The sequence below is a fragment of the Chionomys nivalis genome, chromosome 26 (assembly GCF_950005125.1).
Source record: "Chionomys nivalis chromosome 26, mChiNiv1.1, whole genome shotgun sequence".
NCBI classification, from domain to species: domain Eukaryota; kingdom Metazoa; phylum Chordata; class Mammalia; order Rodentia; family Cricetidae; genus Chionomys; species Chionomys nivalis.
Genome location: NC_080111.1, coordinates 10,255,351 through 10,326,257, shown reverse-complemented (window position 1 = coordinate 10,326,257; position 70,907 = coordinate 10,255,351). Strand labels below are relative to the sequence as shown.

At 39.4% G+C, this 70,907-nt stretch overlaps 2 protein-coding genes and 2 pseudogenes across 5 annotated transcripts; 1 reads left to right on the top strand and 3 right to left on the bottom strand.

The window, feature by feature from the left end:
* Nucleotides 1-10,441: 10,441 nt before the first annotated feature.
* LOC130866893 (zinc finger protein 431-like) lies at nucleotides 10,442-45,398 on the bottom strand. 4 transcript variants are annotated; one of them, XM_057758487.1, is made up of 4 exons: nucleotides 19,802-19,874; nucleotides 14,644-14,770; nucleotides 14,383-14,443; nucleotides 10,442-12,549 (listed from the first exon to the last, which is right to left on the bottom strand). In XM_057758487.1, the coding sequence occupies exons 1-4, from the start codon at nucleotides 19,817-19,819 to the stop codon at nucleotides 11,349-11,351; spliced, it is 1,407 nt and encodes a 468-aa protein (XP_057614470.1). In that variant the 5' UTR covers nucleotides 19,820-19,874; the 3' UTR covers nucleotides 10,442-11,348. The 4 variants fall into 4 exon arrangements, with proteins under 4 accessions (XP_057614470.1, XP_057614472.1, XP_057614471.1 ...); XM_057758489.1 differs by having other exon boundaries at nucleotides 10,443-12,549; nucleotides 14,644-15,419; nucleotides 19,802-19,937; XM_057758488.1 differs by having other exon boundaries at nucleotides 10,443-12,549; nucleotides 14,644-15,368; nucleotides 19,802-19,928.
* On the bottom strand, nucleotides 20,630-20,860 carry LOC130866894 (zinc finger protein 706-like; annotated as a pseudogene).
* A 1,009-nt stretch (nucleotides 45,399-46,407) lies between the features above and the next one.
* On the bottom strand, nucleotides 46,408-46,637 carry LOC130866896 (zinc finger protein 706-like; annotated as a pseudogene).
* A 6,077-nt stretch (nucleotides 46,638-52,714) lies between these two features.
* LOC130866737 (zinc finger protein 844-like) lies at nucleotides 52,715-61,852 on the top strand. The gene is made up of 4 exons (XM_057758306.1): nucleotides 52,715-52,759; nucleotides 58,709-58,835; nucleotides 60,220-60,605; nucleotides 61,715-61,852. Exons 1-4 carry the CDS (start codon nucleotides 52,715-52,717, stop codon nucleotides 61,850-61,852), a joined length of 696 nt encoding a protein of 231 aa, XP_057614289.1.
* The last annotated feature ends 9,055 nt before the right edge of the window (nucleotides 61,853-70,907 follow it).

The following is a 70,907-nucleotide window of genomic DNA, read 5'->3' as shown; positions in this document are numbered from 1 at the left end:
AATAGTGCCACAATGACATGTGCTCACCTATGTTCCTAGCAATATTGTTTGTAATAGCCAGAACCTGGAAACAAACTAAATGTCCCTCAACCAAAAAATGGACAAGGAAAATGTGGTACATTTATACAATGGAGTACTACACAGCAGAAAATAACAATGTCTTGAATTTTGCAGGCAAATGCATCAAACTAGAAAACATTATTTTGAGTGAGGTAACCCAGACCCAGAAATAAAATTATCACATGCACTCACTCATAAGTGGTTTTTAAGCATAAAACAAAGAAACCCAGTCTACGAATCATAATCCTAGAGAGCCTCAACAACAATGAGGACCCTGCCAGGCGGTGGTGACACACACTTTTAACCCCAGGACTTGGGAGGCAGAGGCAGGTGGATCTCTGTGAGTTTGAGACCAGCCTGGTCTACAAGAGCTAGTTCCAGGACAGGCTCCAAAACCACAGAGAAACCCTGTCTCGAAAAACCAAAAACAAAAACAAAAACAAACCAATGAGGACCCTAAGAGAAATCTACATGGGAAGTAGAAAAAGACAAGTTCTCCTGAGTAAATTGGGAGCATGGGGATCTTGGGAGAGAGTCGAAGGGGAGGGGAGCAGAGAAAAATGTAGAGCTCATTAAAAATAGATAAAAAAAATGACGCTTCAATGCGTAGGCAAAATTTTCACATAAAATCTGAAATAACTTGGGAAAAGATTCTAAACACCCAAAAAGCATAGTCAAACACAGCTTCTTTGTAACTGCCTTTTTTGGTGGGCTGTGTTTGACCAGAGGCTTGTCCCCTTTAACAGAGGGCTTCCTGTCTCAGCATTGGTGACAGATAAAGCAGCTCTTTTAAGAGATCCTAAGTTTAGTGATTATGTGTCTTCTTTCTCCACCTGACCTGAGGGCCCAGGCTTCGATCCTGCTAGCTGCTTTCCCTGTATTTCTGTAATTGAAACTATGTGTGGAGCCTGATTTGACTCTCTAAAACAGACTCTCTCTGGTGTGAAGGCCATTAATTTACAAGTGGCTGCTGCCCCTCTCTGGTCTTTTGTTCAATATGGCTGCCTCTTGAATAGTTTCTGGGCACCATTATGGGGAATTACCTTCAAATGCTTTCCAGAAATGTCTTTTCTTAGTCAGTACACCGATCTACTTGGTTACATTCAGTATAACCTATTGAAATTTACCACAAAGTTCTGGGACCAAAGATAGTCTGACTTCTACTGTGGAATGGTATTTCTTGCACTTCTAATTTTGTGTCCAATTTATTGATAGTTCAAAATGATGAGTTAGTTAAATGCATGATGGTTAATTATAGTCTATAAATAAAAGTCAGGATAAAAGTAATTTTTGATGTGTTAGCCTACAAAAGTGATTTCTTTCTTTTTTTTTTTTTTTGGTTTTTTTCGAGACAGGGTTTCTCTGTGGTTTTGGAGCCTGTCCTGGAACTAGCTCCTGTAGACCAGGCTGGTCTCGAACTCACAGAGATCCGCCTGCCTCTGCCTCCCGAGTGCTGGGATTAAAGGCATGCGCCACCACCGCCCGGCCAAAAGTGATTTCTTTACTGACACCACAAGGTGGTGCCACCAATAAATGCAAACAATGTGACTGTTCAGACTAGCCAATTATAAACCACCTACAACCTAGTGTGGCACATGAATGAATACGTACATATATCCAAGAATATGTGCACATGAAAGAAATGATCTCACTAGTCTTCACAATAAAGTGTACTTGTTCAGATAAACACATTCATTAAATTGAGGCAAGGGATTGAAGTAAGACAGCAAGAACTCCCAAAGGCTTGCAAATCAGTTGGTAGTCTGAAATGACTGCATAAGAAAGCTTCCTTTGGAGTACTGCAGATGATTTAAAAGCTATCAGCTGAAACTTATTTGTTTCTTAAACATGCACCACTGCCAAATGTAATATCTTTGTACAAATTCAGCAATGTGAAGGTTAAATCATGTAGGAAACAAACCCATTTAATTCCAGATGAATACTCTTGCTTCCCTCTAAGGAGAAATGCTATTTGAGTAACTATTTAAATAATATAAAAACATGTGTAATGGTATTATGTATTGCTATGCTAATTATATCTTAATCATATATTAACTGATATATTAAAATATTAATTGTTTAAACAGTATGTAAAGCAAAAATGAAAGGGTTACTGTCTAAAGTGGGTTATTTCAATAAAAGAAAACAGACTCAATTGTATAAGATTAGCATATTTTTGTCAAACTATAATTAATGTCATTATTTAAATTCAAACAAAACAGGCGGTCTGTTTCTTAACTTTGTTTTTACTTCTTGTGTAGTATAAATCATTGGCAAAAATTTCTCAAACTAGCCGGGCGGTGGTGGCGCATGCCTTTAATCCCAGCACTCGGGAGGCAGAGGCAGGCGGATCTCTGTGAGTTCGAGACCAGCCTGGTCTACAAGAGCTAGTTGCAGGACAGGCTCCAAAACCACAGAGAAACCCTGTCTCGAAAAACCAAAAAAAAAAAAAAATTCTCAAACTAACAAAATAAAGCAATTTTCTGCATTTTTACATTATAATAGCACATTTGCAGCTCATCTTTATAACCAACCTTTCTACAAAATTCTTGATACTTTTGTTCTTCACATACCAACTAAATGAACATTTGAAAACCATTTAAAAGTAATTGCCGCAGCTAGATTCATTTTTTTCTGCCCCTCATTTTTCATTGCTGAAGCTCTCACTTCCATGTGATTTATGAGGCTGCACTAGTTGATTAAGAACAGATGAAGAAATAGGTGGGTTGACATAGCCCAAGCTGTAATCACATTTAGTTTTGTGACGAACACAATACTGACTGTGACCGTCCTTCAGGAGTGCTTGAGCTTGTTGACCATTGTTGTCATCATTCATTTTGTCTCAGCACCGTGGCCTCATGAGGCACAGCACTGTTCCTCTATATGCGAACATTTAGGTCATTTGCACATTTAAGCCACCAAGGAAATACCTGCCATAAACATGAGAATCCTATACTTCTTCATTCTAATTTCAACAATATGGAAACTATGCTGAGGATATTGCTAGGATCTACAGTAATTTATGGCATTTTATGAGTACTCTATATTATGAAGACACAAACACAGGAATATAAAGAGAATGTCTATGCATTACAAGTCACTGTGTTTCCTATGGTAATGGTGCTGACCCATGGGCTTATATGTCCAAATGCACCAGAATACACACACTAAATATGTGTAATTTTACATCAACTCTAACAATGCAACATGCTGTCATTTAATTTTAGTTGATATATGTGGGAAATCCCAACCTCCTGCTATCAGAGTCTATTTCCCATGATACTACACAATCTCATGTCACATTGTTAAATTCTGGAATGTGCATTATTTTCACTGTTTGGTTTCTCATTTACATAATACTGAGTGTAGAATCTTTTAGATGAAAATAACAATGTATTCTTTGTCACTATCCTATACTGCAGTCTTCTTTCTGTCTCTTTACATTATTTTCCAAATCCACAAGCAAGAATGTTTAGAGTCCAGGGTGAATGATCAACACATGACTGAACAGAACCACACTCTGTCTTATGATCCATCAAACTCCCAGAAGATCTGACAACTTAGCCAACCTGCTCCTCCTGTTCAGAAGGCAATGCACCACTACGTACCATGGCATGACTTATGGTCTCCCTTACATTTCCCACAGAGCATTATAACCAGAGCATCATAAGAAGAGAAAACTAGCCGGGCGGTGGTGGCGCACGCCTTTAATCCCAGCATTCGGGAGGCAGAGGCAGGTGGATCTCTGGGAGTTCGAGACCAGCCTGGTCTACAAGAGCTAGTTCCAGGACAGGCTCCAAAACCACAGAGAAACCCTGTCTCAAAAAACCAAAAAAAAGCCGGGTGGTGGTGGCGCACGCCTTTAATCCCAGCACTTGGGAGGCAGAGGCAGGCGGATCTCTGTGAGTTCGAGGCCAGCCTGGTCTACAAAGGGAGTTCCAGGACAGGCTCCAAAGCTACAAAGAAACCCTGTCTCGAAAAACCAAAAAAAAAAAGAAGAAGAAGAGAAAACTAGAATAATCCCAAAATCTACCTCCCAATGGTGCCCCTTACCATCACCCTTCTGGGCCTCAAGAAAACAGCAGCTCCTCTACTAGATGAGCAGAGATCAAATGATTAGACTGCACAGGCTTTCCAGCTATGACCGTAGACCCTAGAGGAAGACAGGAGTCTCATCAAGGAAGTTTGTACTTTAGTAGAGACTCTTGTCAGTCTCTCAGTGCACTTCCTGTTCTTTTTCAGATACAGTGTTCCTTGTGTGCATATTCTACTACACACTTAATGTTCAGTGCAGATTATCCTCTGCATAATAACTCATAAATCCTGATCCCAAACAAAGGTCACATTTAAACAGTAACTTCTGTTAAAGCAAAAAGAGGCCTTGAATTAGAAAACAGTGAAGAAGCTATGGAAGGGCTTAGAAGAAGGATAAAGTAGAGGGAAACAATTGTTATCCCCAAAAGTTGTTTTTAAAAGTTGAAGTAGGATTTATGGCCTTGTGCTCTAGAGTTGAAAGATTCATATTAGATCACAAGTTTTAGTCACACATTTTCTCTCAGGATGTTGATCTTAAACCTGTAAAATAAGAGTTCTTTTAGGCAGACTCAGAGCATTTTACCCAGTTCTATTTTGTTTACACTAGTGTGCCGTCTGAAATTTAGTTCCATAATAAGTTCCATTCTTTATCAAAATTTTCAATTCCCTGGTCTGTGTAATCTAGAAATGAACAGTCAGAACATATATCAATTACAATGTGATATTTTGTGTTTGTTCCAACAAAGCTTGCCTGGCGATTAGAGGCTGGAGGTAACCACTATTGGATGACAGGATCTGACAAAAAGTTGGCTCCTGCTTTTAATTCTAGCATTTGGGAGATGAAGACAAGAATATAAGGTGGGGAGCCGGGCGGTGGTGGCGCACGCCTTTAATCCCAGCACTTGGGAGGCAGAGGCAGGTGGATCTCTGTGAGTTCGAGACCAGCCTGGTCTACAAGAGCTAGTTCCAGGACAGGCTCCAAAACCACAGAGAAACCCTGTCTCGAAAAACCAAAAAAAAAAAAAAAAAAAAAAAAAGAATATAAGGTGGGTGGAGACAGGATCTCATCCCCCATTTGGTCTGATGATTTGGAGAGGTAAAAAGTGAATTCGACTGCTGGGTTGCTTCTCTCTTCTGCCAGCTGTTCCCCCAATATCTTCTCTGGGATTTTATTAACAATACAAATTAGGACCATGCATCAATCAATCATCTTAACTACTTATTTCTGAAGTGTACTACTTTCAAAAGATGGAAATATTTGTGCTCCTTTCTGTCTATAACTTTTTGTGCTTGGACTGCACATGGTTTAAAGTTGACCTTTGAACTCAATTCTTACACAGGAGGGCACTCATTTACTGGTCTATATTTCTTTCTAACTGATCAGATAAAGGACAGCATTGAAGCAGTTGAAGGACTTTCTTTCCAGTGCTGTGCAGCAGAGGGATTATGAGGTCAATAGAATTCTCAACTGCATAGTGTAAGGTAAGCCTAATCTAAAGGAGACATTGCTCTCAACAGAAATAAATAATCAATATAACTTGAGAAAACAAGAAAGAAATTCTTTTTTTTTTTGAGACAGGGTTTCTCTGTGGTTTTGGAACCTGTCCTGGAACTAGCTCTTGTAGACCAGGCTGGTCTCGAACTCACAGAGATCTGCCTGCCTCTGCCTCCCAAGTGCTGGGATTAAAGGTGTGTGCCACCACCGCCTGACAAGAAAGAAATTCTTAATGACCTGGAAACAATGGGGAACAGAAAGAAATAAGAGATTAGTGCAAGGATAAATTTAAAGAAATTCAAATTTAAAAATTAAAACTCATAATTGTTTTTAAAAAAAAATTATAACTGAAAAAAACATAGCTATATTGACTTTCCAAAAGTTAAAATAATCCCTGAACTGAGGGAATGGCATTGATATTACTTCACCCTGTGCTTATATGTAATGTTAGCTGCTGAGACCTGTCACCTGACATGCAGTTACAGCTCATGGATGGAACAATGACAGCAAGATTGCACATATCTGTATGAGAGTTCCTTCTTGCAAATCCCATATTCTTTGGCTCAATTAATCTTCCCACATTGTACACAGAAATCTGGTCTGACTTCATTTACATGACATGGATCAATACATTTTGGGAAAAAAATCACATATCCATCTACAATCATGTCTTATTTCATAATGGTGACTCCACAACTGTTTGACTTCAATGTTTTCCCTATAGTGTACACAGTAAACTATTCCATCTATTATGGTCTGAAGGCAAAAACCATGTTCCACACACAAATCCTTTTTCTATTACTGAAATGGAAAGTTGACTATATGACTCAAATTTTATGACTAAGTGGTGAATGAGTTGTTTAATCTAAAAATTTAGTTGGTTTAATCATGAGAACAAGGTCATTTACCCAGGGAACAATGGAGTGGGATCAAGGGTACTTGATCCAAAATAAGAACTTTTGAGCCGGGCGGTGGTGGCGCACGCCTTTAATCCCAGCACTCGGGGGGCAGAGGCAGGCGGATCTCTGGGAGTTTGAGACCAGCCTGGTCTACAAGAGCTAGTTCCAGGACAGGCTTCAAAACCACAGAGAAACACTGTCTCAAAAAACCAAAAAAAAAAAAAAAGAACTTTTGAGTCAGAAACATTATTCTACAAACTGGAGATACTTATATTCTAGAATTAATGTGCCTTCCTCTGGATAAATTATCCCACAAACTTAAAAGTTTAATAAACAAAATCTCTGTAAAAACTGCATGCTGGGGTGGTTAATTTAAAAAAGAGGAGTCAGCCTGGAAAAAATTTTGCCTACCACAAAAAATGTCAGTTTTAAGTCTCTTTTGGGTTCAGGACCAAGGTTATACTGTGAACAATTTAAAAAGGAACAGGAGAACCTAGGCAGTGGTTGCACATGCCTTCAATCATAGCACTTGGAAGGCAGAGGCAGGTGTTGTGACTTCAAGGCCAGCCTGGTCTACAAGAGGTAGTTTCAGGACAGTTCTAAAGCTACAGAGAAATCCTGCCTTGAAAAACAAAACTAAACAAAAAATTAACAACAACAACAAAGACAGAAGGCATATATAACCACTTAGGCAAATGGAGATTTACAGCCAGGCGGTGGTGGCGCACGCCTTTAATCCCAGCACTTGGGAGGAAGAGGCAGGTGGATCTCTGTGAGTTCGAGACCAGCCTGGTCTACCAGAGCTAGTTCCAGAACAGATTCCAAAACCACAGAGAAACCCTGTCTCGAAAAACCAAAAAAAAAAAAAAAAAAAAAAAGGAGATTTACAGAGCAAAACCATCTTTTTGATCGTGCATAATGAGCAGAAATTCTAAAAGAACCAAGTCTAAGTTAGTTTCTGGTGCTGTCAATCTTTAGTTCTTCTGGGTCATGAAGGCTGAGGAAAAGATAAACTTACTATATCAGCCTTTTCCACCTCACTATTATTAATGACATGCTCATGAGGCTGAAGACTCAGCACTTAGAACACTGGATACTCATCCACGGGGCCTAACATTGATACCCAGCACCTCCAGTCAAAGAGGATTAGACACCATCTTTTTTATCACCACTGGTAACTGGGATGTGGGGCTATAAGCCAAAGTTGGGTAACCAAGAGGAGCAGTACTTTGAGACAATGCTCCAGTTCCCACATATGTCATTATAATGTGGAAGGTGATGGTGTTCCACTGTTCCTTCTGTTTCTTAGCACATAAATGCCCTCTAGATGGTTGTCAAATGATTCAATGGATTGAATGTGAATGGAATATCTATAATGCTTATGTTATTGTTATCACAGCTTTTTATGTGAGCAAAGATACTAAAAAGTTGGTTGAAATCAATCTGAGTCCAGCCAGATTTTATTAGCAAAAAGTTACATTATTTGAGATAGGCTCTTTCTTTTAGAATTTTGAGACAGGATACTTCCTCATAGCTATGGATACCATGAATTTATTATGGGGAAGAAGCTGGCCTCACTATGATCAGGCCCACCCACAATCCAGTGTGCTATAATTATAGCCATACACCTGTAAGTCCAGTTGAAAGATGTGTTTTTAAAGGACTTATCATTGAGTCAGAGAAAAAATAATAAGATTTAAAATGGAGCATCATTGTTTTGATGAATAGTAATTTTTCTTTTCTTTCTTTTTTTTTGTTTTTTGTTTTTTGCTTTTTTCGAGACAGGGTTTCTCTGTGGTTTTGGAGCCTGTCCCGGAACTAGCTCTTGTAGACCAGGCTGGTCTCGAACTCACAGAGATCCGCCTGCCTCTGCCTCCCAAGTGCTGGGATTAAAGGCGTGCGCCACCACCGCCCGGCTGAATAGTAATTTTTCATGAAATTCTATAATTTAAATGGCCAACTCATTTCATATGTTCTCAATAACGGGTTATTTTCTTTGCATTGTTAATTCCATCTGTTTAAAAATGTTTGAAGTGTGACTGTGTGAATACACCTGTGCCATGATGTGTATGTAGCACTGTCAGGAAAACTAACAGGAGTTTATGGTCTACTTCTGCTTTGTGAGTTCTAGTGATTAAACCTTTGGAGTTATTTGATCACAAATGACCTCAATGGTACTTTTTTTTGGTTTTTTTTGAGACAGGGTTTCTCTGTGGCTTTGGAGCCTATCCTGGAACTAGCTCTGTAGACCAGGCTGGTCTTGAATCCACAGAGATCCGCCTGCCTCTGCCTCCCGAGTGCTGGGATTAAAGGCGTGTGCCACCATCGCCCGGCTCAATGGCACTTCTTGTGAAGTGAAGAAATATGACAAAATTTTTAGAAGTATTGTGCATAACCAAGAGATAGAACCCAGGTCAGACTTAGCAGCAATGAACTTTACTAAATGAGGCAATTTTCTGGTGCATAATTTTGGTTCTAAGAAAGTGTTATAAATAAATGTGTAGCCCACAAAATGAACAAATGTTTCTGTTGTAATGTTTCTTCAAATTGAAATTGAGCACCACTGAAATGGGTCAGGAGGAAAGGAGTGTTGTGTGTAAGACTAGAAACATATCCTCAATTTTCTATAAAATGTCAAGGTGTGGTATTAGATACACAGTTGTTTGCTGCTTCTCATACATTATTACATCCATATCAGATACATGAAAATCTTTGAATACACACATGAATTATTTAATGTTTCTTATAATCTCTTTTATTAGTCATTTTAACATTTACATTGCTAAATTCTCTTGAAAACTCAGCACATTGGAAGTTCATCATCTACCCTTGGACTTGTACTCAAGCAGAAGAGAAATGAGCATCATGAGTTCAAATATATCCCTGAATCATTACTGACATCCAAGGTAAGATGAACAACAAATAACAAAATCTCAAGGGAATTTGTGAAAAGATGAAAATCAAAACCAGAAACACAAACCACAACCCTTATGTGTAAAGCATGATCAAACATGGCCTGATATTTCAATAACCAATGGGATAAATTATATGATGGAGGCTCCATTATATACATTACAGTAGAAAAATACGTATCACTAGGTACAGACAGAATAGAAGATAAACTAAAGTCATATAAGTAATATAAGGTCTACAAAATAAACTTCACTAAATGGATTTGCCACATATACAGCACACTTTAGTGACTCCCTCAAATATTTTAAAATAGAAACCACAATACAATGATCTCCTCCGTCTGTCTTGACTGAACATGGTATGTAACTTACTTCTTTCAATACTATCATAAAAATAATTTTCATAAAACTAAAGAAATCTGTGATGTTTAATGTCATTAACAAAGTTTTTCATGAATATGCATTTCTTCTTTATGAGTTTGTTCCTATTGCAGACTTAAAAGTGTTCTAAATCAAATTTTTTTTTTTGAGACAGGGTTTCTCTGTGGTTTTGGAGTCTGTCCTGGAACTAGCTCTTGTAGACCAGGCTGGTCTCGAACTCACAGAGATCCGCCTGTCTCTGCCTCCCGAGTGCTGGGATTAAAGGCGTGCGCCACCACCGCCCGGCTTAAATCAAATTTAAAACATTGATAGCACGAGAGTCATGGTGAGGTGACTCCATGTTCCTTCCCAAGACTTCATGCAGGAGATTAGGATGTGAGATCTTAAGCTCCTGCTTCAGGTGCCATGTCTGACTATTTTTGCCATGGTGCCCTGTGCTTGAACAACCAGAGAGATGGGCTGGACTTTGTGCTCAGAGATTGGTTGGTTTTGTGCTCAGCGAACAAGGGTTAGAGTGTTTCTTTGGCTTTGGTTTGAGAGCCAAAGTGTGTTTCCTTCACTGGCTCTTTTTAACATTTTGGCTCTGTTTTAGGGTGATGTTTTTTTTTTTTTGTTTTTTTTTTTTTTTTTTTTTTTTGGGACAGGGTTTCTCTGTGGTTTTGGAGCCTGTCCTGGAACTAGCTCTTGTAGACCAGGCTGGTCTCGAACTCACAGAGATCCACCTGCCTCTGCCTCCCAAGTGCTGGGATTAACGGTGTGCACCACCACCGCCCGGCTAGGGTGATGTTCTTATAACTGGCTCTAGATTCAGGGACAAACTATTTTCCCTTGGATCTCATTTCAATAACAAGGTGTGATTCTTTGACTGGCTGATTTTCCTGCCTGTAGGACTTCATAACTCCAAAAATTATGTTTTTTCCATTAGTTTGCTGATGCAAATAAAATAAAGTGTTATCATATTGAACAGATTATTGACACTATCAGTTATTTTCTACAGAATGAATGCTGTTAGTCATCTGACTGTAAATGTATTGGCTTAGGATCTTGAAAAATAATTTATAATAAGCCCTCAGGTTCTTCTTCAGGTACCCAAAGGATATTGTAATTTGCAAAAGCTTTATCAGATTGATTACACACAAAAAGTTTAACTCTTGTATAAATTACAAAATATCACCACATTGAATTTATTTATAGTTTCACTGCAGTATGATTTTTGTAATGTTTTTGAAGTCTATATTCATCAAATTCATAGTTTCTATCCTGGATGGTGTATTTAATGTATTTGGAGATTATTGTGACAAAGGATTTACCACACAGATTCAATTCATGGTTATTCTTCTGTATATGTACATTCCTGCATTTGAAGATGATTAAGACATGAAAAGGCTTTATCACACTGATTTCATTAATACTGTTTCTTATTCTTTTAAGCCTTTGAAGATTACTGCAAAGGATTTGCTACACTGAATACATCCATGGAGTTTCTCTTTTGTATATTTGTGTATGCTTCTGAAGATCACTATGCTGTGCAAAGCTCTTACCACACTGATTACATTCAAAGAGTTCCTACCTAGGGTGAGATCTTTTATGCCTTTTAAGATTACTTAAACCTGAAAATGCCTTACCACACTGATTACATTCATATGGTTTCTCTCCAGAATGCATTCTTTTATGTTTTTGAAGACTACAGTGTTGGGCAAAGGCCTTACCACACTGACTACATTCATAGGGTTTCTCTCCAGTATGTGTTCTTCCATGGGATTTAAGAGTATTGTACCGAGCAAAGGCCTTACCACACTGATTACATTCATATGGTTTCTCTCCAGAATGTGTTCTTTTATGTTTTTGAAGAGTACAGTGTTGGGCAAAGGCCTTACCACACTGACTACATTCATAGGGTTTCTCTCCAGTATGTGTTCTTCCATGGGATTTAAGACTATAGTACCGAGCAAAGGCCTTACCACACTGATTACATTCATAGGGTTTCTCTCCAGTATGTGTTCTTTTATGCATTTGAAGATTACTGCATTGAGCAAAGGCCTTACCACACTGATTACATTTAAAGGGTTTCTCTCCAGTATGTGTTCTTTTATGCAACTGAAGGTGATAATGATGTGCAAAGGCCTTAGCACACTGGTTACATTCATAGGGTTTCTCTCCAGTATGTGTTCTTTTATGCTTTTGAAGAGCACTGTTTTCAGCAAAGGCCTTACCACATTGATTACATTCATAGGGTTTCTCTCCAGTATGTCTTCTTTTATGATTTTGAAGAGCACTATTGTCAGCAAAGGCCTTACCACAGTGATAACATTCATAGGGTTTCTCTCCCGTATGTGTTCTTTTATGTTTTTGAAGAGTGCTGTTCTCAGCAAAGGCCTTACCACACTGAATACATTCATATGGTTTCTCACCAGTATGTGTTCTTTTATGTGTTTGAAGATTACTGTGTTGGGCAAAGGCCTTACCACACTGACTACATTCATAAGGTTTCTCTCCAGTATGTGTTCTTTTATGGATTTGAACATAACTATGAACTGCAAAGGCCTTACCACACTGATTACATTCATAGGGTTTCTCTCCAGTGTGTATTTTTTTGTGGTTTTGAAGTTGACTCTGAGCTACAAAGGCCTTCCCACACTGAATACATTCATAGGATTTCTCTCCAGTATGTGTTCTTTCATTCCATTTAAGGTGACTGGCATGTGTGAAGGCTTCAGAACATTGAAAATATACTGAAAGTTTTTCTCCACCTTGAATTCTTTCAATCCTGCAAGAATAATTGGCACATATAAAAGCTTTACAATATTCAATAAACTGTTGTGCCTACACATTTGTATGAATTAATTATATAATATGTTCCAATTATAAAGAGGAATCTGATACTAAATTTTTTTTTGTTTTTTTTTTTTTTTTGTTTTTCGAGACAGGGTTTCTCTGTGGTTTTGGAGCCTGTCCTGGAACTCCCTTTGTAGACCAGGCTGCTCTCGAACTCACAGAGATCCGCCTGCCTCTGCCTCCCGAGTGCTGGGATTAAAGGTGTGCGACACCAACACCCGGCTGATACTAAATTTTTATAACTGTGTCTAAACTCATGTTTTGGTCTTAAATTAGGCACTGTTTTGCCACTTGGAAGATACTTCCAATAGCAAATTCCTTTCTGTTTTAGCTTATCATTTTACCTTCACAGAATCTTTTTTCTTTTTCTTTTTCTTTTTTTTTTTTTTTTGAGACAGGGTTTCTCTGTGATTTTGGAGCCTGTCCTGGAACTAGCTCTTGTAGACCAGGCTGGTCTCGAACTCACAAAGATCCACCTGCCTCTGCCTCATGAGTGCTGGGATTAAAGGCGTGCGCCACCACCGCCCAGCCAGAAACTTTTTTCTATATGATATTTTATACATATGTAAAGAGAATTGGATAAACTCAGAGCTTTAACATACATGAATTCTCCTGTACTGTGAATCATATTGCATATGCTATGTGAACTAGAACACCCAGAATTATTTGCACAGTTCTAGAACTCATAGAGCTTTTTGGATGTGTGATTTTGTTCGTGTATTACCAATGAGGGTGGAAAACCAGTTACTTGTATACTTGAAACAAATTCAACAAGTAGCCGGGCGGTGGTGGCGCACGCCTTTAATCCCAGCACTCGGGAGGCAGAGGCAGGCGGATCTCTGTGAGTTCGAGGCCAGCCTGGTCTACAAGACCTAGTTCCAGGACAGGCTCCAAAGCTACAGAGAAATCCTGTCTCGAAAAACCAAAAAAAAAATAAAAAAATCAACAAGTATATTCAACATGGGGACTACTGGTTATCTAATTGTTCTTAGAGAGTGGTATGCTACATCTCTCTATATCCCTATGCTAATACACTTGTATCAAGAGTAACATATGGTATACATAGTAAAGAAGAATAACCAATAAAAGATTTCCACATTGAATTCTCAGGGTTTGTCCTGCTGTTCCTCACAGACTTGTGGTATAGATATCAAAGTTTCTCAGAACAACTGCCATTGACTCAACTCTAACTGCTTCTTTCACTAAACTTAGTACAGTCACAAGAAGCGTATGAGGAATACAAGATTTACTATGGGCTATTGGTTTAGTACAAAGCTTGGCAGATATACTTATCATCTCTTCAATGTGTATACCTTTTGTATTATGAGTAGCAAGAAAGAAATTTATTTGCAGATCTACAACAAAGCTCTCATGGTTCTATGTCTCAAAGGATATCTTTTTAGCTATTGTTTTCTTGACTTCTTTCTTGAAAGAATGTCATTCAAATGCAATTCACATATATGAAATAGGGATTTTTGAGAATTGGATAAAACTGTATATATAAACAGTATTGCTTTAGACTAAAACTTTCAGGACACATAAAAATTTCATCAGAAGCTGGGCGATGGTGGCGCACGCCTTTAATCCCAGCACTCGGGAGGCAGAGGCAGGCGGATCTCTGTGAGTTCGAGACCAGCCTGGTCTACAGAGCTAGTTCCAAGACAGGCTCCAAAGCCACAGAGAAACCCTGTCTCGAAAAACCAAAAAAAAAAAAAAAAAAAATTCATCAGAGGCACATTGTTATCAGCTTGCATATGAAAATTACCTTTCATGTCTTCTAGAAAATTGACAATGCTCTTCACTATTATGGTCTTCCCAAAGGCATCCTAAAATATAATGCCCAAAAATGTATGTTATATTATTAAAAATTGTGCAGTATTTAAGCTGTTATATGAAGGGACCCTTAGAACTATGTCTGCTCTATTCAACTCATTCTTATTCATTCTAAATAAAATTACAGAAAAACATCATTAACAAAGAAAATGTTGTCCCCTTATTTTGAATCATGAAGGAAATTTAATTTCACCTATAGTAGCAAGGTTCCTGTAGGTCTCCAGCATCACATCTTTGTAGAGATTCTTCTGGGAAAGATCCAGCAAATTCCACTCTTCCCGAGTAAAGTTGATATGCACATCATCATAGGTCACTGCTCTCTAAAATATTTCATTCATGTGTTTAATAGGAAGCATGAAGTTGACAACATTGTAAATGTATCCTTCTTTAACAGTATAGTCATAAACTTCTGGTGTTCCCAACTATTATTCCATGACACAGACAGACACTTCAGAAGGAAATGGAAGAGAAGAGTCAGGTCTGTTATTTCTGTACCCTTTGAATGGGATATTACCAACAAAAGAACTGTCTATTAATAAAGATAGCCAAGGAAACGGAGCAACAGGACATAGTACACTCAGAAAATTGTATGAAGAAATACTAATTACAAAATAGAAAAAATACAGTGGACAAACTGGGTATGTTGACTCATGCCTTTAAGCAATACACTCATAAAGCAGAGGTGTGTAGATTTGTCTCTGAGATGAGTGCCAGCCAAGTCTATGGAATCATGTCCAGGACAGGTGGAAGTACACATTAAGACCCTGTCTTCATTGCAAAAATCAGTCAAACAGGGCTGGAGAGATGCCTTGGCGGTTTGGGGCACTGATCCTTCTTGCAGAGGTCCTGGGTTCAGTTCCCAGCAACCATATGGTGGCTCACAACCATCTGCAATGAGATCTGGTGCCCTCTTCTGGCCTGCAGGCAGACATATAGGCAGAACATTGTATATATAATAATTAAATAAACCTAAAAAAATCAGTGAAATAAACAAATTACATAGAAAGAATTCAGAGCCGTGTATTGAAGTTCCTACAAAGAATTATACATTCACTCTAGTTCTGTGTTCATATTCCAGACAGCTGAAGTGTCCTATTTTATACTACAATACCAAAAACATTTTATGAAAAGGTACTTTATGTTTAAAATAATTACAAATGGACAGATTAAAACATTAGCAATATAAATGTTCATCATAACAAATTAACACAGTTCTGGAAATATGGCTGAGTACTACTGAGCTCTTCCTGGTCTTGAAAGAGGTGGTCACAATTGTCAGTACTTACATGGGGATCACAACTATTTATAATTCCAAGTTCAGGATTTCTGAGAAGCTTTGATCACTCTGATGACTGAGTACCCATATGGTGCATAGCCATGCAGACACATAAAATAGTCAAATTGACTAAAAAATTAAAAGCAAGCACAAGAAGCGGAAAGAAGTTCATGCACATGCAATTGAATGACTCAGAATGCTCAGGCAGTACTAATGTCATGAATATATGGCATCCTGGGAATCATCCAACAACATAAAAACAAATAAAGCCATGAATGAAGCCCCCCTCCCTTTACTTTCAGGAATTTGGAGCCACACAGCAAAGGTTACACAGACAAGCAAACAAAATAATTAAAACTGCAGGCTACCAAACTCCTTAGCACTGAACAGCAACTGTTTCTTCTATTTTATGTGATTTAAGGATCAAGCCTATAATGATGGTAAATGCGTTTCAGTCTGAGTGGGAAGTTGCCCGATTAATTCCAACCACAACACAGTAGACATAAAAGTCAGAAAATTAGTTAAGTTTATTGAGACTCATCATATACAAGGAGGAATTTCATCTAGAAAGGCCTTTCCTACTAAAGGTTCATAGGAAATATTTAGGCAGTAGTTTCCTGTGCCCATGCTCTCAAGGCTACTTCCTGCCAGAAGCAAAGGCCTGTATTTTGAGATCTGCGTTTTAGTTACAGACATCTTAAGCTCACAAATTATGAGAAATATTTACCTCTATCCCCACTGCAGGGTCCAGAAAATCAACCTGGTATCTTATCTCCTAGCAGAGGCCTGCAGGCACCAGGCTCTGGGACCTATTAGCATTTTCCGTCGTTAGTCAACAATTACGAATCCTCAGTATTTACTTATCAGCTAGGGACATCTCCAGACGTGAATTCCAGCAGACCTGAATTTCCTGACACACTTCCCTTCCCCCTCTGCCCGTTTGCTATATAACAGCTTCTGAGAAAGAATTAACGGAATGGCTTGATCAAAAATCCTGTCTTGCTGTCATTTCTCATGTCTCTTGTCTCCTTTCATTCCTCTCCACCAGGTTTATCAGGGACCCCCTTTCATATCACACAGGCCGAGATAACTTCCCACTTTCTCCTCTACTGTGTTCAATGTGCCCAGATCTGTACTGAGTTATTTAATCCATTTGGACTTGAGTTTGCGCATGGGGATAGATATGGATCTCCTTGCATTCTTTTTCATTTTGATATCCAGTTCTTCCAGCACCATTTGTTGAAGATGCTTTCATTTTTCCATTGTATACTTTTAGCTTCTTTGTCAAAAATCAAGTGTTCGTAGGTCTGTGGATTCATATCTGAATCTTTGTTTTGATTCCCTTGTTCAACCTGTCTACGTCTATGCCAATACCAATCTGTTTTCATTACTGTAGCTCTATAATCCAGGTTATGTTAGGAATGGTGATACCTCCAGAAGTTCCATTACTGTACAGGATATTTTGGTTATCTTGGGTGTTTTGTTTTACACTGTTTTGTTTTCTGTTTTGAATTTGAGTAGTGTGCTTTCAAGGTCTGTGAAGAATCATGTTGGGATGTTTTAAATTATTTGTGGCTATTGTAAATGGTGACGCTCCTGTGATTTCTTTCTTAGCTTCTTTATTATTTGTATATAGGAGGGCTACTCATTTTTTTTGTTTTTTTTGTTTTTTTTGTTTTTCGAGACAGGGTTTCTCTGTGGTTTTGGAGCCTGTCCTGGAACTAGCTCTTGTAGACCAGGCTGGTCTCGAACTCACAGAGATCCGCCTGCCTCTGCCTCCCAAGTGCTGGGATTAAAGGCGTGTGCCACCACCGCCCGGCTAGGGCTACTCATTTTTTGAGCTGATCTTGTATCCTGTCACCTTACTTAAGTTATTTATGGGTTGTAGGGGTTCCCTGATAGAGTGTATGGGGTCACTTATGTATACTATCATATCATCTGCGAATAGCAAAAGCTCAACGTCTTCCTTTCCAGTTTGGATTCCCATGATCTTCTTTTGTTTTCTTCTGCATATGTAGTAGCCATGTCAACCCCCTGTGTGCATGCACCAGGCAGCTTTTAAATGCTGGATGAGCCATCTTCCTCCCTCTCTCTGCACACTGACTTCCCAGGCCTGTGCACACCCCCTCTAATAAACTCCTAAGAGTGTTTGCTGTGTGTTCTGTGTTTCTTTCTTGTTAAGAAAAAAACCCAAGAAGGCACAGCTCTGCCAGCACAAAGAAGTCTAATTAGGTGAAATGAAACCAAATCAAAATGCCCATCATTTTATTAAATACAGTGCTCTCTGGTAGCTGAGCACTTGTGGGGGAGACAGGACAGCGGGGAGCCCATGCAAACCCAGAATCACGTGTTTCTCCTCTAGGATCCCACCTAAATACACTGTGGGGATGGTCCTGACCCCTCCCCAGGGACAGGTCAGGACTTGGAATGCTGGGATTTTGAGCTATTTTTCATAAGCTTCTTATGAAAAATAGCCAGGTGGTGGTAGCTTGTGCCTTTAATCCCAAGACACAGGGAGAAGAGCCCTGTGCTTCTCTGTGAGTTCAAGGCCAGCCTGGTCTACAGTCAGAACTGTCCCAGAGAAACACTGTATCAAAAAAAAAGAATAGAGGGAGAGAGAGAAGATGATATCTAGCATTTTGTATACTAATTCCTGAGGAGAAATGAAAGAATTATATAAAGTCAGCAGAAACTATCATGCAATGAGACAAATTTAGGAAGAAGCTAGGCCAACAATTCTACACAAAGGGTATACAGGCTATTTTGAAATCTTGGCTAAGCGCAGAGCTCCATCTAATGGGAAGGGTTGGGTTGTCAAGATTGAAGCAACCCCTCCACAAAGGCCTGGGCACCAGACCATTACTAGCTCCAATGCATATTCCTGGTTTTAGAGAAGGAGCTCTGTTTTATTATCAATACATCAGATCCTTAGGAAAACTCACAGGCTTATGTCCCAGGCTGTTACTCGGTCAGCAAGAATGTCGCTCCTCCCTGCCTGAGGTCCTAAATGAAAGCCTTGATTGATCAGGCAAGTCATTCACACAACAGTGTTTTACATTTCAAATATTGGTCACCTGGTGTCATATAACCCATCTGGTAGAACTATGCTTTTCTCAAAAGGAAAACAGGAACTCTAAATCAGACCAGGCCTTATGATTGGCTGTGACTCTGTAATGCCTCTTTGAGCAGCTTCATAAGAGGTCTGTTCTTTGATATTTGGATGAGCCTGGTGATTTTTATTTATTTACTTTTGAGTTTTCGAGACAGGGTTTCTCTGTACTTTGGAGCCTGTCCTAGAACTTTCTCTTGTAGACCAGGCTGGCCTTGAACTCACAGAGATCCACCTGCCTCTTCCTCAGGATTACGGGGATTAAAGATGTGCACCACCACTGCCCACCAGCAAGTTTTTTAAAAAAAAATCAGTGATGGCTTCTTTGAAATGGTTTGGAGTCAAATATCTGAACAATCCTGGTAAACAATGTATACCCAGGCATTCTAATCTCTACTAGCCCTGATTAGCATATAAACGTAGCTTTTGGGTGTTTTAGACACAGTCCTCCCTCTGCTAAATTCTACTTTCTGAGACTCAATTATTTCATAAGCATTGGTAAATCCTTTGTATTTCCAATTCTACTCTTCTACATTATCGTCTAGTAGTGGAGACCTACCCAACACGTGAGATGCATTTGATAAGCTCCACAAATTTAAATATAAATGGAGAGTACATTTAAAGCTTAAATGCAAAGTGCTCAATATTGAGACTATGTTGGAGAAACTAGGCCTCTCTGAGCTTGGCAACTTGTTTCCATGAATGCATCGACTCTGTTGAAGTTGACTACAAAAGTGTTTTTACACACAGCTTCCTGCTCCCAATATTTTAAGCAGATTCAGTCAGAGCAAAATTATACACAGGCCTGCCCCTAGACCCATGAGTTTAGTAGGGACCATGAGGGACTTCACAGTACAGGGGCTATGGCGGCAGGTTTCCATGCAGATCACGGAAGGACACATCATAGTGTCTTCCGCACCTCGCCCTCTGTTCCTCCCCATCAGGAGACAGCGTTCCCTCACTCACCATGTTGTGCTTCTCCATTTTGCCAAAGTTCTCAGCTCATCATCTCTCTGCAACAGCAACTGCACCCGAGAACAGGAATCCAGTGGTGACAGCTCCTCTTCAAAGCCAAGACTGAAGGCGGCTGCCCGGAAGAGACCTGCACTGCTTCTGACTGGCAGATCACCTGGAGTGCATGATTGGCTAGTGAGTCCTGAGTGGGGAAAGCACTGCCCATAGGGCTATAGTGTGTTTAAAGAGACATGAATACTGGTTCCTGTCCAATCCATTCACTCCAACAGAGAACTTTTCGAGATCTGAGAACATATGCATTTTAATAGCACTGGCCCCTGGCTACTAAAGCAATCAATGTCTTCTTCTTGTTCTCCACAGGAACTTTCCTTTTTTCCTGTTGGATGCAATGGTGCCTAGCTAGCTTGTATGATGCACTGTGCTAGGTGGATCGAGCAATTTCCTGTCCTGCACGGGTAAGGATGCCTAGAACACTAACAACTAAAGAGAGTTTTTTTTTCTTGTGATGTTGTAAAATCAAAGCACTACTTTATTAAATGAGTTATTTTACACAATATGAACATCAATATAATTACAATTGTAATAAAATTTTATAACAAAAATGGACTGATTTTTCAGATTTCCAAATCAGAGTCGACTGTACCTTACACAGAATTGTCTTTGCATGAAGCCCAAAGGGAACAGTATAAAAATGAGTGTTTCTGTAGCCCCTTTATTTTTGCTGATCAACAGTTTGTTTAAAAAAAGCAGCTGCAGGTTTGTTACCTAAAGTCTGAAACAGTAGAAGAGTCAAAGGTGTCATGAGCTCACCTGTAAACTTTATGCCTGAACATCAGCCAGCTCTGGAGGAAGTGGAGTCTTAGGGTGTTTGCTCTCAAAGTGCTGCTTGAAGGTCTTGGGGTCTGGCATTTGTGTCCTACAGACTGTGCAGGTGTTTATTAAGGCAGCTTTGGCAGCAGCCTTTTGGTCGTGTCCTTATTTCTTCTTTTGTCCAGCCTGCTTTTTGGCATTTTTCTGCTGAGACTGAATCTTCTGCTGTCCATGAGCCATTTCCGGGCCGGGCCGGTCTGGCGTCCGAGAGACCGTGCAGCGCGAGAGGAGCCAGGCAGGACGAGCAGGGAAGGAAGGGACGTGGCCCGCAGCGCTTGGGGCCTCTGCCAGCCACGGAGGAGAGACCGAGCAGAACCGGAGACACAACAGCCTGCGTCTCGCACACCCGCCGCGGTGCGCGCCGGCCGCCACACTCCCAGCCGCCTCACGGCCGCCGCCCGCCTGCCCGCCCACGCGGTCCCGCCCCTCGCCTTCCTGCCGCGGCTCCGCCCCGCCCCTCCTAACGAAGAGTTTTAAAGTTACAAAATGAAATATTTGTTCTGTGGCTTCACTCTGAGGTCAGATGAACTGAAGGTACTTTTTACATGGTTTTCACAGGGATTTTACACAACAGGAACGAGAAAAGCAGGAACCAGATCTCGATCAAGATAATTAGTCTTTCCCCCGTTGGAAAACTGGATGATGACTCCATTGCTTTATGGGTTTTATCCCTGAAATTCGAAGCAAACTCCAGGCGAATGAATAATAATAAATAGGGTAGTGTTTATGGAAATTTGAATAAGTATAGAGAATAATGGAGCTAGAAGAATGTCGTCATGAGCACTATTGTTAGAAAGCACATCTTCCTCTATAGTCAGGTGAATAAAATATACAAGTGCAGTATTCAAGATTCTCTACATGAACAGGACAGGTAGAATGATTCTCACCATTATGTAAAAAGCAAGCTTATTAGAATGTCTTACAAGCTGTGGTCCAGGTAACTTAAGAACAGCTGCTTACCAATGGCAACTGAACAATCCAATAGATTGCTTCTCAGCCTTTTCTCTAAGATCAAGTGAAGAATCCAGTAGTTGTTCAGCCCACAAGACTTGACTTCTCAGCTCATTTTAAGTATTCACCAAAATTACAATGACGTAGGCGCTAATGCTAGTACAGGAATGAGCTTGGTAGCCAGAGCTAGAGCAGAGGCAAAAAGAGACTTTTCTTCTTCAAAATACTTTATATGTGACTGCTCTGCCAGAATGTAAGATGCTGATTGAAGTTGGGTCATAGTCATTGTTTGATTCAGTTTTGTTTTTTTTTTTTTTGTGATTTCAAGACAGGATTTTTCTGTGTAATTGTGGAACTGATTCTGTATGCCAGACTGGTCTCAAACTCAGAAAATCCCACTACCTCTGCTCATGAGTGATGGTGTTAAAAGTGTGCACAGACACCAAGCAGCATAAGGTGGGTCCTATCATCTCAAATTATACAGATTAATGGAGGATTTTCCCATTTTAAAACCTTTAAGGAAAATGTCCCAGGTATAATCAATTCTTTGTGTATAAGATGATCCCAGAGGTAGTCAGTTTGACTACCAAAAATAGCCATTTCAACAGCCAAGACAGAAGAAATGAGAAAAAAATTCTTTGCTCACAGAAGGCACAAAGAGCATGGGAGTTGGTTTTTTTTTTGTTGTTTTTTAAATATTTATTTATTGTGTATACAATATTCTGTCTGCATGTATGTCTGCAGGCCAGAAAAGGGCACCAGACCTCATTACAGATGGTTGTGAGCCACGATGTGGTTGCTGGGAATTGAACTCAGGACCTTTGGAAGAGCACGCAATGCTCTTAACCACTGAGCCATCTCTTCAGCCCCGGGAGTTGTTTTCAAAACAGTGTTTATCCTCAACAAAGAAACATGGAGATTTTACTTAGGGAGTCTGAACATGCTCATTCAATGTTCTCCCTTTCCTTAAGCAAGATCAGTTAACAAATCCACTTCTAACTATAGTCACAGTGTAATAGCAGAGACATTTAGGGACATTCTTACCTCAAAATCATGTAGGAACAAATGTAAATTAGACAAATGATTGAAAGAAATGCCTCTGGCATGTTCATACCGTACCATAAGGTCTTGTTTGAAAATCAAGTGGATGGGAGGTGGTGGTGGCGCACGCCTTTAATCCCAGCACTCGGGAGGCAGAGGCAGGTGGATCTCTGTGAGTTCGAGACCAGCCTGGTCTACAAGAGCTAGTTCCAGGACAGGCTCCAAAACCACAGAGAAACCCTGTCTCGACAAAAAAAAAAAAAACAGTCAGTTATCAATCTTGGTGCTTATCCTAACAGATAACTTTACCAACACCATAATTTTCACAAACACAAAAGAAGGGGACACAAAACCCTTATGATCACTAATGAAAAATACATTTTGTATGTGGTTAATTCTGTAAACAGATGCATGTTCATAAGATCTATAATGGTCTTGAATCTTAATCTAATACATTTTAGATATTTTAATTGTTTCCTCTTGGGAAATACATTTAGTATAGTGTAGAAAAATACTTCATGATATTTTCATATAGGGTTACATAACTTTTCATACATAAACATAAAATTTGTTGTAGATAATTCTTTTTTTTTTTTTTGGTTTTTCGAGACAGGGTTTCTCTGTGGTTTTGGAGCCTGACCTGGAACTAGCTCTTGTAGACCAGGCTGGTCTCGAACTCACAGAGATCCGCCTGCCTCTGCCTCCCAAGTGCTGGGATTAAAGGCGTGCGCCACCACCGCCCGGCCTGTTGTAGATAATTCTTAAAATGAAACATTTAATCTAGAAATTCAATTTAATATATTCCATGAATCTATTTTTTTTTTTTTTTTGGTTTTTTCGAGACAGGATTTCTCTGTGGTTTTGGAGCCTGTCCTGGAACTAGCTCTTGTAGACCAGGCTGGTCTCGAACTCACAGAGATCCGCCTGCCTCTGCCTCCCAAGTGCTGGGATTAAAGGCGTGCGCCAGCACCGCCCGGCCCCATGAATCTATTTATATATATTCCTTGAGAATATATCCCCAAAAATATATTGCTAATACAGCAATGTCCCCATGTTCCCAATTTACTCAGGAGATCTTGTCTTTTTCTACTTTCTAATTCCCATGTAGATTAGATCTATGTAAGCCACTCTTAGCATCCATATTGTTGTCTAAGTTCTATGGGATTGTGGTTTGTAGGCTGGCTTTCTTTGCTTTATGATTGAAAACCACCTATGAGTGAGTACATGTGATAACTGTCTTCCTGTGTCTGGTATGTCATTCAGGTTTCTTGTTTACCTGAGTTATGTCATTTTTTGTGGTTTGTAGACTATATAGCAGCTGTGGCCTTCTGCCTAGTCAGCCTGGTCAGAGCAAAAGCAGCTTTCTCTGAGATTAAGAGAGATCATCATGAATGTTCCTCTAGAAGCACTGTAGAGAGGGCTCTTAGGTGACTTCTCCTTGAGGTTTTCTGGTTTTGTGTCTCCTTCTTTTGTGTTTGTGAAAATTATGGTGTTGGTAAAGTTATCTGTTAGGATAAGCACCAAGATTGATAATTGACTTTTCACAGTGATATCCACTTGATTTTCAAGCAAGACCTTATGGTACAGTATGAACATGCCAGAGGCATTTCTTTCAATCATTTGTCTAATTTACATTTGTTCCTACATGACTTTGAGGTAAGAATGTCCCTAAATGTCTCTGCTATTACACTATGACTATACTTATAAGTGGATTTGTTAACTGAGCATGCTTAAGGAAAGGGAGAACATTGTATGAGCATGTTCAGACTCCCTAAGTAAAATCTCCATGCTTCCTTTGTTGAGAAAAAAACACTGTTTTGAAAACAACTCCGATGCTCTTTGTGCCTCCTGTGGGCAAAGAATTTTTTTCTCATTTCTTCTGTCTTGGCTGTTGAAATGGCTAGTTTTGGTAGTAAAACTGACTGCCTCTGGGATCATCCAATACACAAAGAATTGATTATACCTGTAACATTTTCCTTAAAAATTTTAAATGTGAAAATCCTCCATTAATCTGTATAATTTGAGATAATAAAACCCACTTTATGCTGCTTGGTGTCTGTGCACACTTTTAACACCATCACTCATGAGCAGAGCTAGTGGGATTTTCTGAGTTTGAGACCAGTCTGCCCTATAGAATGAGTTCTACAATTACACAGAAAAATCCTGTGTTGAAATCACCAAAGGAAAAAAAAATCTGAATCAAACAATCAGCATCTTACATTCTGGCAACAGCAGTCACATATAAAGTATTTTGAAGAAGAAAAGTCTCTTTTTGCCTCTGTGCTCTAGCTCTGGCTACCAAGCTCATTCCTGTACTAGCATTAGCTCCTACGTCATTGTAATTTTGGTGAATACTTAAAATGAGCTGAGAAGTCAAGCCTTGTGGGCTGAACAACTACTGGATTCTTCACTTGATCTTAGATAAAAGGCTGAGAAGCAATCTATTGGATTGTTCAGTTGCCATTGGTAAGAGGAAAGGTGCCTGAACTGGCCTTGTCCTAAGCCACACTGATGAATATCTTGAATATCATCATAGAACCTTCATCGGGTGATGGATGGAGACAGAGACAGAGACCCACATTGGAGCACTGGACTGAGCCGCCAAGGCACAGATGAAGAGCAGAAGGAGGGAGAATATAAGAAAAGAAGGCAGGCATCCACCCACGGAGACTCTGGAACCGATCTAGTGGGAGCTCATCAAGGCCAGCTGAACTGGGTCTTGTCAAGCATGTTATCAAACTGGACTCTCCGGATGTGGCAGACAATGAGGGCAGACTGAGAAGCCAATGATAATGACATTGGATTTTGATTCTACAGCATGTACTGGCTTTTTGGGAGCCTAGTCTGTTTGGATGTACACCTTCCTAGGATGGAGGGGGGCCTTGGGCTTCCCACAAGGCAGGGCACCCTGACTTCTCTTAGGACTGGAGAGCAAAGGGGAGGGAAATGGGAGGAGGTGGAAAATTTAAATCAATCAATAAATTAAAAAAAATACAATGCTCTATCAATCTTAAAAAAACAAAACACAACAAAATTTAGTTAATTACTTAAGAACAGCACATCCCCATACAGGTTTGTATTGGGCAGAATATCAAAGAACATAGTGCTTGCAGACAGCTGTGAGCCATGAGGTTACAGAACAAAGCTTGGGCCAGGCATTTGTTGATTAAAAGTGCAAGCTGGAGCAGTCCCTCCTCCCAGAGTCAGAGCTCAGCCTAATCAGAGTGGGGCTGGCAGAAGACAGAGAAGCTGGAACCTGCAGAGGAGTTTCAGCAAAAAGTCACAAGCAGCAGTAAGCCAGCCACTTAGTAGGAGGGACTAAGCCACGTGGGCATAGGAGGAAGAAAATTGTAAATGGTGCGCAGCTGTGTGCCAGAGGGGAGCTGGTTAAGTTGCAGAGAGGTAGTTCAGCTGTGAGTGTGGGAGAGAGCTGCAGGAGAGACCCAGCAATAGTGAGGATTCTGGCCATATGGACACCAATTTGTTATTGAACAAAGAGTTCCTAAATAGTCCAGAATAGAGATAACAAAGGTTTACTCATCTGGAAATAAACTAACAGAATGGATACTAATCCAGAGCCTCTGTGAGCAATGGGAATGGGAACCAAATCCAACAGCAAAGAGGCTTTGTATTTATCGTACATGAAACCATGCCCAAGGTGGGCAGGTATCTTAAAGGCTATTGACTGAAGGAGTTCCCCAGCACAGGCTACCTGTTGTACATATTTTTTGCACCACAGTAGATGGTAGTAGCATCTCTACCCATCGAAGAAATCTCCTGAAGCCCACAGTCTTCCCTCTTCCTCACCGTTTTCTAGGATGGCAAATAGTATAGGTAAATCGCATATTCTATCCCACACATGTCCTTCTCCCAACTATTTTATTCATCCCTGTCAATATTTCCTACTTTTATTTTTGACCCTCTCTCCTGTCTTCCCACATGGCTGAGCTTGCATCACCATGTCCATCACTTACACCCTAATGGAGCCCATCTGTTTGGAACAAGGTATCCCCTGCCTTCTTAAAAAGAATACCATCATTTCTTTGGTCCAAGGGCATATTTATTTAGAAATATCTATCATTACTAAAAAGGTGAAAAGAAGAGTAGTTATCTGTAACCACATTGTCCAGAAAGGAAGCAACTATTAGTATCTCACCACGATTTTCCAGAATTTTCTAGACTTAAACATATATCCATAGGACAAATAATTAAAAAAAAAAAAAGATTAGAACAGAAGTTAATGCAATGTTTTATGGTCTGCATATTTACCCTCCCATTGATTACATCATGATAATTTCCTATAATCCAATATTTCTTACGAAATGTTTTCTCATATCTGTTGCATTTCATCATTGTACTCCACAGAAATTTATTTAAACATTTCTGTTCTACTTGAACATCAAGTTTGCAATTATTTTGTAACTTGGATTAATGTATTTTGTGCTATAAGTAAAATTTGTACATATTAATCATTAACTGTACCATATTTTTCTTTAATCCTTATGTGTGTGTATGTGCGCCTACGGGTAGGTGTATGTGTGTGTGAATGTGTCTCATGTTTCCCAGGCTTAATCTTGCTTTGTGTTTGAGGAGTGCCTATAACTTCTGATCTCTCTGTTTCTGTCTTCTAAGTGCTGGGTTTGTAGGTATGCACCACCATGACATAGCTGTGCCCTTCAGTTTTTCTTCTTTTTTTAAAAAAATATTTATTTATTATGTATTCAATATTCTGTCTGTGTGTGTGTGTGCAGGCCAGAAGAGGGCACCAGACTTCATTACAGATGATTGTGAGCCACCATGTGGTTGCTGGGAATTGAACTCAGGGCCTTTGGAAGGGCAGGCAATGCTCTTAACCACTGAGCCATCTCTCCAGCCCCCCTTCATTTTTTCTTTTTTTTTCTTTTTTCTTTTTTTTTTTTGGTTTTTCGAGACAGGGTTTCTCTGTGGTTTTGGAGTTCATTTTTTCTTAAACTATATTTCTAGTGCTGGCAGTGAAGGATTAACAGATCTGACGTTTAAGGACCCTGTTTTCCAATTACTATATAAGAGGTTCGTATTGATTTATTACCCCTCCAACTCCTTATTTAACAATATGCACAAGATCAAGAAAAGCTGATACACTAAGTGTGTAAGGGAAGATGATATCCTATCAGAGATTGAATTAAAAGTAGCAGAGCCAGACTGATGCCAGCCCTGACTCGTGCATGCTCAGAAGATGTTTCTGAGCCCTGGTAACTTCCCTTTCACCTCTGTTTGTATTAACTTCAGTGACAGATTCAGTCCAGCATTGCTACAAATGCCTTGGGAAGAGCCCTGTTTAAGAACCACCACTTGGGTAATATTGAATCCTTGGCTACACCGCAGAAAAATGTTTCAGCAAAAGTCAGAGAGACATTGAGGGGGAAAGTGTGTGTACACCTAAGATAGGCACTAACTAGAGAGAGACACTGTGCTTAGGTGTCTTTACAAAAGATACAGAAATATTTGTCACATATCTTAAAGGATGTAATTCATAGCTGAGCATAGTGGCATAAGCCTTTAATACCAGCGCTTGGTGGTGTCTTTCTCCTGTGGTGGCTACAAGGCTTCTCTTCTGATTATGCCTACCTTCTCTATATAGCTTTTCCAGTCTGGCTACATTCTGTTAAGTCATTGGCTGAAAGCAGCTTCTTTATTCATTAACCATCATAAGCAACACATATACAAAGGGACTTTCCATACCAAAGAGGCACACCGACCTAGTGAGTTCCAGACCAGGCAAGGCATAAGACCTTGTCTCAAAAAATAAATAAATAAAACAAATAATGTAATTGATAAGACTTAAAGATTTAGTATAATTTGAAAGTAGAAGTATATGATTTTAAAATACATACATTTTGTTTTATGTATATTAATATTTGCCTGCTTATCAATCTATGTACCATATGTGTGCCATGCCCATGGAGGCCAGAAAAGGGCACTGGGTCATCTGGACCTGAGTTCTGAGCTGCCATGCACATATGGATTCTCTGCACATACAGCTCTTAACTGCCGAGTCATCCTTCCAGCTTTTATCCTTCACCCTCAAGTATTTCCTTTGTAAATGAAATTGTAATGTGTATTATTTAGATTTAGAGATGAGTATTGTATGCTAACACAGGTGAATGCAAGGCACAGACATTCTGGCCCTAATTAGAGTCATTTATTGGTTTTTGGATCATTTTTGTTCATTTATCTTTTTCCCCAAGATAGGGTTTCTCTGGCTGTCCCAAAACTCTCTTTGTAGACAAGTCTGGCCTCAAAGTCAAAGAGATCCACCTGTCTCTGCCTCCTGAGTGCTTGGATCGAAGGCATACACCCCATTGCCCATCTTGAGTTCTTTATCATTTTGAATATTCTCTTTGATATATCTTTAGGAAGATCTGCAGAAAACCTGTTATTCTTTATCGCTGTGTTGAAGTTTCTTGAATCTTGGTGAGCCAGACATACCAATTAGATCTCAGGGGGCATAGCGTCTTTCACTTGCCCCTCCCCCTTAATTTTCTCTCTCTTTCTAGCCTGCCTCACTGAGAGTCCCAGAGGAGACAGGAAGATACAATAGGGCAGAGAGAGGACATTTGTGGAGCTGTGGCCAGCTGTCAGCTAGCAGGAGGGCCAGACTGATGTTTTTGCATTTAATCCAGTGACTCTACCTCAAACGACTGCTGCCTCAGCCCATGATTGCAACTCCACATTTACCAGCAGCAGTTTGGCCCGTGGTCTCCAGCCTCACAGTCATAGAGACATGAGATAGGGGATGCTATGAAAGTAAATAAGGAACTATATATCTAAGTCTCTATCCTTCTATAGAACATAGGACTTAAAAGTTGAGGTGAAGTATTCAAAGACATTGAACAGCAACCTAATATGTTCTCATTACGTGCATTCCTCCCAAAATGTGCTGTCCTTCTACTCAGCCCCCACTTAAGAACTCTGGCTACTCTTAGCTTCTCCGTACAACTTCTTGTCAGTGGACTGCTGATACAGCCTCTTGACCCCAGGCTAATTCTATTTCATCAAAAACTGTAACAAGTTTGCATCATTTTACAAAGTAGTAGAAAAATGTAGCATACCTTTACAGTGTTAAAATAATATTCCACAACAGCAGACCACGGTTGGAGCTCAGGCCTACCTTACTATTGTGTAGATGATGTGTAAACCGAGACTGCACTTGTGTTTCCTGACCACCCAAAGCTGAGCAATCACACAAAACGTTGCTAATTCCAACACTATTTTGCCAACAGCTCAGGTTTATTCCAATCTAGTTCTTGCATCTTAAATTAACCCATTTCCATTATTTTATATTTTACCACAAGGCTCATGGTTTGATACTTCACATCCTGAGTATCGGGAAGATTAAATGACACATTTGGTTATTTATTGCATTGACTATGAAAGTGTGGGGAGAAGGTAGGAGCTATGGAGTTAGGCAGACAGCCATGAGGCCCTGCTGATGAGCATCTGCTTCATCTCGAGAGCAATGAGGTGCCATTTATGGATGTCAGGCAGCAGATTGATGCAATTTGAATTGGTAACTAAAATGGTACTCCTGATGCTGGGCTAAGGAGATACTGAAGAGGGCAATACTAGCGAGTAGTATCTATTTATTTACTTGGTACTGGGTCATACAGTGTAGCACAGGCTGACATCAAGTTTGTCAACATCTTGCCTCAGCCTCGTAAACACTGGTATTATAGGTGTGATTGAAGGCACCTAGCCAAGGCTACATGGAATTGGTTCAAAAGACTAAACCAAAACCAAAGAGTGAGGACAAAAAACCTGAAGTTGTGTGTGGCTGAGAAGACAGGTGAGCCCGTCTTGTAAGCTTAAGGAAATCAATTTGAGGGCCAGAATCCATGCTGAAGAGAAAAAGAAAAAAAAAGTATTGTCACAAGGACTTTTAATACTGTACTGGGACACAGAGAATACTGGCCTCATAGGGCTTGTTGGCCAGCTAGCCTAGTCTACTTGGAAAGTCACAGAGTAATCAGAGACTCTATCTCAAAAGAAATAACAAATAAGTTTGGGAAAATCAGTGGAATAACACCAGAGTTTCTCTTGTATTCCACATATAAACATGCATGTTGTGAATTAGCTCGATATGGGCAAGAACCAGGCCAGCTTAAGGATAACAATTATATTTTTAATGGTAACAATGGGAAACTCACACCACAAGAATGGGGAGTCCAACATCCTCTGTGTTGGTGAGAATTACGTAGAGAGAGTGAGCACCTGGTAAGTCCCAGTTTTTTTCCTGGGTTCCAGGTAGCCATGTCTTAACTAGGCATGATTGGTTATTAGAGCTTCCCCATCATACACACATACACAATCATACACATACATACATCTCCACACAGATATACACTTTCACCTACAAATATACATACAAATCAATACTAACTTTGCTTGTGTAGCTTTTGAAATGTTTATGTATGCCTATTTATATTGGTAACATGAACATTCCCAGCTATTGAGTAGGATTTACATAAAAATGAAATCACAGTTCCATGAGGTCCAAGGTTTTTGGTAAACTATATCCCATTTCTAAGTAACATCTATGTTGGAATAATTCTCTTGTATACTCCAATGATTTGTCACTCAAATGGGTTTAATAAAACATGGACTGGCCAGAAGCTGGGCATGAGGTAGAGGGAGGAAGACATGAATGTGCCATGCTGATAAATGTTTTACCAGGGAAGACACTAAATGGGGAATATGGGTTAACTTTAACTGGAAGAGCAGGTTAGTAAGAACTATGATCTTTGGGTAAACATTTTCAATTCTTTTTTTTTTTTTTTTTTGGTTTTTTGAGACAGGGTTTCTCTGTGGTTTTGGAGCCTGTCCTGGAACTAGCTCTTATAGACCAGGCTGGTCTCGAACTCACAGAGATCCGCCTGTCTCTGCCTCCCGAGTGCTGGGATTAAAGGCGTGCGCCACCATCGCCCGGCCAATTCTTTTTTTTTTTTTTTTGGTTTTTCGAGACAGGGTTTCTCTGTGGCTTTGGAGCCTGTCCTGGAACTAGCTCTTGTAGACCAGGCTGGTCTCGAACTCACAGAGATCCGCCTGCCTCTGCCTCCCAAGTGCTGGGATTAAAGGCGTGCGCCACCACCGCCCGGCAACATTTTCAATTCTTAAAATCTTAAAAGCCTCTGTTTGGTAATTTGAGCGGGCAGTTACAAAAAAAAAATGTCTGTTCACAAATGGCATTCCATTGTGTAGCCAAATTTTTCACATAAATCTGAAATAACTTGGAAAAAATTCTGAACACCTGAAAACATAGTCAAATGCAGCATCTTTGTAATGCCTTTTCTTTGGTGGGCTATGTTTGCTAGCAGTGACCAGAGGCTTGCGTCCTTCAACCAAAGGCTTCATGACTCAGCATTAGCAACAAATCAAGCAGCTCTCTTAAGAGATCCTAAGTTTACTGTTTGTGTGTCTTCTTTCTCTATCTGACCTGAGGGCTCAGGTCATGAACCTGCTGGCCACTTTCCCTGTATTTCTGTAAATCAAAAAATGTGTGGAGCCCTGATTTAATTCTCTAGGACAGACACCCACAGGTGTCAAGGTCATGCATTTGTTTGTGGCTCCAGCCCACGTCTGGTCTGTTATTCAACAAAACTGCACTCTGAATATTTTTGGGGCAGCATTACTGGAAATTACTTCCAACTCCTTCCCAGAAATGTCCTTTCTTAGTCAGTCCACTGATCTACTTTGTTACCATGCACTAGACCCTATAAAAATTGACCACAAAGTTCTGGAGCCAAAGATATGTTTGCTGATTTCTACCGTGGAATGCTCTATCTTCTGTTTTTAATTGTATCTGATTTACTGATAGTTCAGAATGATGAATTAGTTAAATGCATGATGGTTAATTGTGGTCTATAAACAAAAGTCGGGTTAAGAGAAATTTGTGATGTGTAAGCATACAAAAGTGATTTTATTTTTACTGTCACCATAGTTGGTGCCACCAATAAATGAAAACAAGGTGGTTGTACTTCCTGGCCAACCGAGAACCACTCATATTTTATGAACTAAGATCCATAATCTAAGGTTTTTTTTTCTTTTATTTCTAAGACAGGTTACTTCCACATAGCCATGGATGCCAGGAATTTATTTTGGGAAACATGGTGGCCTCACTGAGATCAGCCCAGCCCACACTCCTGTGTGTTGTAATTATAGCCATACAATTCTATGTGCAGTTGAAATATGTGTTTTTAAATGCACTGAATTTTAATTTTAATTGAATTGAATCAGAGAAAGAAACAATAAAATAAGATATAAAAGGGAGCATCATTGTTTTGATGAATGGCAATGTTTCTTGCAATTTTATAATTTAAATGGCCAAATTATTTCATATGGTCTCAGTAATTTGTTATTTTCTTTGCATTGTTAATTCCATCTATTTAAAATTGTTTGGAGTGTGTTTGTGTGAATACACCTGTGCCATGATGTGTATGTAGCACCGACAGGAAAGCTAGCAGGGGTCGATTACCTACTTCTGCTTTGTGAGTTCTCGTGATTAAACCTATGGGGACATTTGACTGCAAATGACCTCAATGGCACTTCTTTGGGTTTAAAACTTATTCATGAATGAGCTGTTGGAGGAGTGTCTATGTGTTCCTGCTGAAGTAAAGAAATCTGAGAAAACTTGTAAAGGTATTGTGCATAACCCACAGATAGATCCCAGGTCATCAGACTTAGGAGCATGATCTTCACCAAATGAGGCAATTTTCTGGTGTATAATTTTGGTTCTGAGAAAGTGTTATAAATAAATGTCTACTCCTCAAAATGAAGATATTTTACTATTGTAATATTTATTCAAATTGAATTTGAGCACCACTGAAATGGCTCAGTGGGAAAGCTCTATTGTCAGCAAGACTAAAAACCTTACCTCAATTCCTATAGAACATTAAGCTATGGAATTACATACACAGATGTTTGCTGATTCTCAAAAATTATTACATCCATATCAGATAAATGAAAATACTTCTTTGAATACACACATGGAGTATTTAATGTTTCTTATAATTTTTATCAGTCATTTTAAGATTAACATTGTTAAATTTTCTTGAAAAAACACAGCACATTGGTAGCTCATCATCTACCCTTGGACTTGTACTCAAGAGTAATATAAATGAGCATCATGAATTCAAATGTATCCCTGAATCATTACTGATATCCAAGATAAGATGGATATCAAACAAAAAAATTTCAATGAAATATGTGAAAAGACAAAAATCCAAACCAGAAAGATAAATCACCACTGTTATATGAAAGTATGCTCAAACATAGCATGATTATTTCAATAACCATTGAGAAAATTATATGATAAGGGCTCCATTACATACATTACAGCAGAAATACCTATCACAAGGTACAGGCACAACAGAAGATGAAGTCATAGAAGGAATATAAAGACTACAAAATAAACTTCACTAAATGGATTTGCCACACATACAACACACTCTAGAGACTACCTCAAATGCTTAAAAATAGAAACCACAATGCAATTATCTCCTCTATCAGTTTTGAATGAACATGGTATGTAATTTGCTTCTTGTAAGGGTATGATAAAAAATTATTTTTCTTGAAGCTAAAGAAATCTGTGATGTTTAAAGCCATTAACATTTTTTTCATGAATATGAACTTCTTCATTATGAGTTTGTTCCTATTTCAGACTTAAAAGTGAGCTAAATAGAATTTAAAACAATTACAACACTAGAGTTAGTTCTAGGATAGGCTCCAAAGAAACCCTGTCTTGAAAAACAAAAGACCCAAGTACCCATCCATAAATCCTTATACCTTAATTACTTAAGTCTTGCAATTGAAAAAAAAGTATAAAATCTAAAAGAGTTACATTATCATTTAAATTCACAACTCAAGAGTTACAGTTCTGGAGGGAAAGGGACCCTTACTGCCTGTAGGCAGGAAACACCTACAGTTGTGCAGAGTTGGGCACCACACTATATGAGGCAATAACGTCCCTCTCTGAGAGACAGCCATCACAGCTGGGATCTGTTCCATTCTTCTAAGAGAGTTTTCCTGCAGAAATGTCTGTTACTGATCTGCTCCACTCCCCCAATAGAATGCCCCAAAAGAGTTGTCCATTGCTGCTGTGCTGCTCTGGGTTAAATGAGTTTCCAAGTGGAAGTATCAATCACACCTTACTACAATTATACTAGGGAGTTTCTGATCCATTCCAGTGAAAGAAGTTCTTCACAGAAATCTCAGTCAGGACATTTATTTGGGAGGGCAGAGAGTGACTGCCTCTGCCAGGGTGGAAAGAAACAGCTGCCAACTGAATGAGCATATGACTCATATAGGGCTTCTTAAAACCAGATCTAAGATTTTGAAGGTGGAAATTTGTCAGATTTCAGTCCCTGATTTTGAACAAGCTGAGACATGGGCAGAATTCTGTGCTCAGAGATTGGTTACTTTGGTGCTCAGTTGAACAAGGGAAGAGTGTGTTTCTTTGGCTCTTGATTGAGAGCCAAAGTGTGTTCTCTTCACTGGCCCTTTTTATCTTTTTGGTTCTGTTTTCAGGGTGATGTTTTGATAACCAGTTCTAGATTCAGAGACAAAGTGTTTTACTTTAGATATCATTTCAGAAACAGGATGTGTTTCTTTCACTTGCCATTTCTCCTACCCATAGGATTTCATAAATTCAAGAATTAGCTTTTTTGTTCATTAGTTTGCAGGTGCAAACAAAATAAAGAGGTATCATATTGAACAGATCATTGACACTATTAAATTTTTTTCTACAGAATGAATGCTGTTAGTTAGCTGACTGTAAGGATCTTGAAACATAATTTAGAATAAGCCCTCAGGTTCTTCCTTAGGTAATCAAAGGATATTGTAATTTGCAGAAGCTTTATCAGATGTATAAACAAAAAGATTTACTTCTGCATAAAGTACAAAACATTACCATAATGGATATATTCAGAGAGTTTCACCACAGTGTGAGTGTGATTTTTAAAAAATCTTTTGAAAAGTGTACTCATTAAATTCATAGTTTCTTTCCAGGATGAATTGTTTAATGTATTTGGAGATTATTGTGACAAAGGATTAACCACATAGATTGCATTTAGGGTTTCTATCCTGTAGGTGTACATATATGCATTTGAAGATGAGTAACACATGAAAAGGCTTTATCATGCTGATTTCATTCAAACAGTTTCTTGTTCTTTTAAGACTTTGAAGATTACTGTGCTTTACCATGTGAAATGCATCCATCGGGTTTCTCTCTTTTGTGTGTTCTTTTATGCCTTTGAAGATGACTGTGCTGTACAAAGCTCTTACCACACTGATTAAGTTCATAGAGTTTCTATCTAGAGTGAGATATTTTATGCCTTTTAAGAGTACTGTGAGCTGCAAATGCCTTCCCACATTGATTACATTCATAGGGTTTCTCTCCACTATGTGTTCTTTTATGGTTTTGAAGATTACCGTGAGATGCAAAGGCTTTGCCACACTGATTACACCCATATGGTTTCTCTCCGGTGTGTGTTCTTTTATGGCATTGAAGAACAACGTACTGTGAAAAAGCCTTACCACATTCATTACATTCATAGGGTTTCTCTCCAGTATGTATTCTTTTATGTACTTGAAGAGTACGATGAGCTGCAAAGGCCTTACCACACTGATTACATTCATAGGGTTTCTCTCCAGTATGTGTTCTTTTATGGTTTTGAAGATTACTGTGAGCAGCAAAGGCCTTCCCACACTCATTACATTCATAGCGTTTCTCTCTAGTATGTGTACTTTTATGGCTTTTCAGATTACTGTGAAATGCTAAGGCCTTACCACACTGATTACATTCATAGGGTTTCTCTCCAGTATGTGTTCTTTTATGGTTTTGAAGATTACTGTGAAATGCAAAGGCATTGCCACACTGATTACATTCATACAGTTTCTCTCCTGTATGTGTTCTTTTATGGATTTGAAGAGTACTCTTAGCTGCAAAGGCTTTACCACACTCATTACATTCATAGGGTTTCTCTCTAGTATGTGTAATTTTATGGCGTTTCAGATTACTGTGAAATGCAAAGGCCTTACCACACTCATTACATTTATAGGGTTTCTCTCCAGTATGTGTTCTTTTATGGTTTTGAAGATTACTGTGTTCTATAAAGGCCTTACCACACTGATTACATTCATAGGGTTTCTCTCCACTATGTCTTCTTTTATGGTTTTGAAGATTACCATATTGTGCAAAGGCCTTACCACACTGATTACATTCATAGGGTTTCTCTCCAGTATGTGTTCTTTTATGGTTCTGAAGATTATTGTGAGCTGCAAAGGCCTTACCACACTCATTACATTCATAGGGTTTTTCTCCAGTATGTGTTCTTTTATGGTTTTGAAGATTACTCTGAACTGCAAAGGCCTTGCCACACTGATTACATTCATACAGCTTCTCTCCACTATGTGTTCTTTTATGGTTTTGAAGATTACCGTATTGTGCAAAGGCCTTACCACACTCATTACATTCATAGGGTTTCTCTCCAGTATGTGTTCTTTTATGGTTTTGAAGAGTACTTTGAGCTGCAAAGGCTTTACCACACTCATTACATCCATAGGGTTTTTCTCCAGTATGTGTTCTTCCATGGTATTGAAGAGCATTATACCGTGCAAAGGCCTTACCACACTGATTACATTCATAGGGTTTCTCTCCAGAATATGTTCTTTCATTCCATTTAAGGTGCTTGTCATATGTCAAGGATTTACCACGTTGAAAATTTACTGAAGGTTTCTCTCCAGTTTGACTCCTCTCATTCCTATAAGGATAATTGGCACATGTAAAAGCTTTACCACATTCAATACACTGTTGTGCCTACACATTTCTACGAATTTTATAATATGTTCCAATTATAAAGAGGAATCAGATACTATGTTTTCATAAGTCTGTCTAAACTCATGTTTTGCTCTTTGATTAGGCACTGCTTTGCAACTTGGAAGATACCTCCAATGGTAAATTCCTTTCTTTTATGGCTTACCTTTGTATAGTCACAGAATCTTTTTTTCTATGATATTTTACACACAGGGAAGAGAAGTGGATCAACTCAGAGCTTTAACATTCATGAATTCTCCTTTACTGTGAATCATATTACATATGCTATGTGAACTAGGATACCAAACAGTATATGCACAGTTCTAGAACTCATAGGGCTTCTTGCAGTGAGAGTTTGTTCATATATTAACAGTGATGGTGGAAAACCAATTAATTGTATAATTTAATCAAATTCAACAAGTATACTCAATCTGGGGACTACTGGTTATCGAATTCTTCTTAGAGAGTGGTATGCTACATCTCTCTATATCCCTATGCTCATATTCTTGTATCAAAAGTAACCCCTGGTATACATAGTAAAGAAGAATTTCAAATAAAATATTTTCACGTTGAGTTCTAAGGGAACTTGCTGTTCCTCACAGACTTATGGTATAGATATCAAGGTTTCTGCAGAACAACTGCCACATGACTCAACTCTAACTGCTTCTCTCACTAAAGTTAGCACAGTCACAAGAAGTGTACGAGGAATACAAGATTTACTATGGGCTACTGGTTTAGTACATAATTTTGCAGATATACTTATCATCGCTTCAATGTGTATACTTTTGAATTATGATTAGCAAAAAGAAATTTATTTGCAGATCTACAACAAAGCTCTCATGGTGCTATGCCTTAAAAGGTAATATCTGTTATCAGCTTGCACATGAAAATTACCTTTCATGTCTTCTAGAAAATTGACAATGCTCTTCACTATTATGGTCTTCCCAAATGCATTCTAAAATATAATACCAGAAAATATATGTTAAGTTATTGAAAATTATACAATATTTAAGCTGTTGTCTCAAGGGACCCTTAGAACTATGACTGCTTTATTCAACTCATTCTTATTCTTTCTAAATTAAATTACAGAAGAACATCATTAAACAAGAAAAAGTTGTCCCCTTATTTTGAAACATGAAGAAAATTCATTTTTACCTATAGTAGTGAGGTTCCTATAGGTCTCCAGCATCACATCTTTATAGAGATTCTTCTGGGAAGGATCCAGCAAATTCCACTCTTCCCAAGTGAAGTTGATATGCACATCATCATAGGTCACTGCCCGCTAAAATATTTCAGTCACATGTATAATAGAAAGCATGATGGTGACAACATTGTAAATGTATACTTCTTTGACTGTATAGTCATAAAATTCTGGTATTATTCCAAGACATAGACACTCACTTTAGAAGGAAATTGAATAGGAGAGTCACCTCTGTCATTTCTGTACCCTTTGAATGGGATATCACCTCACAAAAGAACTATTAATAGAGAGACAAAGGAAATAGATCAACAGGACATAGTGCACATGAGAAAATTTTTTTTTGGTTTTTCGAGAGAGGGTTTCTCTGGCTTTGGAGCGGGTCCTGGAACTAGCTCTGTAGACCAGGCTGGTCTCGAACTCACAGAGATTCACCTGCCTCTGCCTCCCAAGTGCTGGGATTAAAGGCGTGCACCACCATCGCCCGGCTCACATGAGAAAATTGTATGAAAGCCGGGCAGTGGTGGCGCATGCCTTTAATCCCAGCACTTGGGAGGCAGAGGTAGGCAGATCTCTGTGAGTTCGAGACCAGCCTGGTCTACAAGAGCTAGTTCCAGGACCGGCTCCAAAACCACAGAGAAACCCCATCCCAAAACACCAAAAAAAAATTGGATGAAGAAATACTAATCACAAAAAAAAAAAATACAGTAGACAAACTGGGTGTATTGACTCAGGCCTTTAAACTCAGAATTTCAGAAGAAGAGGTGGGTATATTTTTCTCTGATTTGAATATCAGCCAAGTCTATGGAATCCTGTCCAGGACAGATGGAAGTATATATTAAGACACTGTATCCATTGAATAAAATCAATGAAAGAAACAAATCAAAGAATTCAGAGATGTTTACTGAAGTTCCTACAAAGAATTATGCATGGCCTTTTTGTCTGCGAGGTCCTTGTAGCCCGGCAAGAGGCCCTGCTCCCATACTGAGGATAAAGGTCTTGGAGAGAATAAGAATACAAGGATCATATCTGAATATAATAAAAGCAATATACAGCAAGCTGACAGCTAACATCAAATTAAATGGAGAGAAACTCAAAGCCATTCTACTAAAATCAGGATGAAGACAAGGCTGTCCACTCTCACCATATCTCTTCAATATAGTGCTTGAAAATCTAGCAATAGCAATAAGACAAAATAAGGAGATCAAGGGGATTCAAATTGGAAAGGAAGAGGTTAAATTTTTGTTATTTGCACATGATATGATAGTGTACATTAGTGACCCCCACAATTCTACCAGAGAATGCCTACAGTTAATAAATACCTTAAGTTATGTGGCAGGATACAAGATCAACTCAAAAAAATCAGTAGCCCTCCTATACACAAAAGATAAAGAAGCGGAGAGGGAAATCAGAGAAATATCACCTTTAATGATAGCCACAAATAGCATAAAATATCTTGGGGTAACTCTAACCAAGGAAGTGAAAGATCTATTTGACAAAAACTTTAAGTCTTCCAAAAAAGAAATTGAAGAGGATACCAGAAAATGGAAGGATCTCCCATGCTCTTCGATTGGTAGGATCAACATAGTAAAATGGCATTTCTACTAAAGGCAATCTATAGATTCAGTCCAATGCTTATCAAAATTCCAACAAAATTCTTCACAGATCTTGAGAGAACAATAATCAACTTTATATGGAAAAAAGAAACAACCCAGGATAGCCAATACAATCCTATATAATAAAGGAACTTCCATGAGGCTGGAGAGATGGCTCAGCGGTTAAGAGCACTGCCTGCTCTTCCAAAGGTCCTGAGTTCAATTCCCAGCAACCACATGGTGGCTCACAACCATCTGTAATGAGGTATGGTGGCCTCTTCTGGCCTTCAGGCATACACGCAGAAAGAATATTGTATACATAATAAATAAATAAATAATTTTTTTTTAAAAAAAAGGAACTTCCAGAGGCATGACCCTCTCTAACATCAAACTCTACAGCAATGATAAAAGGTTGGTATTGACTGGGTGCTGGTGGCATATGCCTTTAATCCCAGCACTCGGGAGGCAGGGCAGGTAGATCTCTGTGAGTTCGAGACCAGCCTGGTCTACAAGAGTTAGTTCCAGGACAGGCCCCAAAGCTACAGAGAAACCCTGTTTTGAAAAACAAAAAAACAAAAACAAAAACAAAAGAAGCTTGGTATTGGCATAAAAACAGAGACGTTGACCAATGGAATTGAATTGAAGACACAGATATTAACCCACAAACCTATGAACACCTGATTTTTGACAAAGAAGCTAAAATTATACAATGGAGGAAAGAAAGCATCCTTAACAAATGGTGCTGGCATAACTGGATGACAACCGGTAGAAGAATAAAAATAGATCCATATTTGTCACCATTAACAAAACTCAAGTCCCAATGGATTAAAGACCTCAATATCAATCTGAACACACTGAACCTGATAGAAGAGAAAGTGGGAAGTAGCCTGAAATATATGGGCACAGTAGACCACTTCCTACGTAAAACCACAGTAGCACAGATAATAAATGGGACATCCTGAAGCTGAGAAGCTTCTGTCTCTTGACAGTAACATCTTGTAAAATATGAAAACTAGTTACATCTTGCCAATATACAATGGCACAAAATACCATTAACATTCCAAAAGAGAAAAATCGAGACACAGTGAGGGAAGACTGGACCATGGCAAGACTGAAGCAGAGCAGGATAAACATCAAATCCTATAGCCCTCTTCTCAGATGTATGGCTTCAGTTTTGAATGACTTAAATGGCCCTGTCCTTACAACTTCTCATTAATTTCTCTCTTTGGTAACTTCCACTCACTATAAGTTGCTAGGTTTCCATGGAAATTGTGTCATAACTTAGGTATCTTAACATCTTTGGGCTCAAAATGCAAGCCAGTGTGTTGTAAAATAACATTTCTAATTGTGTTTACTTGTTTATGCTGTAGAACTTTTGATTTAATGATGCAAAAAAGTGCTGCCATTTTTTATGCTGCATTAGGTTTCGCTCTGTGAAGTTGTGATACTTTGCCTATCTAAAATACCTGGTTTATATGGAAAAGAAATGAATGACCAAGAGAATGACAAGAAAGCATAGAGAGGGCTGGCAGCCAAAAAGAATAAAAGAAAGGAGAACTCTGGGAGGAAAAAGGGAAGAAGAGGCAAGAAAAGAAGAGAACAACAAGAGACATTCAGCTAGCTACACAGCAAACCATGGAGTCAGAAATAAAGAAGGGAATACAGAATAGAGAAAGATGAAGGCCAGAGTGAAAAGATAGAAAGAAAAAATTAAGTTAAAAGTAACCATCCTTGAAAGAAGCCAAAGTAAAGCAAGGTCAGACATTTATAAGAAAACATAAGCCTGCCGGGCGGTGGTGGCGCATGCCTTTAATCCCAGCACTCGGGAGGCAGAGGCAGGCGGATCTCTGTGAGTTCGAGACCAGCCTGGTCTACAAGAGCTAGTTCCAGGACAGGCTCCAAAGCCACAGAGAAACCCTGTCTCGAAAAATCAAAAAAAAAAAAAAAAAAAAGAAAGAAAAAGAAAAAAGAAAAAAAGAAAACATAAGCCTCCATGTATGAGATTTACTTGATAAAAGGGTAGCAGGTTCTCAATAGAGAAAGAAGTAAAAGAAAACAACCAACAACACCAGGCACAACATAGATGCCTGCAACAATGATAAATGGTAACCATAAACTAAAAATTCGTGATCTTAAATTTTGATTCTTTCTTGTTTCCAAGACCAACACATAGCGGTGATGCCGAAGAGTGTGATTTCTTATTTGTGAAGAACACTAACGAGCTTGGACCACAGGTGCAGAAGGTTTTGAAAGAAGTAGCTTCCCGAGACTATGAATCACTTTGCTCAACCTTCCCTAAATTCAAGTTTTCTGTGGTCAGAGTCTTACACTTAGGGCACCTTGATAAGCTTCATTCCATAGCATGGGCCTTCTCTATAATGGTGATAAACACCTTGAAAATTCCTGCCTATCTCAACACATGGCTGCTGTCTGAAACCACCTTTTCATTTTCATTAATTTTTGCTCCAGTTGTTTTTTCCACTGTACACCTGAATGAGCCATAAGTAATAAATTTTGAACAGATTCAATGTTCCATTTAAGAAATTAGCTCATTATTTTTTAATTCTGTCTTACTAAATTTATAGAGCATAGGCAGAGGAAGAAAGATTTGAACTAAAATATCACACAAATGACCTCAGGATTAATTTTTTTTCTGGAGTTTATTTATTTCCGACTGAAATCCTATGACCTCAATACCCAATTTCTGCCATTACTCCTAACATTTATTTCTATTTTCCTGGTCCTAGACTAACAGCTAATTATGTTCAGGATTCTATACTTCTGTACCCTTTGAATAAGATATGACCTTACAAGAGAAATGTCTATTAACAGAGAGAGACAAGGAAGCAGATCAATGTATACAGTACACATAAGAAAACTGAAGCTGAATGAAGAATTACTAACTAGTAAAAGGAAAAATAAGATGGACAAATTGGGTGTATTGACTCATTGTTTAGTATGAAAGAAGAATAAATTTTAAAAAAAGGAATATGAGCACAGTTAGGGAAGATTTGACCAAGGTAAGAATAAAACTTATCAGGGCAAACAACGAATCATGTAGGTCTGTCTCAGGCTGTTAGGACTTCATTCTCCAAGGGCTTACATGGTTCTATTCCTGTATATGTCTCTCTTTTGCTGCTTCCACTCCCTGTATGAAGCTCTTTATGGCATATGTCTCATAGCTTGGTATGTCAACATCCTATCATCGCATCATACAACTGTGGCTTCATTTTTACAAATTTATTCAGTAAACTCTCACAGAATCTTTTTTTTTTTTTTTTTTTTTTTTGGTTTTTCGAGACAGGGTTTCTCTGTGGTTTTGGAGCCTGTCCTGGAACTAGCTCTTGTAGACCAGGCTGGTCTCGAACTCACAAAGATCCGCCTGCCTCTGCCTCCCAAGTGCTGGGATTAAAGGCGTGCGCCACCACCGCCTGGCTTTCTCACAGAATCTTAACTGAGTTTCCGACTCTGCAAAACAGATTGGTGCAACAGTGCTGAAGTGGAACCTCAGAAGCAGATCCTATGACTATAGACTGTGCATCTTTCTCGTTTCCAGTACAACTACAGCATGTGTTAGCACCCAAATTTGGCTTCTAACTTGTGGTGGACAACAGAGGTGGGATTAGGTGTTCAAGCAATTCTCAATTACTTAGCATGAGGCAAGCTTAAGCCACAGAAGACATTACTCTACAAAGAAATCAACAATCAACATCACTTAAAAAATGGAATGAAACTATTAATGACCTAGAAACATTGGAGAAGAGAAAAAATAGAGAGAGTTGCTTCTATTCTGGTCTGAAGAGAGAGACCACTCTCCACATACAAATCTTTTTCCTGCAATGAATATCCAGTTTCATGGCTCAAATGTGTAACTTTGAAACTGAGGTGCTACAATCATTTAATTTAAGATTTTGAAGGTGTCATACAGGACAACAAGGTCATTGCCCTGGAGAGGAAAAGTCTGGGACCAAAGCCACTTATGTCAGGGTAAGATAGCTAGTCTCAGAAAGGAATTTCTGAAAGCCTGAAACTATGGCTGTCTAGAACTGATAGGACGTCCCCAGAGAGAATTCACTCTACACATTTGAGAGATCAATAAAGAAAAGTCTCTTTGATTTTTTTTTTTTTTTTTGGTTTTTCAAGACAGGGTTTCTCTGTGGCTTTGGAGCCTGTCCTAGAACTTTCTCTTGTAGACCAGGCTGGCCTTGAACTCACAGAGATCCACTTGCCTCTTCCTCAGGATTACAGGGATTAAAGGTGTGCACCACCACTGCCCACCAGCAAGTTTTTTAAAAAAAATCAGTGATGGCTTCTTTGAAATGGTTTGGAGTCAAATATCTGAACAATCCTGGTAAACAATGTATACCCAAGCATTCTAATCTCTACTAGCCCTGATTAGCATATACGTAGCTTTTGGGTGTTTTAGACACAGTCCTCCCTCTGCTAAATTCTACTTTCTGAGACTCAATTATTTCATAAGCATTGGTAAATCCTTTGTATTTCCAATTCTACTCTTCTACATTATCGTCTAGTAGTGGAGACCGACCCAACATGTGAGATGCACTTGATAACCTCCCAAATTTAAATATAAATGGAGAGTACATTTAAAGCTTAAATGCAAAGTGCTCAATATTGAGACTATGTTGGAGAAACTAGGCCTCTCTGAGCTTGGCAACTTGTGTCCGTGAATGCATCGACTCTGTTGAAGTTGACTACAAAAGTGTTTTTACACACAGCTTCCTGCTCCCAATACTTTAAGCAGATTCAGTCAGAGCAAAATTATACACAGGCCTGCCCCTAGACCCATGAGTTTAGTAGGGACCATGAGGGACTTCACAGTACAGGGGCTATGGCGGCAGGTTTCCATGCAGATCACGGAAGGACACACCATAGTGTCTTCCGCACCTTGCCCTCTGTTCCTCCCCATCAGGAGACAGCGTTCCCTCACTCACCATGTTGTGCTTCTCCATTTTGCCAAAGTTCTCAGCTCATCGTCTCCTGCAACAGCAACTGCACCCGAGAACAGGAATCCAGTGGTGACAGCTCCTCTTCAAAGCCAAGACTGAAGGCGGCTGCCCGGAAGAGACCTGCACTGCTTCTGACTGGCAGATCACCTGGAGTGCATGATTGGCTAGTGAGTCCTGAGTGACAGGAGCACTTCCCATAGGGCTATACTGTGCTTAAAGAGACAAGAATACTGGTTCCTGTCCAATCCATTCACTCCAACAGAGAACTTTTCCAGATCTGAGAACATATGCATTTTAATAGCACTGGCCCCTGGCTACTAAAGCAATCAATGTCTTCTTCTTGTTCTCCACAGGAACTTTCCTTTTTTCCTATTGGATGCAATGGTGACTAGCTAGCTTGTATGATGCACTGTGCTAGGTGGATTGAGCAATTTCCTGTCCTGCAGGGGTAAGGATGCCTAGAACACTAACAACTAAAGAGTTTTTTTTTTCTTGTGATGTTGTAAAATCAAAGCACTATTTTATAAAATGAGTTATTTTGACAAAGTGAACATCAGCCGGGTGGTGGTGGCGCACGCCTTTAATCCCAGCACTCGGGAGGCAGAGGCAGGCGGATCTCTGTGAGTTCGAGACCAGCCTGGTCTACAAGAGCTAGTTCCAGGACAGGCTCCAAAGCCACAGAGAAACCCTGTCTCGAAAAACCAAAAAAAAAAAAACCAAACAAACAAAAAAACAAAACAAAAAAAAACAAAAAACAATGTGAACATCAATATAATTACAATTGTAATAAAATTTTATCACAAGAATGGACTGATTTTTCAGATTGCCAAATCAGAGTCGACTGTACACTTACACAGAATTGTCTTTGCATGAAGCCCAAAGTGAACAGTATAGAAATGAGTGTTTCTGTAGCCCCTTTATTTTTGCTGATCAACAGTTTGTTTAAAAAAAGCAACTTGCCGGGCGGTGGTGGCGCACGCCTTTAATCCCAGCACTTGGGAGGCAGAGGCAGGCGGATCTCTGTGAGTTCGAGACCAGCCTGTCTCAAAAAACCAAAAAAAAAAAAAAAAAAAGCAGCTGCAGGTTTGTTACCTAAAGTCTGAAACACATGAGCTCACCTGTAAGCTTTATGCCTGAACATCAGCCAGCTCTGGAGGATGTGGAGTCTTAGGGTGTTTGCTCTCAAAGTGCTGCTTGAAGATCTTGGGGTCTGGCATTTGTGTCCTACAGACTGTGCAGGTGTTTTTAAGGCAGCTTTGGCAGCAGCCTTTTGGTCGTGTCCTTATTTCTTCTTTTGTCCAGCCTGCTTTTTGGCATTTTTCTGCTGAGACTGAATCTTCTGCTGTCCATGAGCCATTTCCGGGCCGGGCCGGTCTGGCGTCCGAGAGACCGCGCAGCGCGAGAGGAGCTGGGCAGGACGAGCAAGGAAGGAAGGGACGTGGCCCGCAGCGCTTGGGGCCTCTGCCAGCCACGGAGGAGAGACCGAGCAGAACCGGAGGCACAACAGCCTGCGTCTCGCACACCTGCCGCGGTGCGCGCCCGCCGCCGCACTCCCAGCCGCCTCACCGCCGCACTCCCAGCCGCCTCACGGCCGCCGCCCGCCTGCCCGCCCACGCGGTCCCGCCCCTCGCCTTCCTGCCGCGGCTCCGCCCCGCCCCTCCTAACGAAGAGTTTTAAAGTTACAAAATGAAATATTTGTTCTGTGGCTTCACTCTGAGGTCAGATGAACTGAAGGTACTTTTTACATGGTTTTCACAGGGATTTTACACAACAGGAAAGAGAAAAGCAGGAACCAGATCTCGATCAAGATAATTAGTCTTTCCCCCATTGGAAAACTGGATGATGACTCCATTGCTTTATGGGTTTTATCCCTGAAATTCGAAGCAAACTCCAGGCGAATGAATAATAATAAATAGGGTAGTGTTTATGGAAATTTGAATAGGTATAGAGAATAATGGAGCTAGAAGAATGTCGTCATGAGCACTATTGTTAGAAAGCACATCTTCCTCTATAGTAAGGTGAATAAAATATACAAGTGCAGTATTCAAGATTCTCTACATGAACAGGACAGGTAGAATGATTCTCACCATTATGTAAAAAGCAAGCTTATTAGAATTTCTTACAAGCTGTGGTCCAGGTAACTTAAGAACAGCTGCTTACCAATGGCAACTGAACAATCCAATAGATTGCTTCTCAGCCTTTTCTCTAAGATCAAGTGAAGAATCCAGTAGTTGTTCAGCCCACAAGGCTTGACTTCTCAGCTCGTTTTAAGTATTCACCAAAATTACAATGACGTAGGCGCTAATGCTAGTACAGGAATGAGCTTGGTAGCCAGAGCTAGAGCAGAGGCAAAAAGAGACTTTTCTTCTTCAAAATACTTTATATGTGACTGCTGTTGCCAGAATGTAAGATGCTGATTGAAGTTGGATCATAGTCATTGTTTGATTCAGATTTTTTTTTTCCTTTGGTGATTTCAAGACAGGATTTTTCTGTGTAATTGTAGAACTCATTCTATAGGGCAGACTGGTCTCAAACTCAGAAAATCCCACTAGCTCTGCTCATGAGTGATGGTGTTAAAAGTGTGCACAGACACCAAGCAGCATAAGGTGGGTCCTATCGTCTCAAATTATACAGATTAATGGAGGATTTTCCCATTTAAAAACCTTTAAGGAAAATGTCCCAGGTATAATCAATTCTTTGTGTATTGGATGATCCCAGAGGCAGTCAGTTTGACTACCAAAAATAGCCATTTCAACAGCCAAGACAGAAGAAATGAGAAAAAATTCTTTGCTCACAGAAGGCACAAAGAGCATGGGAGTTGTTTTTTTGTTGTTGTTGTTGTTTTTTAAATATTTATTTATTATGTATACAATATTCTGTCTCCATGTATGTCTGCAACCAGAAGAGGACACCAGACCTCATTACAGATGGTTGTGAGCCACCATGTGGTTGCCGGAATTGAACTCAGGACCTTTGGAAGAGCATGCAATGCTCTTAACCACTGAGCCATCTCTCCAGCCCCGGGAGTTGTTTTCAAAACAGTGTTTATCCTCAACAAAGAAGCATGGAGATTTTACTTAGGGAGTCTGAACATGCTCATACAATGTTCTCCCTTTCCTTAAGCAAGATCAGTTAAAAAATCCACTTCTAACTATAGTCACAGTGTAATAGCAGAGACGTTTAGGGACATTCTTACCTCAAAATCATGAGGGAACAAATGTAAATTAGACAAATGATTGAAAGAAATGCCTCTGGCATGTTCATACCGTACCATAAAGTCTTGTTTGAAAATCAAGTGGATGGGAGGCAGTGGTGGCACACGCCTTTAATCTCAGCACTCGGGAGGCAGAGGCATGTGGATCTCTGTGAGTTAGAGACCAGCGTGGTCTACAAGAGCTAGTTCCAGGACAGGCTCCAAAGCTACAGAGAAACCCTGTCTCGAAAGAAAAAAAACAGTCAGTTATCAATCTTGGTGCTTATCCTAACAGATAACTTTACCAACACAATAATTTTCACAAACACAAAAGAAGGGGACACAAAACCAGAAAATTTCAAGGCAAAGTCACCTAAGAGCCCTGTATACAGTGCTCCTGGAGGAGCAGTGATGATGATCTCTCTTAATCTCAGAGAAAGCTGCTTTTGCTCTGACCAGGCTGACTAGGCAGAAGGCCACAGCTGCTATATAGTCTACAAACCACAAAAAATGACATAACTCAGGTAAACAAGAAACCTGAATGACATACCAGACACAGGAAGACAATTATCACATGTACTCACTCATAGGTGGTTTTCAATCATAAAGCAAAGAAAGCCAGCCTACAAACCACAAACCCAGAGAACTTAGACAACTATATGGATGCTAAGAGTGGCTTACATAGATCTAATCTACATGGGAATTAGAAAGTAGAAAAAGACAAGATCTCCTGAGTAAATTGGGAACATGGGGACCTTAGGGGAGGACTGAAGGGGGAAGGGGAGAGACAGGAAGAGGAGCACAGAAAAATGTAGAGCTCAATAAATATCAATAAAAAATATGCAAGCACATGCCATTAATTCAATTCACTTAGAAAAACTGAACATTTGACAGTGGGTCACGGAAATTACTTGGTACAAGTGAGAAGTGTTAAGTTTGGACCTTAGCCTCCAGCTCCTGGCACCCATCCCAGCCCCTCTGGTCTGGGAATTGCATTAGCCTGGACTCCAAATCCCAGCATTCCAGGTCCTTACCTGTCCCTGGGGAGGGGTCAGGACCATCCCCACAGTGTATTTAGGTGGGATCCTAGAGGAGAAACACGTGGTTCTGGGTTTGCATGGGCTCCCCTCTGTCCTGTCTCCCCCACAAGTGCTCAGCTACCAGAGAGCACTGTATTTAGTAAAATGATGGGCATTTTTATTTGGTTTCATTTCACCTAATTAGACTTCTTTGTGCTGGCAGAGCTGTGCCTTCTTTGGTTTTTTCTTAACAAGAAAGAAATACAGAACACACAGCAAACACTCTTAGGAGTTTATTACAGGGGTTGTGCACAGGCCTGGGAAGTCAGTGTGCAGAGAGAGGGAGGAATATGGCTCACCCAGCTTTTTAAAGCTGCCTAGTGTATATACACAGGGGGTTGACATGGCTACTACATATGCAGAAGAAAACAAAAGAAGATCATGGGAATCCAAACTGGAAAGAGGACGTTGAGCTTTTGCTATCCGCAGATGATATGATGGTACACATACGTGATGCCACAAACTCTATCAGGGAACCCCTACAACCCATAAATAACTTAAGTAAGGTGACAGGATACAAGATCAGCTCAAAAAATGAGTAGCCCTCCTATATACAAATAATAAAGAAGCTGAGAAAGAAATCACAAGAGCGTCACCATTTACAATAGCCACAAATAATTTAAAACATCCCAACATGATTCTTCACAGACCTTGAAAGCACACTACTCAAATTCAAATCAGAAAACAAAACAGTGTAACACAAAACACCAAAGATAACCAAAATATCCTGTACAGTAATGGAACTTCTGGAAGTATCACCATTCCTAACATAAACCTGGATTATAGAGCTACAGTAATGAAAACAGATTGGTATTGGCATAGACGTAGACAGGTTGACCAATGGAATCAAAACAAAGACTCAGATATGAATCCACAGACCTACGAACACTTGATTTTTGACAAAGAAGCTAAAACTATACAATGGAAAAAATTAAAGCATCTTCAACAAATGGTGCTGGAAGAACTGGATATCAAAATGAAAAAGAATGCAAGGAGATCCATATCTATCGCCATGCACAAACTCAAGTCCAAATGGATTAAATAACTCAGTACAGATCTGGCCACACTGAACATAGTAGAGGAGAAAGTGGGAAGTTATCTCGGCCTGTGGGATACGAACGGGGGTCCCTGATAAATCTAGTGGAGAAGAATGAAAGGAGACAAGAGACATGAGAAGTGACAGCAAGACAGGATTTTTTTTTTTTTTTTTTTTTTTTTTTTTTTTTTTTTTTGGTTTTTCGAGACAGGGTTTCTCTGTGGCTTTGGAGCCTGTCCTGGAACTAGCTCTTGTAGACCAGGCTGGTCTCGAACTCACAGAGATCCGCCTACCTCTGCCTCCCAAGTGCTGGGATTAAAGGCGTGCGCCACCACCGCCCGGCAAGACAGGATTTTTGATCAAGCCATTCCGTTTATTCTTTCTCAGAAGCTGTTATATAGCAAACGGGCAGAGGGGGAAGGGAAGTGTGTCGGGAAACTCAGGTCTGCTGGAATTCACGTCTGTAATACAAAGGACACAGTCAATAAGATAAAAAGGCATCCCACTGAATGGGTAAAGATCTTCCCAACCCCAGAGCAGACAAAAGACTGATCTCCAAAATATATAAACTCTCAAGATATTAGACATCAAATTCCAAATATTCCAAATTAAAGTAGGATACAGATCTAAAAATAGAAATTTCAACAACAGAATCTCAAATGTCTAAAAGACACTTAAGGAAATATTCAACATCCTTAGTAATCATGAAAATGTAAATCAAATTGACTATTTTTTTTATGATTTCTTCAGACAGGGTTTCTCTGTAGCTTTTTTTGGTTCCTGTCCTGGAACTAGCTCTTCTAGATCAGGCTGGCCTCGAACTCACAGAGACCCACCTGACTCTGCCTCCTGAGTGCTGGCATTAAAGGCGTGCACCACCACCACCCAGCCTCAAAATGACTCTTGAGACAGCATCTTATCATAATCAGAATGGCTAAGATTAAAACCACCAGTGATAACTTATGTTCATACATGACTTTGAGGTAAGAATGCCCCTAAATATCTCTGTTTTTACAATGTGATCATGGTCAGAAGTGGATTTGTTAACTGAGCATGCTTAAAGAAAGGGAGAACATTACATGAGCATGTTCAGACTCCCTAAGTAAAATCCCCATGCTTCAATTGTTGAGGAGAATCACTGTTTTTTTTTAAAGATCTTTTTTATTATTATTCTGTATACAATATTCTGTCTGTGTGTATGCCTGCAGGCCAGAAGAAGGCACCAGACCTCATTACAGATGGTTGTGAACCACCATGTGGATGCTGGGAATCGAACTCAGGACCTTTGGAAGAGCAGGCCATGCTCTTAAACACTGAGCCATCTTTCTGGCCCAAGAAACACTGTTTAGAAAATAAATCCAAATAAAACACTTTGTGCCTCCTGCAGGGAAGTATTTTTTTTTCATTTCTTCTCTCTTGGCTGTTGAGATCATGATTTTGGGTAGTCAAACTAACTACCTCTGGGATTACCTAAAAATTGATTATGCCTGAGAAAGATTTTACTTTACTTAAAAGGTTTTAAATAGGAAAAACCTCCATTAATATGTATAATTTGAGATGATAGGACCACCTTTAGCTGCTTGGTGGCAGTGCACACTTTTAACACCACGACAATCATCTTCTTTTGTGACCTTAAAATACTCTTCAGCTGTTAATATTTTTCCCTCTGGGACAGGAAATCACTCCACCCACCTAGATAAGCACAGTGCATAGTACAAGCCAGCTAGCCACATTGTGTCCTGGAGGAAAAGGGAAAGTTCCAGTGGAGTGCAAGATTGTGACAGTGTCTGCTTTTGTAGCCAAGGGCAAGTGCTATTGAAATGCTTACCTCGGCCAATTTAGAAAAGATCTTTGAATGGGGTGGGAGAAATGGTCAGGAATCACTCTGCTGAGTCTTTAAGCACACTATAGCCCTGCGGATAGTGTTCTTGTCACTTAGACTGCACTAGCCAATCAGGTTCTCCAAGTGACCTGCCAGTCAGAAACAGTGCAGGGCTCTTCCGGGAAGCCATGTTAAGACTCAGCTGTGCAGAGGAGCTGTCTTCAGTGGTTTCGTGTGCTGAAGTGAAATTGCTGCTGCTGGAAGTTGATGAGCTGAGAGCTTTGGAGAGCTGGGAAACAACAACATGGTGAGCGAGGGAATGCTGTCTCCCGATGGGGAGGAGCAGAGGGTGAGGTGCAGGAGACAGCATGGTGCGTCCTCGTGGGATCGGTGTGGGAACCTGCTGCCATATTCCCTGTGTTGTGAAGTCCCATGAGGCCTTTGTTAATTCTTAGACCTAGGAACAGGCATCTGAATAACTTTGCTCCTTCTGCTTAATTTATTCAGAGAATTGGAAGCAGGGCGCTGTGTGTACAAACCTTTTTCTTGTCAACTTCAATATACCATACTCGGAGAGGCCTAGTTTCTCCAGTATCTTCTGAATTTGAACACTTTGCCTTTAGCCTTTACATAAAATCCTCAATTATATTATATATTGTGGAGGGTATCAAGGTAGCTCACCTATTGGGTAGTACTGCACTTCTAAGCTGCAATGTAGAAGAGTAGAATTGCTGATATAAAGGATTGGCCAGTGCCTTGGAAATAGTTCAGTCTGTCAAAGTGGAATTTAGCTGATGGAGGACTGCCTCTAAATCACCCAAAAGATAAATGTGTTTAATCAGGGCTGTTAGAGGTTAGGATGTTAGGGTATACATTGTTCAACCTGATTGTCCAGATATTTGGCTCCAAATGATTACAAAGAAGCCAGACACCAGGCACATCCCCATATGAAAACAAACAACCTTTAACAAGCTTTTCCTAACTTACTTTAAGGCCTCATGTCGCTTAACCTTCCAGTTTTCTATTTGAGAAAAACACAGTTTTTCCATATGGGCAATATGACACCAGGTGACATATACCGATTATCCAGTCAAAAAGTTTTATCACAATTTAGTGTATTGGTTGTATCTCCACTAACAAAATATTTAACCCCTAAAGCAGCAGTCATTTATAGCAACTGTGGTACCAACATCAAAGGGGAAAACTGGTTTAAAAAATGGCGCAAAACCCATTCTGGACTGTAGAACAACATATCACAGAAAGAATATGAATACAAGTTTTGTGATTTTATATATACATACTCTAAGAAGTTTATCAGTACACATTATTTTTAGTGCTGTATTAGCAATTAATTTTTGGGGATATATTCTATAGGGCCATATAAAAATAGATTCAGGGAATATATTAAATTGAATTTCTAGATTAAATGTTTCATTTAAAGAATTATCTACAACAAATTTGATGTTTATGTATGAAAAGTTATATACCCTATATGAAAATATCATGAAATATTTTTCTACACTATACTAAATGTATTTCCCAAGAGTGAAAAATTAAAATATCTAAAATGTATTAGATTAAGATTCAAGACCATTATAGATCTTATGAACATGCATCTGTTTACAGAATTAACCACATACAAAATGTATTTTTCATTAGAGACCATAACAAAATGGGTTTGTGACAACCATGCTTTACACCACATTATCAACCTACTTTAACCACAAGTGTGTCCTTGGTATGTGAGGTTCATTTACTCCTCATCAAATCTCCACAGATTTACTTAGAAGATGAAGGTGCAAAAATGTAAAATATGTTACCTGTATTTTTTTTCTTTCAAACCACATCCCAAGCATGGCATAGGAACCTGAAAGTATAAAATACTTAACTGGGCTTTACTTATCTATACAGACTCCTTGAATGTGAATTAAATTCCCAAATTAGCACATCAAATAATAAAACCAGCCATAAAGCAGGCAGAAAAATTAAACATTTTATATATGAGTTTTAAATCATTTAATTTCTATAGAACAATTTTATTCACAATATAATATGACAGAAATTGCCACAGGAATGATATACTGATTGCAATAGTATTGTATGCAGCAGCAGCAGCTTTGCATTTTTATAGCAATTTTTTGTTTATAAAAATTAAGCCTCTCCAGTCATGCTTACCACATTTTTAGGTTTGCAATGTAAGTTAACAGGGAATACCACATAGTTCAAAGAGAAAATGTCTCATCATTTTGAATGTGGATTATCTGTATGAAACATGAAATATACTACTAAACCCTGAATCATGCATGTCTAGATTTGCTTTTGTCCAATTTCAGGCCATTTCCAATCCTATTCTGTTTATATAATACCAAGAGGATCTGTCTACAACTGTGGTTGAATGAGCTGTGGTTGCAATGGTGGTGGCAACTGAAATGGTACCATTGACTCCACCAATTGTCCTGGATTTGTGGGCGGGGGAGGAGCCACAGTGTTCATAGTTTCTACAATTTCTCCATTATAAAAGAAAAACTGAATGAATAAATGTTGAATGAATGTTTCAAGGACAGATTGATGGATTATACTTGTAGACAGAAACTCCCGATTTTCAAAATCAGGTCTCATCAAAGTTGGCCAAAAGCAGATGGATAAGTTGTCTGCCATCATTAGGTTGATTTTATTTTGTGGACTAACCCTGTCCAGATGTGTTTAACATTTTCTTTTTTTTTTTCTTTTTTTCTTTTTGGTTCTTCGAGACAGGGTTTCTCTGAGTTTTGGAGCCTGTCTTGGAACTAGCTCTTGTAGACCAGGCTGGTCTCGAACTCACAGAGATCCGCCTGCCTCTTTCCCGAGTGCTGGGATTAAAGGCCTGCGCCACCACCGCCCGGCGTGTTTAACATTTTCAATTTTGTGGAGAACAGCTTTTTTTTGTAGTGTGTCTTTATTTCTTCCTTGACCCAGGGGTAGTTTAAGAGAGCACTGTTCAATGTCCACTATTCAACTTTGTGATAAGTGTTGTTATTAAATTGTAACATTAAAACAGAGAGATCTGATAAAACACAGGGGATTATTCCAATTTTGTTGTGTGTGTGTCAAGGGTTGTTTTGTTACCATGTTTGTGGTCCATTTTAGAGAAGATACCACGAGGTGCTGAGCAGAAGGTAATTGTTTTGTGTTTGGGTGGAATGTTCTGTAGATGTCTGTTGAGTCCATTTAAGTCAAGAAATCTGTTAGTTGTCTCATTTTTCTGTTCTGTTTCTGTCTAATTGACCTGTTCATTGGGGAGAGTAGGGTGTTGAAGTCTCCTACTAGTACTATGTGGGATTTGATGTGCATTTTAAACTTTAGGAATGTTTCTTTTACATATATGGGTGCTCTTATATTTGGAGCATAGATGTTCAGGATTGAGACTTCATCCTAATGGATTGTTCCTGTTATGAATATGAAGTGTCCATCTTTCTGATTGACTTTACTTTGCAGCCTATTTTGTTCACTATTAGGATACCTATACTTGTGTTTTGCTTAGGTCCATATGATTTGAAAAACTTTTCCCAACACTTTACTCTTAGGCAATGTTTGTCTTTGAGGGTTAGGTTTGTTCCTTCATAAAGCAAAGGGATGGATCCTGCTTTTGGATCCATTCTCTAAGCTTGCGCCTTTTTAAAAAAATATTTATTTATTGTGTATACATTATTCTGTGTGTATGCCTGCAGGCCAGAAGAGGGCACCAGACCTCATTATAGATGGTTGTGAGCCACCCTGTGGTTTCTGGGAATAGAACTCAGGACCTTTGGAAGAGCAGGGAATTTCCCTTCCTTCTGAGCCACCTCTCCAGCCCAGCTTGTGCCTTTTTTTGGCAAATTGGGCCTATTGATCGTAAGAGATGAAAATGACCAATCATTGCTAGTTCCTGTTATGTTTCAATAGTAGTGTTTGTGTGTTTGCCTACTTTGGTGTTTGCAGATGTCAGGTTATCTGTTTTCTGTGTTTACAGTTAGCTTCCTTGGGTGGAGTTTTCCCTCTAGTACTTTCTGTATGACTGTACTTGTGGGGATAAGTATTGTTTAAATCTGGTTTTGTCATGGAATTCCTTGTTTTCTCCATTGTTGTTGGCTGAAAGCTTTGCTGGGTATAGTTGTGTGGTTGAAAGCTTTGGCGGGTTGAGTAGTGTCCATGGTCTCTTAGTGTCTTCATCTTGCATTGGTGCCTACCCATCTCATCCTTCAGTTGGTGCCAGCAGTGTCTTCGCCTCTTGGTCCAATCCTTAAAGTAGCTGTTTTCGGTTTTGAGACCTGTTCTTGGCCTACTCTGTGCTTCAGAGAGCCACACCTCCTAGGTCTGTCTTTGCCCTCTGTCTTGGCCTGCTCTTTTGTTCTGCTCTCTTGGGTCCCTCTCTTGGTCCAGTCTGTGCATTTCATTTAATGAACAATTAAAGGTCATGTTTCTCTCCTTGGTGGTCTTTCAATTTCCTATGAACCTTTAGTAGGAAAGGCCTTTCTAGATGAAATTCCTCCTTGTATGTGATGAGTTTCAATATCCTTAACTAATTTTCTGACTTTTATGTCTACTGTGTTGTGGTTGGAATTAATCAGCCAACTTCCCACTCATACTGAAATGCTTTTACCATCATTATAGGCTTGATCTGTAAATCACATAAAATATAGAAGAAACAGTTGCTGTTCAGTGCTAAGGAGTTTGGTAGCCTGCAGTTTTAATTATTTTGTTTGCTTGTCTGAGTAACCTTTGCTGTGTGGCTCCAAATTCCTGAAAGTAAAGGGAGGGGGGCTTCATTCATGGCTTTATTTGTTTTTATGTTGTTGTGTGATGATCCTGGAATGTAGGCTTTTTACATGTCAAGCCCATGCTGCTGTGCTCAGCTTCACACATCTCTTGAATTTTAAATTTGACAGAGGGTTTCATTCTGATTCCCAGGATGCCATGTATTCATGACATTAGTACTGTCTGAGCATTCTGAGTCATTGAATTGCAGGTGCATGAACTTCTTTCTGCTTTTGTGCTTGCTTTTAGTTTTTCACTCAATTTGACTATTTTATGTGTCTGCATGGCTATGCACCATATGGGTACTCAGTCATCAGAGTGATCAAAGCTTCTCAGAAATCCTGAACTTGGAATTATAAATAGTTGTGATCCCCATGTAAGTACTGACAATTGTGACCACCTCTTTCAAGACCAGGAAGAGCTCAGTAGTACTCAGCCATATTTCCAGAACTGTGTGAATTTGTTATGACCAACATTTATATTGCTAATGTTTTAATCTGTCCATTTGTAATTATTTTAAACATGAAGTACCTTTTCATAAAATGTTTTTGGTGCCGGGCGGTGGTGGCGCACGCCTTTAAGCCCAGCACTTGGGAGGCAGAGGCAGGCGGATCTCTGTGAGTTCGAGACCAGCCTGGTCTACAAGAGCTAGTTCCAGGACAGGCTCCAAAACCACAAAGAAACCCTGTCTCGAAAAACCAAAAAAAAAAAAAAAGAAAAAGAAAAATGTTTTTGGTATTGTAGTTTAAAATAGGACACTTCAGCTGTCTGGAATATGAACACAGAACTAGAGTGAATGTATAATTCTTTGTAGGAACTTCAGTATACAGCTCTGAATTCTTTCTGTGTGATTTGTTTATTTCACTGATTTTTTTAGATTTATTTAATTATTATATATACAATGGTCTGCCTATATGTCTGCCTGCAGGCCAGAAGAGGGCACCAGATCTCATTGCAGATGGTTGTGAGCCATCATATGGTTGCTGGGAACTGAACCCAGGACCTCTGCAAGAAGGATCAGTGCTCCAAACCACCAAGCCGTCTCTCCAGCCCTGTTTGACTGATTTTTGCAATGAAGACAGGGTCTTAATGTGTACTTCCACCTGTCCTGGACATGATTCCATAGACTTGGCTGGCACGCATCTCAGAGACAAATCTACAAACCTCTGCTTTATGAGTGTTTTGCTTAAAGGCATGAGTCAACATACCCAGTTTGTCCACTGTATTTTTTCTATTTTGTAATTAGTATTTCTTCATACAATTTTCTGAGTGTACTATGTCCTGTTGCTCCATTTCCTTGGCTATCTTTATTAATAGACAGTTCTTTTGTTGGTAATATCCCATTCAAAGGGTAGAGAAATAACAGACGTGACTCTTCTATTCCTTTTCTTTCTAAAGTGTCTGTCTGTGTCATGGAATAATAGTGGGGAACACCAGAATTTTATGACTATACTGTTAAAGAAGTATACATTTACAATGTTGTCACCATCATGCTTCTCTTACACACATGAATGAAATATTTTAGAGGGCAGTGACCTATGATGATGTGCATATCAACTTTACTCAGGAAGAGTGGAATTTGCTGGATCCTTCCCAGAAGAATCTCTACAAAGATGTGATGCTGGAGACCTATAGGAACCTCGCTGCTATAGGTGAAATTAAATTTCCTTCATGATTCAAAATAAGGGGACAACTTTTTCTTTGTTAATGATGATTTTCTATAATTTTATTTAGAAAGAATAAGAATGAGTTGAATAGAGCAGACATAGTTTTAAGGGTCCCTGCATATAACAGCTTAAATACTGCACAATTTTCAACAATATAACATACATTTTCTGGCATTATATTTTAGGATGCCTTTGGGAAGACCATAATAGTGAAGAGCATTGTCAATTTTCTAGAAGACATGGAAGGTAATTTTCATATGCAAGCTGATAACAATGTTCCTCTGATGAAATTTTTATGTGTCCTGAAAGTTTTAGTCTAAAGCAATACTGTTAATATATACAGTTTTTTCCAGTTCTCACAAATCCCTATTTCATATATGTGAATTGCATTTGAATGACATTCTTTCAAGAAAGAAGTCAAGAAAACAATAGCTAAGAAGATATCATCCTTTGAGGCATAGAACCATGAGAGCTTTGTTGTAGATCTGCAAATAAATTTCTTTCTTGCTACTCATAATACAAAAGGTATACACATTGAAGAGATGATAAGTATATCAACAAAACTTTGTACTAAACCAATAGCCCATAGTAAATCTTGTATTCCTCGTACACTTCTTGTGACTGTGCTAAGTTTAGTGAGAGAAGCAGTTAGAGTTGAGTCAATGGCAGTTGTTCTGAGAAACTTTGATATCTATACCACAAGTCTGTGAGGAACAGCAGGACAAACCCTGATAATTCAATGTGGAAATCTTTTATTTGTTATTCTTCTTTACTATGTATACCATATGTTACTCTTGATACAAGTGTATTAGCATAGGGATATAGCGAGATGTAGCATACCACTCTCTAAGAACAATTAGATAACCAGTAGTCCCCATGTTGAATATACTTGTTGAATTTGATTCAAGTATACAAGTAACTGGTTTTCCCTCCTCATTTTTAATACATTAACAAAATCACACTTCAGAAAATCTCTATGAGTTCTACAACTGTGCAAATAATTCTGGGTGTCCTAGTTCACATAGCATATGCAATATGATTCACAGTATAGGAGAATTGATGTATGTTAAAGCTCTGACTTTATCCAGTTCTCTTTACATATGTATAAAATATCATATAGAACAAAGATTCTGTGAAGGTAAAAAGGTAAGCCATAAAAGAAAGGAATTTGCCATTGGAGGTATCTTCCAAGTGGCAAAACAGTGCCTAATTAAAGAGCAAAACATGATTTTAGACACAGTTATAAAAACTTAGTATCTGATTCTGCTTTATAATTGGAACATATTATAAAATGAATTCATACAAATGTGTAGGCACAACAATGTATTGACTGTGGTAAAGCTTTTATATGTGCCAATTATCCTTGCAGGATTGAAAGAATTCAAGGTGGAGAAAAACTTTCAGTATATATTCAATGTTCTGAAGCCTTCACACATGCCAGTCACCTTAAATGGAATGAAAGAACACATACTGGAGAGAAACCCTATGAATGTAATCAGTGTGGGAAGGCCTTTGCAGCTCACAGTCAACTTCAAAACCATAAAAAAATACACACTGGAGAGAAACCCTATGAATGTAATCAGTGTGGTAAGGCCTTTGCAGTTCAGAGTTATGTTCAAATCCATAAAAGAACACATACTGGAGAAAAACCCTATCAATGTAATCAGTGTGGTAAGGCCTTTGCATGGTACACTGGTCTTCAATACCATGGAAGAACACATACCGGAGAAAAACCCTATCAGTGTAATCAATGTGGTAAGGCCTTTGCATGGTACACTGCTCTTCAGTATCATGAAAGAACACATACTGGAGAGAAACCCTTTAAATGTAATCAGTGTGGTAAGGCCTTTGCTCAACACAGTAATCTTCAATCACATAAAAGAACACATACTGGAGAGAAACCATATGAATGTAATCAATGTGGTAAGGCATTTGTAGATCAGAGTAATCTTCAAAACCATAAAAGAATACATACTGGAGAGAAACCCTATGAATGTAATCAGTGTGGTAAGACCTTTGCTCGGTACAATACTCTTAAATCCCATGGAAGAACACATACTGGAGAGAAACCATGTGTATGTAGTCAGTGTGGTAAGGCCTTTGCCCAACACAGTGGTCTTCAAAAACATAAAAGAACACATTCTGGAGAGAAACCATATGAATGTAATCAGTGTGGTAAGGCATTTTCAGCTTTAAGTAATCTTAAAAGGCATAAAAGATCTCACTCTAGGTAGGAACTCTTTGAATGTAATCAGTGTGGTAAGAGCTTTGCACAGCACAGTGATCTTCAGAAGCATAAACAAACATAAAAAAGAGAGAAACTCCATGGATGTGTTCAGTGTAGTAAAGCCTTTGCAGTAATCTTCAAAGGCTTAAAAGAATAAGAAACAGTATTAATGAAATCAGTGTGAAAAAGCCTTTTCATGTCTTATTCATGCAGGAATGTACACATACAGAAGAATAACCATGAATTGAATCTGTGTGATAAATCCTTTGTCACAATAATCTCTAAATACATTAAATACACCATCCAGGATAGCAACTGTGAATTTGATGAATGTAGACTTCAAAAACATTACAAAAATCATACTGCAGTGACACTCAATGAATAAATTCAATGTGGTGACATTTTGTAATTTATACAAGAGTAAAACTTTTTGTGTGTAATCAATCTGATAAAGCTTTTGCAAATTACAATATCCTTTGGGTACCTGAAGAACCCGAAGGCTTATTCTAAATTATTTTTCAATATCCTAAGCCAATACATTTACAGTCAGATGACTAAAAGCATTCATTCTGTAGAAAAAAACTGATAGTGTCAATAATCTGTTCAATATGATAACACTTTATTTTATTTGCATCAGCAAACTAATGGAGAAAACATAATTTTTGGAGTTATGAAGTCCTACAGGCAGGAAAATCAGCCAGTCAAAGAATCACACCCTGTTATTGAAATGAGATCCAAGGGAAAACACTTTGTCCCTGAATCTAGAGCCAGTTAATAGAACATCACCCTAAAACAGAGCCAAAATGTTAAAAAGAGCCAGTGAAGGAAACACACTTTGGCTCTCAAACCAGAGCCAAAGAAACACACTCTACCCTTGTTCACCGAGCACAAAATCCAGCCCATCTTTCTGGTTGTTCAAGCACAGGGATTGAAATCTTACCAGTTCCCACCTTCAAAATCTCCATGGAAGGGATCTGGTTTGAAGAAGCTCTATATGTGCCATATGCTCATTCAGTTCGCAGCTGTCCCTTTCCACCCTGGCAGAGGCAGTCACTCTCTTCCCTCCCAAATAAATCTCTTGACTGAGATTTCTGTGAAGACCTTAATTCACTGGAATGGATCAGAAACTCCCTAGTGGAGTTGAATTGAGATATAATTGATACTTCTTCTTGGAAACTCATTTAACCCAGAAGAGCACAGCAGCAATGGAGACACCTCTTTTAAGGCACTCTGTTACGGGAGTGGAGCTGATCAGTAACAGACATTTCTGCTGGGAAACTTTCTTAGAAGAATGGAGCGGATCCCAGCTGTGATGGCTCTATCTCAGAGAGGAACATTATTGCCTCATCTAGTGTGGTGCCCTTCCGTTCACAACTGTAGGTGTTTCCTGCCTACAGGCAGTAAGGGTCCCTTTCCCTCCAGAACTGTAACTCTTGAGTTGTGAATTTAAATGATAATGTAACTCTTTTAGATTTTATATTTCTTCAATTGCAAGACCTAAGTAATTAAGGTATAAGGATTTATGGATGGGTACATGGGTCTTTTGTTTTGTTTTCTTTTTCTTTTTTTTTTTTTGGTTTTTTTTCAAGACAGGGTTTCTCTGTAGCTTTGGTGCCTGTCCTGGAACTAGCTCTGTAGACCAGGCTGGCCTCGAACTCACAGAGATCTGCCTGCCTCTGCCTCCCAAGTGCTGGGATTAAAGGCGTGCGCCACCACTGCCCAGCCTGTTTTCTTTTTCAAGACAGGGTTTCTTTGGAGCCTATCCTAGAACTAACTCTAGTGTTGTAATTGTTTTAAATTCTATTTAGCTCACTTTTAAGTCTGAAATAGGAACAAACTCATAATGAAGAAGTTCATATTCATGAAAAAATGTTAATGGCTTTAAACATCACAGATTTCTTTAGCTTCAAGAAAAATAATTTTTTATCATAGCCTTGAAAGAAGCAAATTACCTACCATGTTCATTCAAAACTGATAGAGGAGATAATTGCACTGTGGTTTTTTTTTTTTAAGCATTTGAGGTAGTCTCTAGAGTGTGCTGTATGTGTGGTAAAGCCATTTAGTGAAGTTTATTTTGTAGACTTTATATTCCTTCTATGACTTTTTTCATCTTCTGTTGTGCCTGTACCTTGTGATAAGTATTTCCGCTGGAATATATGTAATGGAGCCCCTATGATATAATTTTCTCAATGGTTATTGAAATAATCATGCTATGTTTGAGCATACTTTCATATAACAGTGGTGATTTATCTTTCTGGTTTGGATTTTTGTCTTTTCACATATTTCATTGAAATTTTGTTGTTTGATATCCATCTTATCTTGGATATCAGTCATGATTCAGGGATACATTTGAACTCATGATGCTCATTTATATTACTCTTGAGTACAAGTCCAAGGGTAGATGATGAACTACCAATGTGCTGTGTTTTTTCAAGAAAATTTAACAATGTTAATTTTAAAATGACTGATAAAAATTATAAGAAACATTAAATACTCCATGTGTGTATTCAAAGAAGTATTTTCATTTATCTGATATGGATGTAATAATTTTTGAGAATCAGCAAACATCTGTGTATGTAACTCCATAGCTTAATGTTCTATAGGAATTGAGGTAAGGTTTTTAGTCTTGCTGACAACAGAGCTTTCCCACTGAGCCATTTCAGTGGTGCTCAAATTCAATTTGAATAAATATTACAATGGTAAAATATGTTCATTTTGAGGAGTAGACATTTATTTATAACACTTTCTCAGAACCAAAATTATACACCAGAAAATTGCCTCATTTGGTAAAGATCATTGCTGCTAAGTCTGATGACCTGGGATCTATCTGTGGGTTATACACAATACCTTCACAAGTTTTCTCAGATTTCTTTACTTCAGCAGGAACACATAGACACTCCTCCAACAGCTCATTCATGAATAAGTTTTAAACCCAAAGAAGTGCCATTGAGGTCATTTGCAGTCAAATGTCCCCATAGGTTTAATCACGAGAACTCACAAAGCGGAAGTAGATCATCGACCCCTGCTAGCTTTCCTGTCAGTGCTACATACACATCATGGCACAGGTGTATTCACACAAACACACTCCAAACAATTTTAAATAGATGGAATTATCAATGCAAAGAAAATAACAAATTACTGAGACCATATGAAATAATTTGGCCATTTAAATTATAGAATTGCAAGAAACATTGCTATTCATCAAAACAATGATGCTTCATTTTATATATTATTATTTCTTTCTCTGAATCAATTCAATTAAAATTCAGTGCATTTAAAAACACATATTTCAGCCGTGCAGTGGTGGTGAATGCCTATAATCCCAGCACTCGGGAGGCAGAGGCAGGCGGATCTCTGTGAGTTCAAGACCAGCCTGGTCTACAAGAGCTAGTTCCAGGACAGGCTCAAAAACCACAGAGAAACCCTGTCTCGAAAAGTACCAAAAAAAAAAAAAGAAACATATTTCAACTCGACATAGCATTGTATGGCTATAATAAAACCACAAAGGAGTGTGGGCTGGGGTGATCTCAGTGAGGCCAGCATGTTCCCCAAAATAAATTCCTGGCATCCATGGCTATGTGGAGGTAACCTGTCTTAGAAATAAAAAAAAAAACTTGCCGGGCAATGGTGGCGCACGCCTTTAATCCCAGCACTCGGAAGGCAGAGGCAGGCGGATCTCTGTGAGTTTGAGACCAGCCTGGTCTACAGAGCTAGTTCCAGGACAGGCTCCAAAGCCACAGAGAAACCCTGACTCGAAAAACCAAAAAAACAAAAACAAAAGAAAAACTTAAATTATGGATCTTATGTTCATAAAATCTGGCTGGACTATGATTTCAACCAAAATTTTTTATCTTTACTTACATAAAGAGAACTATGATAACAATAAGCTTAAGCAATATAAAAATTCCATTCACGTTCAGTCCATTAAATCATATTTTTTTTTTTTTTTTTTTTTTTTTTTTTTTAGTTTTTCGAGACAAGGTTTCTCTGTAGCTTTGGAGCCTGTCCTGGCACTAGCTCTTGTAGACCAGGCTGGCCTCGAACTCACAGAGATCCACCTGTCTCTGCCTCCCGAGTGCTGGGATTAAAGGCGTGCGCCACCACCGCCCGGCTCATTAAATCATTTTACAACCATCTAGAGGACATTTAGATCCTTCAAGTGCTAGGAGACAGAAGGAACAGTGGGATACCTTCACCTTCAGCTTTATAATGACATGTGGGAACAGGAGAGTTGTCTCAGGAGTGCTGCTACTCTTGGGTACCCAAGTTCAATTCATTGCACCACATCAGAAATTGCTGTCATTGCAGACCCTGAAGATATGGTGCGTTATTCTGGCCACCTAGAGTACCAGATATGCAAAAGCTAAAAAGAAAGGTATGTATTTGACTTCATATTTTAAATAGGTATTCTTCCTGTGCCTGTTATCTTCAAAAAAGGATGAAATTTAATTGGGATGTAGAAATTTGACTAGTGAAAGCCGGGTGGAGGTGGTGGCGCACGCCTTTAATCCCAGCACTCAGGAGGCAGAGGCAGGCGGATCTCTGTGAGTTCGAGACCAGCCTGGTCTACAAAGGGAGTCCCAGTGCTCAATTATTTAAATAGTTACTCAAATAGTATTTCTTTTTAAAGAAAAGCAAGAGCATTCTTTTGGAATTAAATCAACAAGGGTCTCTATAATATTCTACACTTCAAACAAGTAGAAGAGAACACAAGAAAATGGCCTTTGTTTGTTTTCTGTATGATTTAACTTTCACATTTTTAAAATATTTATTTATTTATGATGTATACAATATTCTGTCTGTGTGTACGTCTGCAGGCCAGAAGGGGGCACCAGACCTCGTTACAGATGGTTGTGAGCCACCATGTAGTTGCTGGGAATTGAACTCAGGACCTTTGGAAGAGCAGGCAATGCTCTTAACCACTGAGCCATCTCTCCAGCCCAACTTTCACATTTTTGAATTGTGCAAAGATATAACAATCCACATGTTTAATAAACAAACACCTTTCAGCTGATTGCATTTCCACCTGCATTTAAAACATTTGCAGTATTCCACTTGAAGCTTTCTTATGCATTCATTTCCAGACTACCAGCTGATTTGCAAGCTTTTGCAAGTTCTTGCTGTCTTTCTTCAATCCCTTGCTTTCCAGAGTGCTTCAACTTAACAAATGTCTTTATATGCACGAGTACATTTTATGTTACATTGTGAGGACTAGTGAAATCATTTATTTCATGTGCACACATCCTTGCATACGTGCACTTGTTCATTCATGTTCCATAAAGGACATGAGTGGTTCTTGGTTGGCCAGGAAGTAGAACCACATTGTTTTCATTTATTGGTGGTACCACCTATTGGTGACAGTAAAAATAAAATCACGTTTGTATGCTTACACATCACAAATTTCTCTTATCCCGACTTTTGTTTATAGACCACAATTAACCATCATGCATTTAACTAATTCATCATTCTGAACTATCAATAAATCAGATACAATTAAAAATAGGAGATAGTGTATTCCACAGTAGAAGTCAGCAAACAGGTAACCCGGACACAGAAAGACAATTAACACATATACTCACTCATAGGTGACTGAAAAACACAAAGCAAAGAAAACTAGCCTACAAATCATAATCCCAGAGAATTTAGACAACAATGGGAACATTAGGAGGTACTTACATAGATATAATGTACATGGGAAGTAGAGAAAGACAGGATCTCCTGACTAAATTGGCAGCATAGGGACATTGGGGGAGTGTTAAAAGGGGTAGGGAAGACAAAGGAAGAGGAGTAAAGAGCAATGTAGAACTCAAAAAAAAAAACAATATAAAATACATTTCTAAAAATTTTAGAAACCCCAGTAGCACAGACAATGAGAGCAACAATGAATAAATGGGATCTCCCAAAACTGAGAAGCTTCTGTAAAGCAAATGACACTGCCATTAAGACAAAAAGGCATCCTACTGAATGGGAGAAGATCTTCACCAACCCCACATCAAACAAAGGACTGATCTCCAAAATATATAAAGAACTCAAGAAAGTAGACACTAAAATTCTAATTAACCCAATTTAAAAATGGGGAGCTGAACTGAACAGAATTCTCAACAGAATTTCAAATGGCCAAAAGACACTTAATGTCATGTTCAACTTTCTGGTTTTTTTTTTTCAAGACAGGGTTTCTTTGTGGTTTTGGAGCCTGTCCTGGAACTAGCTCTTGTAGACCAGGCTAGTCTCGAACTCACAGAGATTCACCTGCCTCTGCCCCCAAGTGCTGGGATTAAAGGCGTGCACCACCACCGCCTGGCTTTCTTCAACTTTCTTAGTGATCAGGGAAATGCAAATCAAAACAACTTTGAGATACCATCTTACACCTGTCAGAATGGCTAAAATTAAACACACTAATGATGGCCTTTGCTTGAGAGGATGTGGAGTAAGGGGAACACTCATCCACTGCTGGTGGGAGCACACACTTGTGCAACCACTTTGGAAATCAGTGTGGTGGTTTCTCAGGAAATTCGGAATCAACCTACCTCAGGATCCAGCAATACCACTCTTGGGAATATATCCAAAAGATGCCCAATCATACTATAAAAGCATTTGTTCAGCCGGGCGATGCTGGCGCACGCCTTTAATCCCAGCACTTGGGAGGCAGAGGCAGGCGGATCTCTGTGAGTTCGAGACCAGCCTGGTCTACAAGAGCTAGTTCCAGGACAGGCTCCAAAACCACAGAGAAACTCTGTCTCGAAAAACCAAAAAAAAAAAAAAAAAAAAAAAAGCATTTGTTCAGCTATGTTCATAGCAGCACTATTTGTAATAGCCAGAACCTGGAAATAACCTAGATGCCCCTCAATGGAAGAATGGATAAAAATGTATGGAATATATATACATTAGAGTACTACTCAGTGATAAAAAAAAATGACATGTTGAATTTTGCATGCAAATGGATGGAAATAGAAAACACTATCCTGAGTGAGATAACCCAGACCCCAAAAATGAATTTAATATGTACTCACTCATTTGTGGACTCTAGCCATAAACCAAGGACATTAAGCCTATAGTTCACAAGCCTAAAGAAGCCAAATAACAAGGTGAACCCAAAGAAAATCATATATAGATCCTCCTGGAAATTGAAAGTAAACAAGATTTCCGGACAAAAGTTGTGAGCATAGGCGTGGGGGTCAATTGGGGGAAGGGGAGAGGGGGAGAGGAAAGGGAGAAAGAAGAGCTTGCGGGAGGGGAAGGGTGGAGATGTAGGAAGGGTGGATATAGGAGCCTGGAAGAAGATAGCTACAATAAGGAATCCATTTTAGGGTTAGCAAGAGACTTGGCTCTAGAGGGGATCCCATGTGACCACTGCGATGTCCCCAGCTAGGTCCTTGGACAGCAGAGGAGAAGATGCCTGAACTGTCTTTGCCCCACTATAACACTGATTAGCTCAAATATCACCATAGAATCTTCATCCAGCGATGGATGGAGATAGAGACAGAGTCCCTCATCAGAACAACAGACTGAGCTCCCAAGGTCCAGTTGAAGGGCAGAAGGAGGGAGAAGATGAGAAAGGAAGTCAGGACCACGAGGGGTTGGTCCACCAACTGAGACAGTGTGCCTGTTCTAATGGGAGCTCACCAAATCCAGCTGAACCAGGTGTGAATGAGCATTTGATCAAACCGGACTCTCTGATTGTGGCTGACAATGGGGGCAGACTGAGAAGCCGTTGTTAAAGGCACTAGGACTTGTTTTTACGGCATGTTCTGGCTTTTTGGGACCCTAGTCTATTTGGATGCACAGCTCCCTAGGCCTGGATGTAGAGGGGAGGGCATTGGACTTCCCACACGGCAGGGTTCCCTGCCCTCTCTCAAGCAGGGAGAGGGAGGGAGGAGGTAGATTGGGGAGTTGGAGGGGATTGGGAGGAGGGAAGGAAGTGTAAATATTTGAAAGGAAAAATAAAGAAAGAATGAAATAAAGAAGGAATGAGCAAAACAAAAAATTAGAAACCAAGGACACAGGAGGGAGATAATGAGAGGAGAAAATGGCTTTGAGCCTAATGTGAAAGCGGTCCAACTGCTCTTGAATAAGTGCTGAAAACAGCTGCCTCACAAGAAGAACACAAGTGTTTGTGAGGTAGGGAGTTTAGGGAAGATCGAAACACACATTTGTCAATTGTGTGTGACTGTGAAAGTCTGGGAGAAGACTGGGATCTAGGCAGGCAAGCAGGCAGCTGTGAGGTCCTGCTGATGAGCATCTTTTTCATCTTGAGAGCAGTGAGGAGCCATTTGTGACTGTCAGTCAGGAAATGATGCACTCTTAAGTAGTAATTAAAAAGGTACTCCCAGGGCTGGAGAGATGGCTCAGTGGTTAAGAGCATTGCCTGCTCTTCCAAAGGTCCTGAGTTCAATTCCCAGCAACCACATGGTGACTCACAACCATCTGTAAAGAGGTCTGGTGCCCTCTTCTGGCCTGCAGGCATGCACACAGACAGAATATTGTATATATAATAAATAAATATTTAAAAAAAGGTACTCCCAGTGCCCCACTGAGGACACATTAAGAAGGGCAATACTAATATCTAGTATGTATTTATTTTCTTGGTATTGGTCATACTATGTAGCACAGGATGACATTAATTTAACCATCAATCTGCCTTAACCTCACAAATGCTGGTATTATAGTTGTGAATGAAGGAACCTAACCAAGGCTGAAGTCTGGTTTTTTGTTGTTTTTTGTTTTGTTTTGTTTTTTGAGACAGGGTTTTTCTGTAGCTTTGGAGCCTGTCCTGGAACTAGCTCTTGTAGACCAGTCTGGCCTCAAACTCCCAGAGATCTGCCTGACTCTGCCTCCTGAGTGCTGGGATTAAAGGCGTGCGCCACCACCGCCGGGCCAAGGCTGAAGTCTTGAGATTAGATCAGATTAAGGTGCTGGGTACTAGCTCAGGCAAGTTCAGGACAGGAGAAGAATTGGGGAGTCACGCTGACAATTTTAGTAAGACATGGTCTGTGTCTCTGCAGTGGAGGTCCCCATAGTTCTATAATCTACTCTGCATTAGTATTAGCATTTGATGACATAGAAAGTCAAGATCTGCTAAGATAGGGATCTTGACTTCTATAGAAATTTCTATATGGTCTGTTAGAGGGTAAATTTGTGGGACTGACAAATGTCAGTTTGACTGTTAGAAAAAGGAATGAATGTTATCACTCCAAAGCCCACTGGTGTGGGGAAGCAAGGTCACACCATTGCCTTGCAGAAGTCACACTGCTGAGGTGTTTTGGGAGCAAATCCTATTTCAAAGGGAAGAATCATGGCTTCACAAAGTTAACACAGGTACGACAGTGACTTTTCAAAAGAGAAGTGTTCCCACAGCTCAGCGAAATGAGTTTCTCCCCGTGGAGGTGGATGTATGTATACACTTCCCGTGGATCTGCCTAGTGGTCTGTCATATGTGCATTCCCTGCGTAGTCATGTGGGCTCTGACATCTCTGCGTTCCCTCACCTTGTCAGCATTGTCATTGAAGTCTACTTCTTTGGGATTCTAGCATATACACAAAACAGCTGAGACACCCAGTCTTGTGGGTCTGAGCTAGATTCTTGAACCTTCCATTCACTGACAACCATTTTTGGACTGCACTCTGAAAGATTTTTGGGGTTTTTTTTTTGGGGGGGGGGTTCGAGACAGGGTTTCTCTGTAGCTTTGGAGCCTGTCCTGGAACTAGCTCTTGTAGACCAGGCTGGTCTCGAACTCCCAGAGATCCGCCTGCCTCTGCCTCCCGAGTGCTGGGATTAAAGGCGTGTGCCACCACCGCCCGGCCACACTCTGAAAAAGTTATTCCAAAAATTCC

Excerpts from the sequence above, each read along its gene's own strand:
- LOC130866893 (XM_057758486.1), bottom strand. Across the intron at positions 38,476-38,675 it reads TAGGAACCTCACTACTATAG|AATGCATTTGGGAAGACCAT; the intron begins GTAAAAATGAAT and ends ATTATATTTTAG. Across the intron at positions 37,468-38,414 it reads TTTTCTAGAAGACATGAAAG|GAATGAGAGGAGTCAAACTG; the intron begins GTAATTTTCATG and ends TTATCCTTATAG.
- LOC130866737 (XM_057758306.1), top strand. The coding sequence starts at position 52,715 with ATGGTGAGCGAGGGAATGCTGTCTCCCGATGGGGAGGAGCAGAGG. Across the intron at positions 52,760-58,708 it reads CCGATGGGGAGGAGCAGAGG|AGGGCAGTGACCTATGATGA; the intron begins GTGAGGTGCAGG and ends GAAATATTTTAG. Across the intron at positions 60,606-61,714 it reads CTATCAGTGTAATCAATGTG|CAAACTAATGGAGAAAACAT; the intron begins GTAAGGCCTTTG and ends TATTTGCATCAG.